This window comes from Triticum urartu, chromosome 2 (assembly GCF_003073215.2).
Source record: "Triticum urartu cultivar G1812 chromosome 2, Tu2.1, whole genome shotgun sequence".
Taxonomy (NCBI): Eukaryota; Viridiplantae; Streptophyta; class Magnoliopsida; order Poales; family Poaceae; genus Triticum; species Triticum urartu.
Window position 1 is genome coordinate 215,214,211 of NC_053023.1, and position 72,089 is coordinate 215,286,299.

The following is a 72,089-nucleotide window of genomic DNA, read 5'->3' on the forward strand; positions in this document are numbered from 1 at the left end:
AGCACCAGTGCTAACACTGCCGGATATACATAAGGAATTCGAAGTGTATTGCGACGCCTCTCGCTTAGGGCTTGGATGTGTACTTACGCAGGATGGAAGAGTTGTTTCGTATGCCTCACGACAACTAAAACCTCATGAGTTGAACTATGCCACGCATGATTTGGAATTAGCAGCCGTAGTGCATGCATTGAAGACCTGGAGACATTACCTTATTGGAAACTGATGTGATGTATACACGGACCATAAGAGTTTGGAGTACATTTTCACCCAGAAGGAACTGAACCTTAGACGGAGGAGATGGTTGGAGCTTATAGAGGATTTTGACATGAAGCTACACTATCATCCAGGAAAGGCCAATGTTGTAGCAGATGCCTTGAGCATGAAGAGTAATGCTAATATCCTTGAAGGTAAGGGATTGCCGAAGGAGTTAGCAGAGAATATCATGGAACTTCGATTGGAGATTGTTCCTAGAGGATCCGTTGAAACAATGGAGGTCCAGTCGACATTGTTGGACAAGATTCGGGAAGCTCAGAAGGAGGACAAGGAGATTGCCAAGATAAAGGAGAAGATGAGCAAAGGAAAGGCCAAAGGTTTTCGTGAAGATGAGCACGATACCCTATGGTTTGAGGACCGAGTCTATGTGCCCAATAACCAGGAAATCAGGAAGTTAATACTTCAAGAGGCTCATGACTCACCATACTCGATACACCCCGGAAACACCAAGATGTATCTAGATTTGAAGGAATGTTTCTGGTGGATCGGTATGAAGAAGGATATTGCCGAGTATGTAGCCGTATGTGATGTATGTCAGAGAGTGAAGGCAGAACATCAAAAGCCAGCAGGACTGTTACAACCTATGCATATACCCGAATGGAAGTGGGATAAACTTGGCATGGACTTTATAACCGGATTGCCCAGGACTAAAGTAGGATATGATTCCATATGGGTAGTAGTTGATCGCTTGACCAAAGTGGCTCACTTCATCCCAGTGAAGACCACTTATACCAGTGCAAAGTTGGCCAAGATTTATATGTCCAGGATCGTATGTCTACATGGAGTTCTGAGGACCATCGTATCAGATAGAAGAACACAGTTTACTTCAAAGTTCTGGCATCAGTTACATCAGACTTTGGGAACAAGGTTAGAGTTCAGTACAACTTTTCACCCACGGACAGATGGACAAACCGAGAGAGTGAACCAAATTTTGGAGGACATGTTGAGAGCTTGTGCGCTAGACTATGGATCTAGTTGGGATGACAATTAGCCTACGCGGAGTTCTCGTACAACAATAGCTACCAAGCCAGTTTGAAGATGGCACCGTTTGAAGCCCTGTATGGACGCAGGTGCAGAACACCTTTGATGTGGGACGAGGTAGGAGACCAACAGTTGTTTGGACCAGACTTGATCAAGGAGTCTGAAGAGAAGGTCAAATTGATTCGTGATAGATTGAAGATTTCTCAGTCCAGACAGAAGAGTTATGCAGACTCCAAACGCAAAGAGGTAACCTACGAAATTGGAGACAGAGTATATCTGCGAGTATCTCCCTTACGAGGAGTGAAATGTTTTGGAGTTAAGGGAAAATTAGCTCCGAGATTTGTAGGACCATATCGTGCTTTGGAACGGATGGCAGAAGTTGCCTACAAGTTTGAATTACCCGAAGGATTGTCCGGAGTTCATGATGTGTTTCATGTTTCATAGCTGAAGAAGTGTCATGCTGAGATGGTTGATATACCGTTAAGAGATACAGTACCCTTGGAGGCAATTCAGTTGGACAGTGATTTAACCTACGAGGAAAAGCCAGTAAAGATTCTTGATTTTGCTAGCAGAGTCACCCGCAGTAAGGTTATCAAGTTTTCCAAGGTTCAGTGGAGCCACCACACCGAGGATGAAGCCACCTGGGAACAAGAGGATGATCTTCGCAAAGACCACCCACACCTATTTTCTAGCCAACCCAAGTCTCGAGGGCGAGATTCATCTTAAGGGCGGTAGGTTTGTAACATCCCAAATTTTCAATTTGGAATGTTATACATAGTCATCCATGCATATCATATTTCATTTCCTTTTCGTCTCGCGATCCTCGAAAATCCTAAGCAACTCAAGGACCCTCGGAGAGAGTTGGGGATTTCCCTGTTTTCATATTTGATTTTTATCAAGTATTGAAATGAGGATTTTTGATTTTAATTATTTTTCTCTCCGGAAAATATTTCACATTAAAATAAATGAGAGGAGATAATATGACTTCTCCAAAATAATTGAAATATTCAAGGAAAAATATTAGAATCATTTATTTGATTTTATTCGGATTTTATTTGCATTAGAAAAATTGCACGTTTTCAACATTGCATTTTAGGGCCAAGAAAATGGTCATCCCGTTCTAAATATTTTATTTAGACGGTGAAAATTTGTTTTGGCATTTTTAGATTTTTATTTATTTTTCTAGGATTTTATTTCGGTCGGCGAATTTTTTTTTGAAAAAAAAAAGTTCCCGCGCCCGACTGGGCCTAAGGCCCAGCCGAGCCAGGCCGGCCCGCCTGCGTCACCGCCTCCCTCGCCCGCGCCGCCGTGCCCGGCACGGACGCCGAGGAGAGTCCGGCTCGGACTCCTCCCCGGGCGCCCCCTTGCCCAAGCAAGCCCCCCCCCCTTAAAGCCCGCCACCGAGCCCCCCCCTTCCACCACCACCACAGCCGCCAGCGCCGTCTGCCGCCGCCGCCGCAGCCGCCCGAGCAGCGCCGCCTGCCGCAGCGAGCCGCCGCCGCCCTCGCCTCGCCGGAGCCCCGCCGGAGGTAGCCGCCGGATCCGCCGCCGGTTTTTCTTTCTAAAACCGTTCGGTTTTTTTAGAAAACCCTAGATTTGTTTTTTTTCGGATCGCCGGTTTTTCTCTGTTCTTCTAGTCAGCGGACGTTCGTCCGTACGTTCGTTTTAACGAACAGTTTTTCGCCCGTTAGTTACAGCTAATGAACGCTCGTTCGTTAGTCTGTTCGTCAGATTTCTTTTATCGGATTTATTCCGTGAGTTTTTCTCGATCGTGATTTCTGATCCGATCTTAGTTTCTGTTTATCTTTTCGCTCGTTAGTCGGAATCAGGCGATTCAAGCACCTAGATCTTCGTCTCAAAACCCTCTTTCCGTTTAACCAACTCAAATAAGTTTTTGCTACTGTAAAATTTGACCTAGGTTAAGATTAGTAAATGAAGATTCTCTTTTTCGCCGTTTGAGTTTCGTTGCTCCGTTTGATTTGATTCTTTTTGCGAACCGGAGTTCTTAAGTTGAACCTTCTGGTCAATCTCTTTTATTTCAGTTTTTCTTGTGCATCTCTTGCTTGTTGCTTATGTATGTTATTGTTTGTTTGCGACAGAACACCCGGAGTGCGAAGCGTGCTACGACGAGTCCCTAGGTTTCGCAGACCATCAGCACGGCAAGTAACACTTTGATCATATCCCTTTTATCACCCAGTTTTTATGCATTAGTTCCAATCCTCACACATTGCATGATTAGGATGTCATTAATATGTGGGTTGGGAAGTAGTTGTTGAGGTAGAACCTATTACCCTGTTACATTCAAACCCTGGGAGTTACTTCTACGCTGCTTATATTACTATGATATGCTATGCTCGTAGACGTGGTTTGGGTTTGAGTGAAATCCATGACAGCTGTGACAACTTAAGGTGGCAACTTAATTTAACATCTGGGTGGATTGAGGCACCTGGGGAACCCAGTGTTGCCTGTATTTTTTTGGAAATCCCGGAGTACCCGTGTGATCTTCCTATGGACCGCCACCCAGGCTCAAAGGGAACTGAGGTGATTCATGCTAGAAACTTCGGTGTGCAGCCACAAGCTATTATGGGCTCTAGCATAGTTGAGTAAGTTACGTGAAGCTCTTGAAGAGGCAGATCAGCAGGTAGTGGGATGCAGGTTTGGTATGGTCTGTCCGGAGTAGAGAGTTAATGTTTCTGAAAGACTGTGTCTTGGTCATCCGTTTCTCAAACACCATGTAGTGCGAGAAATCCAACGGAGGCGATCAAGTCTTATGGGGAAAGTGTGCAAACCTCTGCAGAGTGTATAATCTAATCATGGTTAGCCGTGTCCCCGGTTATGGACAATTCTTGAGTATCTAGTATTCAGATTATCACATGTATCTCACCATTCTTAATTAATACTGTTGGGATGTTAATCACTTTAATTGGCATTGAGTTGGAGGAACCTTCTCAATGATGTTTCAACTACCATGATAGTTAAAATTAAAATCTATTCCTTTGTTGTAGGGAAAAATTGGCTTTTTGCAAAAACTATAACCATGGAGCTTTCCACCAGCCAAATATGCATGTAGTGATAGTATTATTCTGTTCTTGCTCTACTGTGTTACATTGCCAGAAAATTCCATGTGCTGAGCCGTTTTCGGGCTGCAACGTATGATGTTGCAGACTTTTCAAACAAGGAGTAAGGTTCGTTAGGTCGTTGTCATGCAGCTCAGCTATGTCGTTCGAGTTGATGGACTCACTTTATCTTCCAAGCCTTCCGTTGTTATCGTACTAGATGGCCTTAAGCCATGTTATTGTAATAAGTTCTCTCTTGAGACATTTGATGTAATAGGTGTGTGATTGCCACTCTGTCATAAATCCTTCAAGTACTGTGTGTGTCAGCATTACCGATCTAGGGATGACACTGAAGCACAGAGACTTGACCATCTGAGGTTGGGTCGCTACAAGATGGTATCAGAGCACATGCTGAGTGTAGGACACGACCACTAAGATAAACCCTAGGTCACACTTCTCTTCTTATTTTTGACTTCTCTCCATTTTCTACTCTTTAGGATGGCAGAGATGAAGAACAAGTTTGCGCAACCGGATGAAGACACACCTTTTGGACACCACTTCAAGGAAGTCACTAGGTATTTGAACATTAGAATACCAAGCTTCACCGGAACGTACAACGCCACTTTACCTGAAGAGGAGCGCTGGATGGTTCAAGTACAAGTTCCAGGAAGGACGTTCATGCCAACTTCTAAACCCATAGAGTTTTCTTTTGAAGCACCTACCTGGAGTCTAGCCAAGAGCATGGCAGCCCACATTACCATGGGACACATTGGAGAAGTCTACAACAGGGAACTCAAGGACACTATGTTCCAAATATGTGGGCGTCGAGATGAGCAACGGGAAGTAATCAGCACCAAGAAGGATAGATCCATTGCCGCTTTCATCCAGGAGTTAAACCAGCACATTCGACGTCAGGAGAACCAGATGTGCACGAACATGATGGACTTGAAGAAGGCGAAGACTAGAATCATCGAACTGGAGGAAGAACTCAAGTTTACACGTGATGGATATGAGGAGGAAATCAAGACACTACTGGAGAAGAATGACAACTTAGTCAAGAAGATCGGAGTATTCATGGGAGGACCAGCACCAGTGGAAGAAGATGAAGAAGAAGAACCCAAGAGATACGCCCCGAGGATTACATCATCATCAACGACACCGATTCCAACTACGCGCATCTCTTCTATTTGGTTCTCACACGGCTATCGGCTATATATCACTTGTTACTTTATGCCCATTGTATCTTGTTCACTTTGCATGTGATGCATCTTTACATAATTTTTCCATGCAATTGTGACCCTTGCTTGCATCTACCCTGATGCGGAGCATCCCAAGATCATCCCCATGGAGGCACCCACACCTCCAACGGCACCACTTGGACCAATGACACGAGCCCGAGCCAAAGCTATCGAAGATAAGGTGAACTCACTCCTCTCCGAACTTCCACTTTCTATGCATGAGACGTGGCTACTACCTAAGACCGAGATGTTGTGCATGATTAGGTACCAAGAGGGTCCTCCCGAAGATGCGCATGAAGACGGACAAGTCCCCAAGTCCACAGATGTGGAGAACCAACGGAAGGAGCCAGGAGCATCTCCCAGGCCCCGGACATCCGGCCCCTGGAGCGCCTTCCTCTACAGTTGCTCAACCACCAAGTGCCTACAGGCCCCGGACATCCGGCACTTCCCGAGGTCCTGGACATCTGGCGCCCTGCCCGGAAATCCGGACTCCCCCAAACCCGAGAGCAACATGGCCAGCTTCACCAGCCCGGACATCCGGCCTCCATAGCCCGGACATCCGGCCCTCCGCGAATGCCCGGACATCCGGCCCGACGCCCGGATGTCCGGCCTCCCTGTCTGCACACAGTAAAGGGCCGAGGCCCATGTACCCCTTCTACCCCCTAGACTATATATACTCCGTCCCGTACAACTTTCTAGGGTTAGCAAAGGATTAGCTCATATTTTGTGTGAGAGCTTTGCTCATCCACTTGGTTACCTTCTCCTTGGAGATTTGAGCCTCCACCGGAGAAGATCCCCCAAGCGGATTCAAGACCCCTCTTTAGGGAAGAACATCAAGACCTCCTCACGGAGAAGAACCGGTTACCCTTTTGTATCGTCCCTAGTTCTCCGTGGACCGTATATCGTTCTATGTATCCGAGGATCTAGCACATGTGTGATTTATTCTTGTTAGTTTGAGTGTTCATCTTGTGTTTTCCCTCGTTTCCGTCTTTGTGTTCCTCGTGTTCTTCGTGGGATCCGCTCCTTTCATGAAAGATCGGGCGATTAGGGTTCTACCCTACGTCATACCCATGATTCACCATTATGATACTCCTATGTGTATTTGCATGCTCGGTGGAGATCCTTGTTGCTATTGCCATGTTTATCATGTGCCTCATGCTATTGATGCTTGTTGTGTTGGGAGAGTCATTGTGGGTGTCCTGTTTTAGGGGGCTCCGGACAGCCGGACTATATCTTTTCGCCGGACTGTTAGACTATGAAGATACAATATTGAAGACTTCGGCTCGTGTCCGGATGGGACTCTACTTTGCGTGGAAGGCAAGCTAGGAAATACGGATATGTATATCTCCTCCTTTGTAACCGACCTTGTGTAACCCTAGCCCTTTCCGGTGTCTATATAAATCGGAGGGTTTTAGTCCATAGGACAACATACAATCATACCATAAGCTAGCTTTTAGGGTTTAGCCTCTCCGATCTCGTGGTAGATCAACTCTTGTAATACTCATATCATCAATAATAAATCAAGCAGGATGTAGGGTTTTACCTCCATCAAGAGGGCCCGAACCTGGGTAAACCATCGTGTTCCCTGCCTCTTGTTACCATCCACCTTAAACACACAGTTCGGGACCCCCTACCCGAGATCCGCCGGTTTTGACACCGACATTGGTGCTTTCATTGAGAGTTCCTCTTTGTCGTCGCCGTTAGGCTTGATGGCTCCTACGATCATCAATAGCGATGCGGTCCAGGGTGAGACTTTTCTCCCCGGACAGATCTTTGTGTTCGGCGGCTTCGCACTGCGGGCCAACTCGCTTGGCCATCTGGAGCAGATAAAAAGTTACGCCCCTGGCCACCAGGTCAGGTTTGGAAGCTTAAACTACACGGTCGACATCCGCGGAGACTTGATCTTCGACGGATTCGAGCCCCTGCCTTGTGCGCCGCATGGTCACGATGAATACGATTTTGCTCTATCATCGGACCGTATTCAGGAGATCGCACCGGCAACCGCTCCGAGCCTCAATTCGGAGCCAGTTGCGCCATCCATGGACGGGTGGATGGACCCCATCACGGAGGCCGTACCCTCAGCGGCTATCGAGCCGAATATCGACCTTACCCTTCATGAGAGCCGTGTTGCCAAACTGCCGGATCCTTCTCCGGCCATGAACTCCGAACCGCCTGCGCCCGTGCATGTCGAATCCGACTGGGCGATCATGGAGTTCACCTCTGTGGATATCTTTCAGCACTCGCCTTTCGGCGACATACTGAACTCATTAAGGTCTCTCTCCTTGTCAGGAGAGTCATGGCCGAACCATGTTCGGCAGGATTGGGATGCGGATGACGAAGAAATTCGCCGCCCACCCACCACCCACTTAGTAGCCACTATCGATGACTTAACCGACATGCTCGACTTCGACTCCGAAGACATCGATGGTATGGACGACGATGCGGGAGTCGAAGAGGAATCACTGCCCAGAGGGCACTAGACAGCCACCTCATCATATGATATATACATGGTGGACACACTCAAAGAAGGCAATGGCGACGAGACAACGGAGGATGACCCCTCCAGGAAGCAACCCAAGCACCGGCGTCAGCGGCGCCGCTCTAAGTCCCGCCAAGGCAAAAGTGGTGATACCGGCACCAGAGATAATAGCACTCCGGACAGTGCCGAAGACAACAACAATCCCCTCCAGCAAGATTTAGAGCAGGAGGAGGGAGGAGCCAGCTCTCCTAAGAGAGCGGCGGATGGAGAGGCGGAGGATGATAATTACATGCCTCCCTCCGAAGATGAGGCAAGCCTCGGCGATGACGAATTCGCCGTGCCAGAGGATCCCGTCAAACAGGAGCGCTTCAAGCGCAGGCTTGTAGCCACGACAAATAGCCTTAAGAAAAAGCAGCAGCAGCTTCAAGCTGATCAAGATCTGCTAGCTGACAGATGGACCGAAGTCCTGGCGGCCGAGGAGTATAAACTCGAACGCCCCTCCAAGAGTTACCCAAAGTGCAGGTTGCTACCCCGACTGGAGGAGGAAGCACCGAAACATACATCCCCGGCGTATGACGCGGATGATCGGCCACCTCGTGGCCGCGACAGAGAGTCATTCCAGCCAAAAGCTCAGCCCACACCCCGACATCATTCAAATAAAAAGGCAGGGAGAAATACGCCAGACCTGCGAGACGTATTGGAGGACAAAGCAAAACATGCAAGATCGATCTACGGATCAAGAGGGCGCGCCACTATGCGAGACGATAATCATCACACCGGATAGAGCAAAAGTAAGTCCAGCCGGGCCGAACACAGCGGATAACTCATTCGAGCTGAGTCACTATATAGCCCAGTACAGAGGCGCTGCACACCCCTTATGCTTCACAGACAAAGTAATGGACCATCAAATCCCAGAGGGTTTCAAACCCGTAAATATAGAATCATACGACGACACAACAGATCCTGCGGTGTGGATCAAGGATTTCCTCCTGCACATTCACATGGCCCGCGGTGATGACCTACACGCCATCAAATACCTCCCACTCAAACTCAAAGGACCAGCTCGGCATTGGCTCAATAGCTTTCCAACAGTGTCCATTGGCTGTTGGGAAGATCTGGAAGCCGCATTTCTTGACAACTTTCAGGGCACTTATGTGCGACCACCAGATGTCGATGACTTGAGCCACATAATTCAACAGCCAGAGGAATCGGCCAGGCAATTCTGGACACTGTTCGTAACAAAGAAAAATCAAGTCGTCGACAGTCCGGATGCAGAGGCCCTAGCAGCTTTCAAGCACAACATCCGCGACAAGTGGCTAGCCCGGCACCTTGGTCAGGAAAAGCCGAAATCTATGGCAGCCCTCACGACACTCATGACCCGCTTTTGTGCGGGAGAAGACAGCTGGCTGGCTCGCAATAATAACATATCAAAGAACTATGGTACTTCGGATACCAAGGACGGCAATGGCAGGTCACATCGCAACAAATATAAGCGCCGCATTAACAGTGACAATACCAAGGATACGGCAGTCAATGCCGGATTCAAAGGCTCTAAACCCGGTCAGCGGAAAAAGCCATTCAAAAGAAGCACTCCGGGCCCGTCCAGTTTGGAACGTATACTCGATCGCTCGTGTCAAATACATGGCACCCCTAACAAGCCAGCCAACCACACCAATAGGGACTGTTGGGTGTTCAAGTAGGCCGGCAAGTTAAATGCCGAAAACAAAGATAAGGGGTCACATAGCGATGACGAAGAGGAGCCCCAGCAGCCAAACACCGAAGGACAGAAGAGGTTCCCCCCCACAAGTGCGGACGGTGAACATGATATACGCAACCCACATCCCCAAGAGGGAGCGGAAGCGTGCGCTCAGGGACGTATATGCGTTGGAGTCAGTCGCCCCAAAGTTCAACCCATGGTCTTCCTGTCCGATCACCTTCGATCGCAGGGACCACCCCACTAGTATCCGTCATGGCGGATTCGCCGCGTTGGTCCTCGACCCAATCATTGACGGATTTCACCTCACTCGAGTCATAATGGACGGCGGCAGCAGCCTGAACCTGCTTTATTAGGACATAGTGTGCAAAATGGGTATAGACCCCTCAAGGCTCAAACCCACTAAAACAACCTTTAAAGGCGTCATACCAGGTGTAGAGGCCCATTGCACAGGCTCAGTCACACTGGAAGTGGTCTTTGGATCTCCGGATAACTTCCGAAGCGAGGCGTTAATCTTCGACATAGTCCCATTCCGCAGTGGCTACCATGCACTACTCGGGCGAACCGCATTTGCAAGATTCAATGCGGTACCGCATTATGCATATCTCAAGCTCAAGATGCCAGGACCTCGGGGGGTCATCACAGTCAATGGAAACACAGAGCACTCTCTCCGCACAGAGGAGCACACTGCGGCCCTTGCATCAGAAGCGCAAAGCAGCCTCTTAAGGCAATCCACTAGTTCGGCGATTAAGGACTAGGACAACTTCAAGCGCGCCCGGAGTAATCGGCAACTAGACCGCCTGGCATGTCCCGAGCTCGCATAGCAATGCGGTCCCCACCCTGGCCCCAGCCAAATGGTGAAATCCGTGCCACGCGTACATAATTATGCAATAAAAATACCATGGGCACAGGCGGGGAGAGGGGCACGGCGGTGGCACACCCCAAGTCGCGGCTTAAACCACACTAGGGGCTTCCCGCTTTGTTATTTTTCTCTTTCAGGACTTTAATCTCCGAAAACCCTGTCTGGCAGCGTGATTGCCGAACACATGATGCAACAACCAAGGAGGCAGAAAGCTACGTCACACCACGGAACTCCCAGGTGGATTATGATAACGAGTAAAATATTTGTTTTAATACTATTCCTCAGCTTGCCCTTGGAAGGGACTTGTTAAATAGTCCTACTTTTTGCTTATCGCACTACTTGTATCATTCTGCTTTAATGCATCTTTTTGAATAAAAATGCATAGCATTAAGTCTATTATTGCATTCTTCTTTTATATATGTTCATTTATGACAACCAGCACCCGTACACTCTGGTATGGCCAATGCGCTAGGGGCTTAAGCATACCCCATAATACGGCATGAGAAGTCCGAACACTTTCGACAGTGCGGCACCCCGAACTTATAGCATTATATGCATCAGCTCCGAATCATGTCTTTGGTCAATAGTTGGGTTTGCCCGGCTCCCATGTTTTGGTACCTTACGTTCCGCTATATCGGCTAAGGTAGCACTGGGAGAACTACTACGATTGTGCCCCGGTTCTGCTGGGCTAAGCACCTCAGTAGAGAAAGCTAAAACTGACTCTCATGATAAGGCGAGAGACTAGTCGCTGTTCGAGAGGTTTTCGAGTCCCTAAAGACTTATGCCGCTTAGAGCGAGGAGTCGGCCCTGTCCGGCTTAAGGCGTGTATCGCGCCCCAAATTCGGCCTTCCGAATACTAGGGGCTTCGCCGAAATTTAAAATTATAGAATTCTATGGCTAAGTGAGAGTGATAACGCATTATAGTCCGATTGCCTTGTTCGTTGTGCTGAGCACCTCCCTCGAAGGACCCAACAATGGGAACAAGAGTGCTCAGGTTTATCCCGAACACCGCAGCACTCGTGGCGTGGGGGTAGAAGCCGACGACTAGCCATCTCTCAGATTTGATAAACAACCAAACAGAAGGTAATATTTTTAAATTCAAACAAGCGTTGCATAGCGCATATGAACAAGTTTTCATAAATATAGGATTACACGAGCGAGTTTACTTGAATATTATATCTTTCGTACACTCGTCCGCTACGAGGCGAGCACCCTTCAGGACACCCTCATAGTACATCTCGTGGTGGCGATGCTCCTTGCCCTGCGGCGACCCTTCCTTCACTAGCTTCACGGCGTCCATCTTGGCCCATTGCACCTTCACACGGATGAAAGCCCGGCGTGCACCTTCGATGCAGACGGACCGCTTGATGACTTCAAGCCGTGGACAGGCATCCACAAGCAGCCTCACCAGGCCGAAGTAGCTGTTGGGAAGGGCGTCGCCAGGCCACATCCGGACTATAAAGCCCTTCATGGCCTGTTCGGCCGCCTTGTGCAGCTCAACCAGTTGCTTCAGCTGGTCGCTCAGAGGCATCGGGTGTTCGGTCCCAGTATACTGAGACCAGAATAGCTTCTTCGTTGAGCTTCCCTCCTCGGCCTGGTAAAACTGTGCGGCATCCGACACGCTGCGGGGCAAATCTGCGAATGCTCCTGGAGAGCTCCGGATTCAGGTAAGTAACAAGTAATTCACTTTCACATGCTTGCTTTGCATATAGAATGCCTTACCCGCCGCTATCTTCTTCATTGCATCAATCTCCCGGAGGGCCTTTTGGGCTTCGGCCTTGGCACTCTTTGCGCTCTCGAGGGCCGCGGCAAGCTCGGACTCTCGCGTCTTCAAGTCAAGCTCCAACGCCTCATGCTTCATCACGAGAGCGTGGAGCTCTTGCTGCACCTCGCCCACCCGAGCCTCATGCCTCTTCCGCTCGGTGCGCTCCTTGGCCGCTTTGTTTTCGGCCTCGGATAGCGCTTGCTTCAGGGTCGCCACCACGGTCGTGGCCCCTGGCAAATTTACGATGATCCTGTCATTTTGCAATCGCATTCTTTTTATACATATCCATGGACTAGGTACTACTTACCTTTGTTCTCCTCGAGCTGCCTCTTGGCAAGGCCGAGCTCGTCCTTGGACCCTTTAAGGTCCTCCTTCAGTGCGGCGACCTCCGCAGTCAGTGCGACAGAGGCCAATAGCGAAGCCTTCATACGCATATAGACATACTTATATTAGACTCCTGCGATATTGTTTGATCCTCTGTTCGGCTTTTCTTTTTGAACACCGAACAGAGCATCAGGGGCTATTGTCTATGCGGTAATATTTTTCCTATATTTCAAAAACTTAGCTCAAAGCCTGTTAGAAGGCTGGCACAGGCTTCAGTCAGTCCGCTCTTGGCCGACTGAACCTTCTGGACCACCGCACTCATAATAGTGTGGTGCTCTTCGCCGATGGAAGCCCTGCGAAGCGCTCCCAACAGATTGTCCAGTGCCTCTGGATGGAAAGAGGTCACCGGCACAGGCGTTTTGCCCCTTTTGGAAGGAGGCCTACCCGAGTCCGGAACCACTGGGGGTTCCGTCGCGGTGTTCGACTGAGGGCCGAACTCGGAGCCCTCGGGAGCCTTGCTCCCTCTGCTCCCGGAGTCCGGAAGGTCGCCTTGAGGCGCCTCCGGGACTGTCTCCCCTCGGCCCGGTGCCTTTTGAGACAATACCTCGGTGTTGTCCGTAGGGCAAGGGGAGGTGGCGGTCGGAAGTGGATCGCTATCCATATCCGACGAGCCCAGGGAGTCGTCCGACGATACGTCGGTACGGGCTCGCGACGGTCTGCATAATCATAATTCGGCGTTAGGAGAGGCAGTGCGACAAAGGTATGCTATGAGTTATTCTGGCATCTGAATACTTACGACTTCGCCAGGGGCTTGGACCTGAGCAGCCACTCGTCTTCGCCTTCGGCGGCGGTGGTGGAATGGTCCGGAAGGAGAGTCCTTCCCTTCTTGGACCCTTCGGCCCCCCCGGTTGGGGTGGCCTTCCTTTTCTTGTCTCCCCCAACTGAAGGGGGAGCATCTTCTTCTTCCTCCTCGACTTCAGGGAAGGAGTGTGTCGCAGAGTTATCGGACGATGAGTCTGATAACACCTGGCGTCGGGAACTCTTTCGGGTTCCCTTGGCTTTCTTGGTCTTCTCCGGCACCTTATAAGGGGCCGGAGTCAGCATCTCCGTAAGGAGAGCGTCCGCAGTGTCTTCGGGCAGGGGGGCCGGACAGTTAATATGCCCCGACGTCTCCACCCAGTCCCGTCAAAGGCATGGAGATCAGACCCCGCACATGATTTGTCAGGAGTTTGGTGCGACATATGCCAACGGATGGCTTATCATGGTGGGGGCGAGTAGAACGTCGCCGGTGCCTGGAAACGGGATGAGGCGAAGACATGCACACCGGCGAATCTTACCCAGCTTCAGGGCTCTCCGGGGAGATAATACACCTACTGCTGCTCTACGGGGTCTCCGCATGATCACTATGGCCAAGTGTTTACACGGTTGCTCCTTGAGCTGGTTTCTTGGAGGTAGGAGAGGGCAAGGCCAGCTCTCTCCTTCTATCTGGTATGGTCTAGAGCTACTGGGTTCCAACCCTTTGCATGGGTGCCCTGGGGGGTTTATATAGGCCTACCCCCAGGGGTACAATGGTAATTCAACTGGGCGCGGGCCCAGCCGTCAGTGCCTCTGGCCTCCGATTTCTCCGCCGACTGCTGGGGCCCGTCGACCAGTGTGCCCTGCCGACTAGTTTGGTACGGAGCCGACAGGCCGCGTCCGCCGCGGGCGGGTCTTGCCTGCTGCTGATTACTGTAGCAGTGCTTCTGATGACGCGGGCTTGGTCATGGGGTCGTGGCAACAGTCCCGCCGCCTGGCGGGCAATCACTATTGCCACTCCCCATCACATCTTGATTAATGGTGCATGGGGCCCAAGGGAGGGCTCGGCCGACTCCCCGGGCCGACTCCTGACGGATCCGACTGGCGGTCCTCTCGCCGTCTCCTAGGGTCTCACTAACTGGTGGGACCTGCTGCCTCCGGGCCGTACAGACAAGCTGTCGTGGGCGCAGGACTCGGTCCTGTGGTGCTGATGTCAGGGACGGCAGGGCAGTAGTACCACGCCGCACGGAGATCTTCCTGGGTACGGCGTGCTGTGGCCATGCCTGCCCTTGGTAAGGGGCGGGAGTGGGCTTCACTGTAGCCACGCCCCTGCCCCGTCCCCTTCGATGAGGTCATGGGTTTGTTGGAGTTGCCGGCCGACTCCCCAAAGCCGGCTTCTCTGGAAGTCGTCCCTGGGACTCGGCCGTGAGCGGGCAGTCGGCCGCCTTGCCGTCGACTCCTCGGGAGACAGCTCTTCGTCTTGGGGTCTTGAGGGGCGCAGCCTGCCCCGATGTTTTGAAAGGTCATGGGACTCGGGTTGGCCTACCTGTGTCCCATTACTCCGACAGTAGTCCCCGAAGTTGGTGAGGCGCCGCGGACGATCGGCCGAGAAGCCTCAGCAGTTTCTCTTTCTGGATGCTCAGCACATGGTCTTTGATTGACTTCTGCCGGGCTGACTAGAAGGAGTCGGACTTGCTCAACTTGGACTCACTCAATTCCGACTTGCTCAGCATTTCGAACGTTGCGGCGGGATTTAAGTGGCGTGCTAGCTAAGTCTCCAGGACGCCGCCCATTCTTGGCCTGTCATGCGAGGGCACGTGGCCAGGCCGTCCTGCCAGCCTACGCGTGCAACGGGACAGGCCCATAGGCGGGGCCCGCCACTACCGTGCCTCGGTGCCCGAGCGGATCCGCTGCGGCCCCGGTGGACGGTTGGGATTCCCGTGGAGTTACTGCGCGCAGTAACTTTGTCGTGGATCGTGGTGGTCGTGGGGTTGTGGGCGCAGTAAATCCCCACGTCCGCCCCCTCGGCTTCGCAGCCCACGAGGCTATAAGTAGGGGGAAGAGGGGGGCACGCGCGCCCTTCCTTCCCACTACTCCTCGTTCTCTTCCTCCTTGCTGCTCCTCGCTCTCCTCCTTACTCTTCTCTTCTTCGCTCCGCCGCACGCCCAAGCTCTGGCAAACGCTGCGGCGACAGCTTGCGATGAGTTCTTCCTCCGCTGCCGCGCCTCCCCCAGTGCGCTCCGGCACCTGGGACGGTTCCGAAGTTCATGAAGACCACATTGAGTTCCTCCGCCGGACCTGTCGGCTTCCCGACGAGGATCGCGTGCAGGTGCGTCTTGCACCGGAGTGGGAGATTTCCCCCGCACCGTAGGAGGGCGAGCGGGTCATCTTCCCTCGCACTACCTGCACGGGCTGGGGCTGCCGGCGAGCAGGATTTTCCGGTCCTTCCTGGAGTTCTATGGTCTCCAGCCGCACCACCTCACCCCCAACGCAGTGGTGCTGCTGTCCGCCTTCGTGGCCCTGTGCGAAGGCTTCTTCGGAGTCCTCCCCACCCTCGAGCTCTAGGGGGAGTTCTTCTTCTCCAAGCTCGTCACCCAGGCCGTGGGCGTGCCGGCTCAGTGCGGCGCCTTCATCGCCGTGCGAAGGTCGGGGGCCGACAATCCCTTCCCCTTCATCTAGCTAATATAGTCGATGAAGATGTGGCAGATATCCTACTTCTACGTCAGGAACTTCGCCACGAGGGGCGACTGGGTCAACCTGCCGGCTTTCGAAGCCGGCCCGCCGGCTGGGTGACTGCCCAACTGGTCGTACCGGGCCAGGTTGCTGACGCCTGCGGGAGCCGGTGCTATCACGTGACTTTGAGTGCTGACGCAGTCGGAGGGTCTGAATGGTCCGGACCTGCTGGCCGCCTTTGTTTCACGTCGAGTTCTCCCACTTCAAGGCCGCCCTCATATGATATGCCAGATGAGCGGGCACCGCGACCCGAGTCGGATGTGCACCAAGGACATGCCTCACGAAGAGGTGGCCTTCATGGTGAACTACCTCTTGGACAGTAGGCTCCTGAAGGACTGGCAATTCGGCAAGGAGCCGTACTCCCGCGCCAACCCCCCGCCCGTGGTGAGTCGCCTTTCTTTTCTTTCTGTAGATTGTCTTCTTCTTGCCGAGTTTTGTTTTGACCAGTCAGCTTTGGTTAGAATCCCCTTCTTCACCCACCAGTCGGCACGTCGGGGCTGGCACGTGAGTTCCTCGCCGACCGGGCGGAGAGCAACATCGACGACCCTGATCTGGGGGCGGCGGCTCTGGAAGACGACGCCGAGGGAGGAGGACGGACAGCAGGCGACTTCAGGCCTTCGGCTACCTTCGCCGACTGGCCTGAAGACAACACCGAGGGAGAAGTCGCCCCTCGCCATGGGCCAGGAGCCAGCCAGCCTGGCGCGGGCTCTTCTGCCGCGCCGGGTGCTCCAGGCGGCGGGAAGAAGCGCAGGGCCGTGCCGACCTTGTTCTGCAGTCGGCTGAAGAAGCCCAAGGGCTCGGCTGCGGCGACCCGGCGGGATGAGGCAGCCGCGAAGGCCATCCGCTTCCGTAAGGAAGTGAAGAAGCCGCCGTTGGTCTCCGCGTAAGTATTCTGTCTTCAAAGATTTATTCTTTCTTCATGATTTGTCTGAGTCTCTGGTTGCCCCTCTTGCTTCAGGGTTCCCCTCTCTCTTGAGCGGTTCGACGCCGCCTCCGTCATGGGGTCAGCGAAGACGTCTGCCACCACTCGGCGGATTGACCCCGCTGCTGACCTCCGGGAGGCGACGGAGCGGAATGCGCAGGAGAAGCGCAACGAAGAAGAGGTCCTCCGCCTGGAGAAGGTGGAGGCCGACAGGGTGGAGGCCCCCGCTAAGAAAAAACTAGCGGAGGCCGAAGCCGCCACCGCGGCGAAGCAGCAGGCTGAGGAAGCCGCACGCCGCCAGTCGGCAGTGCTCGTCACCCCGTTGAACTCTGTGCCACCGCCTCCGGAGTTCGCGAGGCCGATTGGAGAAGCCGGCGGGGAGAACTCCCTCGAGGAGAGGGAAGGCGGCGACCCCTCTACTCCGGATGTGAACGTTCCGCCGCCGCCTCCGCCGTCGTCTGAAGGCGTGCAAGGCAAGCAGCCAGCGGACCCTCCGGTGCCGCCGACCGAAGACGAGGCCGTGGCGAGGCTACTCCTCCAAGTCAGCTCGCCAACGCACCATCGTCTGGAGAAGGCGACTTCGGCACCCCGCCCCCTGGAAGCCGGCAACGCCAGCTTGGCGACCCCAGACGCCGAAGCGACGAGCGCCGCACCTATTGGGTGGGTGCGAGGAGGCGGCACAGGGCCGCTGAACTGGGTGCTCCTGGACGTCCAGGCGAAGCTCCGTGCTGAGGGCGACGCTCTCCAGAGTTGCACCAAGGCGTTCCTAGCGTCGCGGGCAGCCGTCCGAGTATGTTTTTTCCTTTGGTCTTTGTTTTCTTGTTCCTCTCAGTGGGGGCGCGCCAGCGCACCCACTGGGTGTAGTCCCCGAGTTTCGGGCCGACTGCTGAGCAGGCGGCCCGGAACTCCAATTGATGAACTTCTGGGTACTAACTTTGTCTGAAATGCTTGTTGCAGGATTACCACAACCTCCGTGTCACTGCCTTCAACCGTAACGTTGAAGAGCTGGGCAAGCGGACCGCCAACTTGGCGGAGAGCCGGAGTAAGTCCTTTTTTCTTCTCTGCGGGGGCGCACTAGCGCACCCGCGGGCTGTAGTCCCCAAGATTCGGGCCGACTGCTGAGCAGTCGGGCCGGATCTCCCCGGCGACCTACTTTACTGACGACTGTTATCTTTCTTCCTTTTCTTCAGGAGCCAACGCTGCTCTTCAATAGCAGCTGAGCGAAGCCAACTCCGCCCTGCGCGCCAAAGGGGAGGAGTGCAGCAGGCTCGCCACAGAGCGCGATCTGCTGGCCACTCAGTTGGCAGAGTAGAAGGAGCTTCTTGTGAAGTCGCAGAGGGAGGCGGAGGAGACGGAAACCGCCCTCTTGGCCGAGTTCGCGAGCGAGCGCTCCTCTTGGTCTGACAGGGAGGCGCTGCTGTCCTCCGGCTTGCACGAGATTGAAGACATCATTGATGGTTTGTCTCTTTATTTTCTTTCTTCAAGCTGCCGATTTAAATCGTGCCGACTCCTAGTTTTTGACTAGCTTCTTCGTTTCTTTGCGTCTTTGCAGACTTCTTCCCTGGGCAGTCGCAGGCCGCCATCCAAGCCATCGAGGCTGACTGTGAAAGTCGGAGGGCGGAGGGCGCAGAGATCGCCTCCGATGCCCCCCAAACTCTTGACGAGCACATCCTGAGCATCGAGGCTCGCCTCTGGCTGGCTCACCGGATGCTGCGCCGGCTTCAGCGTGTCGGTGCCCAGGCGATTGCTGCCCTGTGGCCGGATGTGCAGGCTCCGTGCACCCCCAGCCTGACGGCCAACTGGCTGGAGGTCGCGGCTGGTCGTCTTGAGGCCTGGAAGGGCTCCTCGGCCCGAGCTGGAGCGCGCCGGTCCTTGGAGTTCGTCAAGGCGTGGTATCCAGGGCTGGATCTAAACCGGTTGGCCATGCTTCGGTCGGAGGCCCAGCCGGAGCTGGCGGCTGTGGAAGATGCCCTCGTCAAACGTGCTACGGCGACCGTCGAGTACACCGACACCAGCATCTTCGTCCCCGAGCGGTCTGAAGACGGCGAGGAGGTACCACCGGAGTGGTTTGGGATGAACCCAGACTACGGTGAAGACTCGGCAGAGGTGATTGGCTCCAGCGTCGAGGAGGAGGACGAGGCGGAGGATGGCGGCGAGGCGGAGGCACCAGAAGACGAAGCAGACGGCCAGCCTCAGCCTGACCGCGCCTCCAGCAACGAGCCGCGTGCGACTGAGTCGACTGCCGCCGGAGGTGATCAAGCCGAGACTAGCCAGCCGGCTGCCCCGACGCCTGACGCTGGCGCCTCCTCCGACCCTCTGAATCCGTCTGCTGCCTCCTAAGCTGCCGCTGTATCTTTTATTTTATCTGCTTCAGTAGTCTTTGAAGAACTTGTTAATTCGCACAATTCTACCTGTGGGGTGTATTTTGAACCTCTACTCAACAATTCGGCCAAGGGCCTATGTTATGTAAATATATATATATATATATATATATCTTTTCTTGCTCATTGTTCTTTTGGCTTTTTTCCTTTGCCATTTTCTCTTAGTTGCCTGCCTTGCCAATCGGACAGCCGCTCTGCGGATTGTTGCTGGATCAAGTGCTAGGCTACTTTGGGAAAGCAAGTACTTAGCCGATTTCAAGAATTTTTTTTTGAGCAAGTTGGATAGGAAGCGGCAGTTCGACTATCCGAGAGTCGGTTTGCGAGAAAGGCTGGAAGCCGTCTTGAGCTATGTTTTATGCTTTGAGTCCTTAGCCATTTTCATGCGAATGCCCATTCTACCTTACTGCTACCCACCGTACAGTCGCTCTGCGAGCTGCGGCTTCTGACAGGAGACGGTTTGGGCATTTACACACTACTTGTCCGACTGTAGGAAGCATTTCATAGTGCAAGGCGGCAAGTCCGCAGGCCGATTTGTCGAGCCCGGTGCCAAACGGCATAAAAAGGAGTAACATACTTGTAGTCATAATTTTTATCATACAGACAAAAGAGGGCAGTCCCCGAGCGCCTCGGGGGGCCCGAAGTCTTGGTACTTTAATACAAAAGGTAGCGTGGTACATACTGCATCAGCTGTAAAATCTTTGGAGGAGATTTGCATTCCATGGCCGCTCTGTCTCCTTGCCGGAGTCGTCCCTCTTGCGTGCTCGGGGCTTCTGAGCGTCGATTAGGTAGTAGGAATCATTGCCCAGTACTTTGTTGATGATGAAAGGGCCTTCCCAAGGCGCCGACAGCTTGTGCTGGCCGGCTGTTCACTGGATCAGCCGGAGCACAAGGTCACCTTCTTGGAAAGATCTTGGCCTGACCTTCCTGTTGTGGTATTGGCGCAGGCTCTGCTGGTAGATGCTGGACCAGCTGACCGCCAACAGCCGGCCCTCTTCCAGCAGATCGACGCCGTCTTGTCGTGCTTCTTCTGCTTCCTCCTCGGTGTACATGGTGACTCGTGGAGAGTCGAACTCTATGTCCATTGGGATGACGGCTTCGGCACCGTAGACGAGGAAGAAGGGCGTGAAGCCGGTTGACTTGTTTGGAGTCATGCGCAGACTCCAGAGGACGGCTGGCAGCTCATCGAGCCAACAACCAGCCGAGCGCTCCAGAGGCTCGATCAACCGAGGCTTGATGCCACACAGGATGAGGCCGTTTGCTCGCTCCACTTGGTCGTTTGACCGCGGGTGGGCAACGGACGCTAGGTCCAGTCGGATGCCCTATGTTGCGCAAAGACGGGCCAAGGCGCCTTTGGCAAAATTTGTGCCGTTGTCGGTGATGATGTTGTGTGGTATGCCGTACCGAATTGTGATATCGGTGATGAATGTCACGGCAGTCGGACCGTTCAGTTTCTTAATTGGCTTCACTTCTATCCACTTGGTGAACTTGTCCACTGCGACAAGTAGGTGAGTTAAACCACCTCGTGCTGTCTTGAATGGTCCCACCATGTCTAGACCCCAAACTGCGAGAGGCCAGGGAATGGGGATGGTCTTGAGTGCAGAAGCCGGCTGGTGCGGCTTGGAGCTGAACTTTTGGCTTCCTTTGCATTTTTGGACCAACTCCTTGGCCTCTTCCAAGGCAGTCGGCCAGAAGAAACCATGTCGAAAGGCTTTGGCGACGAGTGCTCTTGAAGCCGCATGGTGGCCGCATTCGCCTTGATGGATGTCTTTGAGAATCGCCTGGCCTTGCTCTGGCACTACGCAGCGCTGGTAGACACCAGTGACGCTGCGCCTAACCAGCTCTCTGTTGACTATGGTATAGGCTGCCGCCCGGCGTTGTACTTGCCAAGCTGAGGTCTCATCAGTTGGTAGCTCTTTGTTCACCAGGAATTTGAGGATGGACTGGGCCCATGAGGGTGCTGCTATTTCTTCGACTACCAGAACTGACTTGGACGAGGGCGGCTGGGCTGGGAGGCGGCGGGTTGGAGTCAACAGCCGCTTGCTGGGTTGATGAAGTTCCCAGGCCGACTGGCGCGGTCCTTGGGCCGAGTTCTGGAATCTTTGAGTCTGCCACCGCAGTCCCCGGGCCGGGTTCCGCAGTCCCTAGGCTAGCCTCGACGGTGGCGGCTCCGGAGTCATCTGCCGAGATCCCCGTGCCGCATGCCGGGGCTCTAGAGTCAGCTCCGACGTCTTCGGGAGGAGCCGGTACGAAGATGGAGTCTGATTCTGGTGAAGGCTTGACGGACGGCTTGAGAAGGCGTTGAAGGGCGACACCAAAAGGTATTGCTTGGCGGGTAGAGCCGATTCGTGCCAATGCATGTGCTTGGTCGTTGTCATTCCTTGGCACATGAATGAACTCGCATCCTTCAAAATACCCGCTGAGTTGCTGCACGAGGAAACAGTAGCTCGCCATGTTTGCATCTTTTGCGTCCCAGTCGCCGGATGATTGCTGGACCACTAAGTCTGAGTCACCATAACACAAGATCCGGCGGATGCCAAGCTCTTTGGCAAGCCGGAGCCCGTGAATGAGCGCCTCGTACTCGGCGACGTTATTGGAGGCGGCAAAGTGGATTTGCAGCGCATACTTGAGCTTGTCGCCTTTGGGAGAGGTGAGGACGACGCCGGCTCCCAAGCCAGTGCGCATCTTGGAGTCGTCGAAATGCATCCGCCAATGGGTGGAATCAGGTGCTGGAGGCAGGTACTGGGTCTCGGCCCAGTCGATGAGGAAGTCGGCCAGTGCTTGTGATTTGATAGCGGTGCGGGGCTGGTAGTAGATGGTGTAAGGAGCCAGCTCTATGGCCCACTTGGCCACTCGACCAGAAGCATCTCGGCTATCGATGATCTCGGCAAGTGGGGCCGTGCAGACCACCGTGATTGGATGCTCTTGAAAGTAAGGCTTTAATTTCTTGGCAGCAAAGTGTACGCCATAGCACATCTTCTGGTAGTGGGGGTAGTTCTGCTTGGAGGTCGACAGTACCTCGCTCAGGTAATATACTGGTCTCTGGACAGGCAGCGCCTTGCCTTCCTCCTTGCGCTCCACTACAATGACTGTGCGGACTACCCGCCTGGTGGCGGCGATGTACAGGAGCATAGGTTCCTTGGGAGTCGGAGCCGCCAGGACAGGCGGAGTAGTCAACATCTTCTTCAACTGGTGAAAAGCTTCGTCCGCCTTGTGGTTCCACTCGAAAAAAGTGGTCTTCTTCATGAGTTGGTATAAGGGGAGAGCTTTCTCGCCCAGCCGACTGATGAACCGGCTGATGGACGCTAAGCAGCCGGTGAACTTCTGCACATCCAGCAGTCGGCTGGGTACCTCCATTCTCTAGATGGCCTTGATTTTTACTGGGTTGCATTCTATGACGCGTTCAGAGACCAGGAAACCTAGTAGCTGGCCGGCTGGTACTCCGAAGACACTTCTCGGGGTTGAGCTTGATCTGGAACTGGCGCAGGTTCTCAAAAGTCTCCTTGAGGTCTTCCAGCAGTGTTCCACGCTTTTCTGTTTTCACCACTACGTCGTCCACGTAGACGTGGGTGTTCCTGCCGAGCTGCTTGAGGAGACACTTCTACATGCAACGCTGAAAGGTGGCGCCGGCATTCCTCAAGCCGAATGTCATGGTGAGGTAGCAGAATGCTCCAAACGGCGTGATGAAGGCGGTCTTCAATCTGTCAGCCGGGTTCAGCTTGATCTGGTGATATCCTGAGTATGCATCCAAGAAACACAACAGCTCGCATCCGGCTGTGGAGTCTATCACCTGATCGATTCTTGGTAGAGCAAATGGGTCCTTGGGGCAGGCCTTGTTGAGGCTCGTGTAGTCAATACACATTCGCTACTGCTTGTTCTTCTTTAGTACCAGGACCAGATTTGCCAGCCACTCCAGAAAGAAAACTTCCATAATGAAGCTGGCTGCTAGGAGTTGAGCTATCTCTTCTCCGACAACTCTTCTCTTCTCTTTTGATAAGCGGCGCAGGGGCTGCCTGACCGGCTTTGTATCAGATCGGACATGTAACTTGTGCTCGGCGAAATCCGTCGGTACACCTGGCATGTCTTTGGGGGACCATGCGAAGATGTCCCGATTCTCACGGAGGAAATCGACGAGCTCGCCTTCCTATTTGCTGTCGAGGTTTGCACCTACGATGGCGTACCTCTCTGGGTGCTCCGGATCCAAGGGTATCTTCTTTGTCTCTTTGGCCGGCTTGAACGAACCCTCAGCCTCCGACTCTTTTGGGTTGGGCGATACCTCAGGCTGCTTGCCGGCCATGGCCACAACTCGCTCAAGGAGCCGCTTCTCAGCCGCGATTACCAGGGACTCGGCCAGCCGACTGCTCTCAGCTGCGCAAGCAGACGACTTCCGGTAGTCGCCTGCCACAGTCAGAATTCCCCTGGAACTGGGCATCTTCATCTTGAGGTAAGCGTAGTGGGGGACCGCCATGAACTTGGCCAAGGCGGGTCGGCCAAGTAGCGCATGGTAAGGGCTCTCAAGGTCCACCACCTCAAACTAAACAGACTCTCTTCGAAGTGATCTTTGTCCCCAAAGAGGACGTCCATCAGGATCTTGCCGATCGACGAGCAGGAAAACCCAGGTACAATGCCGTGGAAGACTGTCCGGCTGCTCTGAAGCTGTCTTTGCTTGATTCCTAACTTCTCCATGGTATCCTTGTACAGGATATTGATGCTGCTGCCCCCGTCTATCAGAACTCGCGAGAAACGTGCGGCCTGTTTGTCCGTAGCAAAGGTGGCGTCCAGGACCAAGGCGTAGGAGACCGGACTCGGCATCACTTCTGGGTGGTCAGCCCTGCTCCAGCTGATGGGCTTCTCAGACCAGTGCATGAACTCTGTCGTCTCTGAGGCTACTGCGTTCACCTCTTGTCACTACAGCCGCCTGCTGTGTCGATCATCAGCCATACTGGTGAACACCACATAGGCTCCGTGTTCTTTAGGGTATTCGTCTTGTACTGCGCCGACTGGCCTGGCTGCCGGCTGCTGGGGCGGAGGCGGAGGCGGCTGCCCAGCAGGCGGGGGTGGCAGGAGGCCATCTCCCTTGGCGATCCTGGTGAGCCAGTGGCACTTCCGGGTGGTGTGATTCGACGGCTTTGCGCCGCTGTGGAACTTGCAAGGTCCATCCAAGGTTTGCTCATAGGAGAAGGCCGGCAACCAGTTTGGCTTGCCGCCTTTTTGTCGCTTGGGCGGAGGCTGCTCTTCTGGTTGCTGGGCTTCAACTGTCGCGACCTGCCGGCTGCTGGAAGCCAGCTGCGGGGCCTTGTGCTTGTTGTCGCCCTGCTGCTGTCGCCGGCCGACGTCTGCCGCCGGAGTTCTTGGAGCTTGAGGAGCCACTTTGCCAGTTGTGCTGATTTGAATTTCCGCCTTCATGGAGGAGTCGGCCGTGGCGTACTTGTCCGCTATGATTAGCAGCTCGTCGAGGGTTTCTGGCTCGTCGCAGAGGAGCTTGTGCTTGAGGAGGGTGCCTTCTCGGCACCCGGCTGTGAAGTACTCGATGGCCTGCACCTCGTGCACGCCCTCGCAGGAGTTCCGGAGCTCAGCCCAACGCGTGAGGTAGTCGCGAGTCGACTCGTCAGGACCTTGCACGCACAAGGAGAGCTGACGAGGCTTGGGAGGATGCTTGTACGTGCTGGTGAAGTTGTGGACGAACGCTTCGGTGGAGTCGACCCAGCTATTGATGCTGCGGGGCTTTAGGCTGTTCAGCCATGTCCGGGCCGTGCCATGGAGCATGAGCGGAACGTACTTTACGGCGATACGCTTGTTGCCGTTTGCTATGCTGACAGCCGTGGAGTAGTCGACTAGCTAGTCTTCCGGCTTCACGGAGCCGGTATACTTGGGCGTGTCTCTTGGGAGCGTGAACCCTCTGGGAAAGGGCTCGTCCCGAATGCGGGGCCCGGAATAAGGCGGACCCAGCTCGTCTTCTTCTTCCAGCGCCAGGGACCAGTGAAGTCGGTCGATCCGGTGGCAGGCGTCATTCTCTCCAACTCCCTCTCGGCGGCCAAGGCGGTCACCGAGAGTCGGATGGTCAACAGGCGGCAGGGAGACTCGCCTCTCCTTACGGGGAGGGGGAGGAGGACAGTCGTCCCGTCGTTCCACTGCTCTCGGGCGGCCATCTCGGTCGCGCTCTATGGTAATGCGAGTCCGACTGTGGCTGACAGCCGGCTCCTTGTCCTTTCTTCCTCGGGCACCGCCAGTCGGCGTCCAAGACGTCGCGCCTTGATCTCGGTGCGGGTCGTCGTTCGGCCACTGCGGCACCTCCGTGCAGCAGCCGGCCTCGTTTTGCGCGGCGGCCGCGTCAAGGAGCCGCTGGACTCGCTCCATCATGAGGCGGCGTTCTTCGCCCTCGAAATTGTCCATCTCATCCGCCGCTGCCTGGGCGGCTCGGATGTTCTCCGCTGGTGTAGCGTACACACGGCGGCTAGCCCCAAACAGGCTGGCGATGGCTACGCCGCGCTGCTGGACCGCGCCAAGGCGGCTGGGCCCTGCCGGGGCCGGCAAGCCGCCAACGGCGCGATCCATCTCCTGCTGGTAAGCTTCTGACAAGCGTCTCATGCTGTCCAGCTTCTTCGCGCCTTCAACGAGCTGAAGGCGGCGCGCTTCTAACGTCTCTGCGTCAGCATCTTCTGGAATGGGCGCAGTTAGGTCTTGCAGCGCCGCGCCGAGTGAGTCGGGCGCTCCTCCGCCAGGGAACTCGTCATGACTGATGACTAGCACCTCAGTGACGGTGCTTCCGTCGCTCTCTGCGTGGGGGAGAGGTTCGTCATAGACCACCACGTTGGTGGGGAATGCATCGAGCGACGCGGTGTCGGAGTCGACCAGCATCGGGTCGGTGGAACCTACGGACTCCAAGTCTACGGCAGGCCCGCCGGAAACGTGGAGTTGATCAAGGAGGCCCGCGAGGAGGTTCTCGGGCCGCCCATGCCTGCGTCGGACGCAGGTTCGTCGGAGAGGCGGACCTCGCCGACAAGTTCGGCCAAGGAGCTGGCTACGCAGGCGATCTCAACGTCGTGCAGCATGTCGATGCAAACTTCATCTGGCGTGCCTGGCTGGCTGCGCTCGCCAGGGAGGAAAAGGGTTCCCGTCCAGAACAGATCTCCGGACGGCGATGCACCAGGCCCCACGGTGGGCACCAAATGTCGGGGGTTTGGTGCGACATATGCCAACGGATGGCTTATCATGGTGGGGGCGAGTAGAACGTCGTCGGTGCCTGGAAACGGGATGAGGCGAAGACATGCACGCCGATGAATCTTACACAGCTTCAGGGCTCTCCGGGGAGATAATACCCCTACTGCTGCTCTGCGGGGTCTCCGCATGATCACTATGGCCAAGTGTTTACACGGTTGCTCCTTGAGCTGGTTTCTTGGAGGTAGGAGAGGGCAAGGCCAGCTCTCTCCTTCTATCTGGTATGGTCTAGAGCTACTGGGTTCCAACCCTTTGCATGGGTGCCCTGGGGGTTTATATAGGCCTACCCCCCAGGGGTACAATGGTAATTTGACTGGGCACGGGCCCAGCCATCAGTGCCTCTGGCCTCCGATTTCTTCGCCGACTGCTGGAGCCCGCCGACCGGTGGGCCCCGCCGACTGGTCTGGTACGGAGCCGACAGGCCGCGTCCGCCGCGGGCGGGTCATGCCGGCTGATGATTACTATAGCCGTGCTTCTGATGACGCAGGCTTGGTCATGGGGTCGTGGCAACAGTCCGCCGCCTAGCGGGCGATCACTATTGCCACTCCCCATCACATCTTGATTAATGGTGCATGTGGCCCAGGGGAGGGCTCGGCCGACTCCCCGGGCCGACTCCTGACGGATCCGACTGGCGGTCCTCTCGCCGTCTCCTAGGGTCTCACTGACTGGTGGGACCTGCTGCCTCCGGGCCGTACAGACAAGCTGTCGTGAGCGCAGGACTCGGTCCTGTGGTGCTGATGTCAGGGCCGGCAGGGCAGCAGTGCCACGCCGCACGGAGATCTTCCCGGGTACGGCGTGCTGTGGCCATGCCTGCCCTTGGTAAGGGGCAGGAGTGGGCTTCACTATAGCCACGCCCCTGCCCTGTCCCCTTCGATGAGGTCATGGGTTTGTTGGAGTTGCCGGCCGACTCCCCAAAGCCGGCTTCTCTGGAAGTCGTCCCTGGGACTCAGCCGTGAGTGGGCAGTCGGCCGCCTTGCCATCGACTCCTCAGGAGACGGCTCTTCGTCCTGGGGTCTTGAGGGGCGCAGCCTGCCCCGATGTCTTGAAAGGTCATGGGACTCGGGTTGTCCTACCCGTGGCCCATTACTCTGACATGATTAAGCTAGGGGAAATAAAATATCCTACCGGATGTATAGAACTCACCAAATGCGCTCGGCGCTTCGCGCTTAGCCCGCGGTCCTCGGTGAGGGTGGAGGGACCTCGGCGCCCTTGAACAGCACCTTCCAGACGTCCTTGTGCGTCGTGTTGAAGAGCTCGCTCAGAGTCTGGTGCTGGGCCGGTTCAAACTCCCACAAGTTGAGATCTCGTTGTTGACACGGGAGGATCCGGCGGATGAGCATGACCTGCACTATGTTGACAAGCTTGAGCTTCTTGGTTGCCATATTCTGGATACATTACTGGAGTCCATCCAGCTCCACCAATGAACCCCAGGACAGGCCCTTCTCTTTCCAGGAGGTGAGCCGCGTGGGGATTCCGGATCGAAACTTGGGGGCAGCCTCCCATTTGGCGTCGCGCGGCTCGGTGATGTAGAACCACGCCGATTGCCACCCCTTTATGGTCTCCACGAAGGAGCCTTCAAGCCATATAACGTTGGGCATCTTGCCCACCATGGCTCCGCCGCATTCTGCTTGTTGGCCGCCCACTACCTTCGGCTTGATATTGAAGGTCTTTAACCACAGGCCGAAGTGGGGCCGGATGTGGAGGAAAGCCTCACACACGATGATGAACGCCGAAATGTTCAGGACAAAGTTTTGGGCCAGGTCATGGAAGTCCAGCCCGTAGTAAAACATGAGACCACGGACGAATGGATGGAGGGGAAACCCCAGTCCGCGGAGGAAGTGGTGGAGGAAAACTACTCTCTCGTGAGGTTCAGGAGTAGGAACGATCTGCCCTGCAGCGGGAAGCCAATGCACGATATTCCCAGCTAAGTATCTGGCTCCATGCAGCTTCTTGATGGGTCCCTCCGTAATAGAGGAAGCCATCCATTTGCCTCCCGCTCCGGACATGATTGGAGAAGGTTGAGGGGAAGGATGTGGACTTGGGAGTTGGAGCTCGAGTGCGCAAGAATGGATGGGCAAGGAGGAAGAAGGCGTGGGTAGAAAAAGGTTATACCTTGTCCCTTTATAAGGGCGGCCGAAACTATGCACCCCCACTAGCCTGGTAAATCTCGCTTGTCCCCCAAGCGCCATAATCGATGGCGCGGTTGGGTTACCCACGCCCGTATTGATGAGAATCCCATGATAAGGGGGACACGATCTCTGCTTTGACAAGACGTGTCAAAAAACTGCATCGCGTTATGTGCGGGGCTAGTTAAAGGAAACGGTTTGAATAATCACTGGGCCATGGCATAATGTCATGTTGCCAAAACAAGTCAGCTGATTAGATTTGTGGAAATATTATTCTTGCTATGGTGGTATGTGGAACTTATTTTGCAGGGTCAGACACTATCCTTATATTCAAATTCTTCTGTGGTGTATTCGGGGGAGGAACCCGCCTTGCAATGCCGAAGACAATACTGCGTGCCGGACTCATCGTCATTGAAGCCTGATTCAGGGGCTACTGTGGGATTCCTGGATTAGGGGGTCTCTGGACAGCCGGACTATATCTTTTGGCCGGACTGTTAGACTATGAAGATTCAAGATTGAAGACTTCGTCTCGTGTCCGGATGGGACTCTACTTGGCGTGGAAGGCAAGCTAGGCAATACGGATATGTATATCTCCTCCTTTGTAACCGACCTTGTGTAACCCTAGCCCTTTTCGGTGTCTATATAAACCGGAGGGTTTTAGTCCGTAGGACAACATACAATCATACCATAGGCTAGCTTTTAGGGTTTAGCCTCTCCAATCTCGTGGTGGATCAACTCTTGTAATACTCATATCATCAAGAATAAATCAAGTAGGACGTAGGGTTTTACCTCCATCAAGAGGGCCCAAACCTGGGTAAAACATCGTGTTCCCTGCCTCCTATTACCATCCGCCTTAGACACACAGTTCGGGACCCCCTACCCGAGATCCGCTGGTTTTGACCCCGACAGTCATGATGTCCCATTGCTATTTACATATGGCCTCTCACCAATACATTGATGATATTTTGCTCATATCTTGATTTCATGCTTGTGATATGTCATGTGCATCATCCATGCTCACTGTTTGCACACACGACATGCTTGCCATGATTCCTTCTAGTATGTTGCATCTTCGCACTACTAGGTTTCTTGACTTGATCACTATGATTGCTTTCTTTGTCGCATCACCCATTTCCCACTCTTACTCGATTTCTTGGGTTGATGACATATATGCTCTTGCCTCTCACATGATTTATCTTGATCATTGTCCCTTGTCTCCATTAGTGGCTTCCTTCATATCCACTTGTATTGAGTGCCAACTTGCTATGCTTATTGATCATGGAGACTTGGACATATTACTTGTGATGCATGCTTGTTTCATTGAGCCTATTGTCTTTGGTTGTTCTCGCATCATATGCCTCCATACTATGAAATGCTCCCTTGTCCTTTCTCATGATGAGCATGATGCATACACTTGTTGGGTATCTTACCACACGAATGATAGGTTTTACACTTCCGCTAACCTCATTTGTTTTTTGAAGTGTTTGTCATGTTCCTTCATTTTGGAGGCTTCAGAAGGCGGTGCCGTTATGTGACAACTTGGTCATGCGAAGGCATACACGATGTGCACCACCAACATTTGCGTCAATCTCCTAAAGGTGAACTCCTTCCCTTTGAGCCATCCTCAAATATCTTGGATGGGTCATTCTTTTATTGTTGTCTCCTTCTTGTCTACATGATACATCTATTGGAGGGAGGACCGGCATTAAAGATTGGCCCTATGGACCTTCAAATTGAGGAGCACTCGGACTTATTGGAAGCACCTTCGAACCTCCACTCATGCCACGACATCGAGCATTGGTACACCAACACCTCCATATTTGTTGATTGTGCTCACACATGTCATGCTCATTGGACATATCATACACATGACAAATTTGCATCTTATGCATGGATTGACTCACATTATGATTGCCTTGTTGCATCTTGTATTCCCATGTCATCCATGATATATGACCTTGTGGACTTCCTTGGCAAATTTGTTGTGATCTTTCTTGATGGCATATTCATACATCATGATCATATTGCCTACCATCAATTGCATGATAACTTAGTAATGGCGCACTTTGCATAGGTGCGCCATTACTATGTCAAACTTAGTAATGGCGTACTTTGCATAGGTGCGCCATTACTATGTCAAACTTAGTAATGGCGCACCTACACAAAGTGCGCCATTACTAACTTTGACCAAGGTTTGACCAAGTCATACACATAGTAATGGCGCACTTTGTGAAGGTGCGCAATTACTAACTTTCTTTGCACCCCCACCCCCCGTGGACCGCCTTTTCAGTTTTAGAAAAATAAAAGAAAATGGTGAAATTGTCAAAAAAAGAAAATAAGTTTCCGATGTGATATGTGGTCTAGTTGTTGGGAAAATTTACAAATATGAATTTCGACTTTATTTGCAAAATCTCTTTGGAATTCAGTAAAATGGGCATAACTTTTGAATACGAATTCGGATTAAAAAGTTTTTTATATGAAAAATCATCTACTCGAAAAGTTACATCCGAATTCAACGGGGCAACCAAGTTGAAGATTTTCAGAATCCCCAAAAACCTAACAGAACAAAAGATACGGGGCTTTTAAGATCTAGAGGGGGGGAAATGGAAAAAAATTAAACTTAATAATGGCGCACCATTTGCTAGGTGCGCCACCAGTAACAGAAAAAAATTGGTTTCGAATTTTTTTGGAAAAAATGTTCAAAATATGATACGTAATATGACCGGGAAGTTTGAAATATTTTTTCAAAATTTCATCACACTCATGAACATGAACAAATTCATAGACATCAACAAGGTTTAACAGGATTGATATGATAGATATCTCAGAAAATTGCCTGTTAAGTGAGCTGGTGCTGGGGTTGGATAGAACTGCGAAGTTAAGCCTGCTCGGGCTGGAGTAGTGTGAGGATGGGTGACCTTCCGAGAAGTTTGACCCGCGAAGTGCGATTTGACTTAAGATTAAGCATATTGACCCGAGATTAAGCCATAGTGACTCGAGATTAAGATAAAAATTCTGAAAAAAAATTGAAAAAAAATTGTTAGTAATGGCGCACCAGATATGTGGTGCGCCATTACTAAGTCAGATAGTAATGGCGATCCATTGGACATAGTAATGGCGCACTATGTCACAGCCCTAGATTATTGCTTGTATTAGTTGCATCATAGAGCACTCATGCATCATGTCTAAATTTCTAAAACTTGGAATTGAGGAAAGTCGAAGCCTCAAAAACTTAAATAAAAGAAGGGCAAAGAACCCTGGAAATCTCATTCTTTGTTTCCAAGATGTCCTTTTGCAATGTTTGAGAATTTTGGCAAGAGCTATATATCAAACCAGAATTTAGGAACATTTTTAAGGATTTATTTTTGGGACTCTGAACTTAAATCATTAGCTATTTGAAATTGAGTTATATTCATATAACTAGAATATAATTTCAAATATCTTTGAAACATTTTATGTGCATTTGCAAATGTCCATTCTGCAACATAAAATTATTCAAAGGGTTTGTGTCACTGTTTTGAAATTGTTTTGAATTTTGAACAATGGCGGAATATTAAACAAATGAAAACATAACATAAATTAAAGGAGAGAGAAAGACTTACCTGGCCTCACCTGCGTAGCCACCTGGCCGGCCCAGCCAGCAGCCTAGCCAACTGGCCCAGCACTGTGGCTGAGGCCCAGCCCAACTCCTCACCGTCTTCAACCTCTCCCAGTAGGCAGAGGAGTGTCGACGCGCGCGTGCCCGAGCTCCACCTCCTGCTTCCACCTGGGGCCCCAATCCTTCCCCCGTTGCCACTCTGGACCCCTCTCTCCTCTCCCTCACTCGCTGCTCTCCCTCCCCTCCTCTGTTTCTCTTACGCGCAGTCGTCGCCACCAACGAGCACCGCCGTGGCCATAGCCACTGCCTTGCCTCGCCAATGCTCTCAGAGGCTCCGCCGCAACCTCTTCTCCCTCCTCGCCGAGCTACACGAGCCAGGACGGCCCCAAGACGACGCATGTGGCCTTCTTCCCCGACCACGGCCGCCGGATGCCACCGTTTGATTCACCGTCTCCAACGCCTCCCCGAGCCCGCTGATCTACTCTAAGTGTCCACTGTGAGACCCTGCGTCGAACCCCTCTCTCCACTCGCTCGTTTGCTTCCTGCAGCCGCAACGGCCATCATGGCCGAGAGCTTGGCTCCGCCGGCCATCCGCCGCCGTGACCACGGCCATGCAAGCTTGCAGCCGAGCACCCTAACGTGCTCAGGGCAGCCCTAGAATCCTAACTCGACCAACTGTTGCTCCATTCGTCCACCGTAGCACCGATCTCGTCGTTGTACGAACTCTGGCCGCCGCACTAGTCGTCACCGCCGTCGTTTTGGTCCACGCCGGCTCGAACCGATGGCACCGTTGGACGCGTACGAGCGCCAGCGTCACGTAGGTGGTCTCCGCCGGCCATTTGGTCACCAGAGCAAGAAACCCGAGCCACTCCAGTGCGCCTCCACCGTGTTTTGGTCGCCGCCGGCGTAACTCCGGCGAGGGTGACGTGGCAGATTAGTTAGGGCTAATGACGCACTTAGTCAACACCTAGTGACATTGACAACAGGGCCCCACTAACTAATTAAACATAGATTAGTTTCTGCTTAGTATTAACTAATCACAGTGGCCCCACGCGTCAGCATTGACCATGCTGACGTGGCCATTGACTGGGTCCACATGTCAGTGAACCTAACTAGCACCGTGACACTGACCAGTGGGACCCACTTGTCAGGTTTGACCTGGACGGCTCCTGTTGATGTCAGCATGACCTAATGCTGATGCAGTAATACATTTTCTAGATTTATTAATAATCAGGAAATTCCAGAAAATATCCAAAACTTCAAAAATTCATAGAAATTAATCTATAGCTCCAAATGAAATAAATTATATATGAAAATTGATCAGAAAAATCCAAAGAATCTGTTTATGGCATTTGCATGCATGTTAGAGCAACTTATGTCCTCTTTTTAGGACAATTCAATTAAATGACATTTAAGAAAGCACATATGAAGTTTGAATTTGAAGCTAGTGTTCAAACCAACTCCATTTAACTTGTTGCTAGTTGCATTAGGCCAATCAACATCATATTGCCATGTCACATAATTGCATCATATGGTTGGATGGCATTGATTGTGTTTCTTCATTGTTTGTCGGTGGTTGTTCCCTCTCGATAGACGTGTTCCGACGACGTGTTCGATGACACCGATGAAGAGATATATTATCTTCATAAGTGCCAGGCAAGCAAAACCCTTTGTTCATTTCGATACAATCCCACTCTCTCGCTCCTGCTCTCTTCTACTGCATTAGGACAACAACGTTTCAACTGTTACATGCTGCAGTAGCTGAACTCCTTTCCTCTACATGACATGTCATTGCCACATTAAATAGATGAAACCCACTAGCAAGAGTAGGAGTTGTTTGAGCCCTGATGTGCCTACTCATTCATGCTTGTTTGTCTGCCTGCTACTACTTAGAGTTGAGTCAGGTCCGATTCATCGGGGATGAATTGGAATGTGGTGAACATGTCCTACTGTTGAGAGCTAAGCGTGTGAACACGATTTGGTAAAGGTAGCGGTCAGAGGCCATGTAGGAGTACATGGTAGGTTGTCTCATTGCAGCCGTCCTCAGGAACTGAGTTCTATGTTTGTGATCCATGAACAGTTACTACCACACATTGGGTTCCGGTAAATCGGCCCCTCTTGGCTTATTAATCAACTCGATCTCTCTCCAGGAGTTGCAACTAGTTTCTGGTGTTTGTAGGTAGTGTTAGTAGTCTACCAAGTGGCACCCGGTACAGGTGGGCATGGGACAGGCTAGGCAAAGTGGCACGGTGTACCAAGTGGCACCCGGATGGTGGGCTTGGGAACCCTACACACATCGTTTGGGGCCGTGAGCGACACCCCGGCCGGATCTCCTTCCGGATGGAACCCGAATAGGCGATAAACCTGGACGAGAGACTTGTGTGGTTAGTCAGGTCGTGGCCGACTCCCTCGCCCGGCTTCCGCTTGAAGGTTGCCGAGATACATGACGTGTACAGGGCGATAAGTGGCGAGAGCATGTGTGAAGAAGTACACCCCTGCAGGGTTATCACTATCTATTCGAATAGCCGGATTCCTCGGATATGGGAACTTGAACCCCTTGCATAGTTCATAGACAAGTGAAAGTGGATACTCTAAAATGCGCAAGATAAGCGTGAGAGCTATGGATGGCGTTCTTGTAGGGAGACAGGAGCGGATCCATAGTGGTGTATTGATATGGTGAATATGTGGACTCGTGTGCGCCACCGCAAAAGAGTTACTTGCAGTCGTAGTTCAGGATAGCCACCGAGTCAAAGCTGGCTTGCTGCAGTTAAACCCCACCATCCCTTTCTTGATAATGATGCATATGTAGTTAGTTCTGATGTAAGTCTTGCTGAGTACATTTATACTCACGTTTGCTTAATTTATGTTTTGCAGAGAGACTTCAGTCTCGCTAGTAGTTCCACGTGGACTTCGACATTTAGCTTGTTACCTCAGCTACGATCTTGTACCCTTGGGAGGGTCTTGTAGATAGTCAGGCTTCTCAGCCTTCTTCATTTGCAGTTGTTTGTACTCAGACAAGTTAAGCTTCCGCATGTGCTTGTTGCTTTTATGCTCTGTATGTTGGGTCATGAGACCCATGTTTGTATTATCTGGCTCTTCGGAGCCTAATGAATAAATACTCTGAGTCGTAGAGCCTTGTTGTGATGCCATGTTGTATTGCACATATTGAGCATATTGTGTGTATGATTGAAATGCTTGGTATGTGTGGGATCCGACAACCTAGTTGTTTATCCTTGGTAGCCTCTCTTATGGGGAAATGTAGTCTTGTGCTTCCATGAGCCATAGTAGTCCGCTACAGCCCGGTTCACCGGAGTCCTGCTAGCCCAACACTACTGCTCCGGAACACTTGACTGGCCGGCATGTGATTCACTTCGCTCCTGTGTCTGTCCCTTCGGGGAAATGTCATGCGGTGACATCCGGAGTCCTTCCTAGCCTGCTACAGCCCGGTTCACCGTAGTCCTGTTAGCCCAGTGCTACAGCCCGGATTCACACGCTGCTGACCGACATGCTCGATGTTGATTCATGTATGCCTGTCCCCGTAATTTAGTGCCACTTTAGGTTCACGACAAGTCATGTCGGCCTGGGTTCTCTGTCATATGGATGCTAGCGACACTATCAAATACGTGAGCCAAAAGGCGCAAACGGTCCCGGGCCATGGTAAGGCGACACCCGTGGGGATACCGTGCGTGAGGCCGCAAAGTGATATGAGGTGTAACAGACTAGATCGGTGTGACTTAGAATCGGGGTCCTGACACACTATGTGGTGCGCCACTATTATCTGGTATACTAATGGCGCACCAGGGGTGCGCCATTAGTACTTGTTACTAGTGGCGTGATGATAGTGGCGCACCTATAGTGCGCCATTAATGCCCAAAATAGGTGCGCCACTAACAGGCCTTTTCCTAGTAGTTAACTACAAGTCCGTCCAAGACAATCGTTTCCATGGTGATGAGGATCACGATCCAAGGTCGGATCTTTCCCAAGGGGGGAGATGATGCGGAGCATCCTACGACCATACCCATCTCCACTTCGACCACTCCCCATGACCCAAGGATACAAAAGATGGGACCTCGACTATTCGCCATTGGACGCAAGGTGAACTCGCTCCTCTCTGAACCACCACTTTCTATACATGAGACATGGCTACTACCTCAAACATATGTGTTGTGCATGACTAGGAACCAAGAGGGAGACCATGGACAAGACGGCGAGTACACCAAGTGAGTGGAGCAAGAGAAGGAGCTACTTGGAAGCTTCAGCAACCGGACGACGCCAGACGTCCGACGCCTGGACACTCAGCCGGCTAGAACAACTTGTGCCGAGGCAACCTACAGCGCCCGAACGACCGATCGGGACCGGACGTCCGACGACCATCAGTGACCGGACGATCGACAGTCTCCGGAAATCCAACGATGGCTATCCCGATCCAAAACACCGCACGTCCGACAAGTACCGGACGACTGGACCCTCGCGAGCCACTGTACGTTCGGTACCTGTCGGACGTCCGACGCCTGTCTGCGCACAGTGTAGCGGGCCCGAGGCCCATGTACCCCTTCGCCCCTCACTTACCCCTTCGTGGCTCTAGACTATATATACTCCCCCACCTCCACCATTTGAGGGTTAGATAAGTAGTTTCTCATTTAGAGATAGAGCTTTGCTCATCCACATCAGATCTACTCCTTGAGAGAGACCGCAGTCCCTCTTCGGAGAAGATCCCTTTGGATTCAAGACCTCCTCGCGGAGAAGACCATCAAGACCTCCTTTAGAGAAGAACCGGTTACCGTGTATCATCCTTTGTTGATCGCGAATCTAGTATCTCCTCTCGTGTTTCGAGGATCTAGAATATGTGTGATCAATCTTATTGGTTTTAGTGTTTCTCTCATGTTTCCCCTCGTGTTTACCCTCGTGTTTCCCCTCGTGTTCTTCATGTTCTTCGCGGGATCCGCTCCTTTTGTGAAAGATCGACCATCTAGGGTTCCACCCTACATCAAAAAGGCATGGAACACTTTCCAAGAAGGAAAATTAAATTTCCTTATGAATCTATTATGAGAGCCACTTATGGATTGCATGCCAAAGATGATAATACTTAGATCTATTCGTGTTTTTATGCCTAGCTAGGGGCGTTAAACAATAGCGCTTGTTGGGAGGCAACCCAATTTTATTTGTGTCCTTGATTTTTAGGTCATGTTTTGCTTTGAATAAATCATCTAGCCTCTGGTTAGATGTGGTTTTGTGTTTTAGTTAGTGTTTGTGCCAAGTAAGACCTTTGGGATAGCTTATGGTAATAGTTGATTTGATCTCGCTAAAAAACAGAAACTTTTGCACCCAGGAGATTAGTTTTAATTTTTAACTGAAGCACAATAAAATGCTGATTCTATTTACAGAGTATTAATAAACAAATTATCTAGGACTTCCTAATTTCTCAAAATTTCTGGAGTTACAGAAGTATTCGAAATCTCCAGATTGCTACGGACTGTTCTGTTTTTGACAGATTATGTTTTCCGGGTGTTGTTTGCTTATTTTGATGCATCTATGGCTAGTATCAGGGGGTATGAACCATGGAAAAGTTGGAATGCAATAGATATTACACGAATATAAATAAATAATGAGTTCACAATAGTACCAAAAGTGGTGGTTTATTTTCTTATACTAATGGAGCTTACGAGATTTTCGGTTGGAGTTTTGTGTTGTAAAGTTTTCAAGTTTTGGGTAAGGATTTGATGGATTATGGAATAAGGAGTGGCAAGAGCCTAAGCTTGAGGATGCCCAAGGCACCCCAAGGTAATATTCAAGGACGTCAAAAAGCCTATGCTTGGGGATGCCCCGGTGATGTCTACTACACATCCTTCTTCTTGAAGACGTTGTTGGGCCTCCAGGTGCAGAGGTTTCTAGGACAGTAGCAAATTCCCCTCAAGTGGATGACCTAAGGTTTATCAATCTGTGGGAGGCATTGGATGAAGATGGTCTCTCTCAAACAACCCTGCAACCAAATAACAAAGAGTCTCTTGTGTCCCCAACACACCCAATACAATGGTAAATTGTATAGGTGCACTAGTTCGGCGAAGATATGGTGATACAAGTGCAATATGGATGGTAGATATAGGTTTTATAATATGAAACTACCAAAACAGCAAGGTAACTAATGATAAAAGTGAGCAAAAACGGTATTGCAATGCGTTTAAACAAGGCCTAGGGTTCATACTTTCACTCGTGCAAGTTCTCTCAACAATCATAACATAATTAGATCATATAACTATCCCTCAACATGCAACAAAGAGTCACTCCAAAGTCACTAATAGCGGAGAACAAATGAAGAGATTATTCTTTCCGATCAATTCATTGGGCTATTCCTATATCGTCACAAATAGCCCTAGAGTTCGTAGTAAAATAACACCTGAAGACACAAATCAACCAAAACCCTAATGTCACCTAGATACTCCAATGTCACCTCAAGTATCCGCGGGTATGATTATACGATATGCATCACAAAATCTCATATTCATCTATTCAACCAACACAAAGAACTTCAAAGAGTGCCCCAAAGTTTCTACCGGAGAGTCAAGACAAAAACATGTGCCAACCCCTATACATAGATTCCCAAGGTCACGGAACCCGCAAGTTGATCACCAAAACATACATCAAGCGAATCAATAGAATACCCCATTGTCACCACGGGTATCCCACGCAAGACATACATCAAGTGTTCTCAAATCCTTAAAGACTCAATCCAATAAGATAACTTCAAAGGGAAAACTCAATCCATTACAAGAAGGTAGAGGGGGAGAAACATCATAAGATCCAACTATAGTAGCAAAGCTCGCGGTACATCAAGATCGTGCCAAGTCAAGAACACGAGAGAGAGAGAGAGAGAGAGAGAGAGAGAGAGATCAAACACATAGCTACCGGTACATACCCTCAGCCCCGAGGGTGAACTACTCCCTACTCATCATGGAGAGCACCGAGATGATGAAGATGGCCAACGGTGATGATTCCCCCCCTCCGGCAGGGTGCCGGAATAGGGTCTCGATTGGTTTTTGGTGGCTACAGAGGCTTGCGGTGGCAGAACTCCCGATCTAGGTTTCTTTTCGGGGTTTATGTATTTATCGGATTTTTTGGCGTTGCCTCGGGACTCTTTTGGTCCATAAAAAATCATCAAAAATTGGCACGTCAATTGGACTCCGTTCGGTATACCTTTTCTGTAAAACTCAAAAACAAGGAAAAAACAAAAACTGGCACTGGGCTCTAGGTTAATAGGTTAGTCCCAAAAATCATATAAAATAGCATATAAAAGTATATAAAACATCAAAGATGGATAATATAATAGCATGGAACAATCAAAAACTATAGATACGTTGGAGACGTATCAAGCATCCCCAAGCTTAATTCCTGCTCATCCTCGAGTAGGTAAATGATAAAAATAGAATTTTTGATGTGGAATGCTACCTAACATATTTATCAATGTAATCTTATCTATTGTGGAAAGAATATTCGGATCCATAAGATTCAAAACAAAAGTTTAATATTGACATAAAAACAGTAATACTTCAAGCACACGAACAAAGCAACCATGTCTTCTCAAAATAACATGGCCAAAGAAAGCTATCCCTACAAAATCATATAGTCTGGCTATGCTCTATCTTCATCACACAAAATATTTAAATCATGCACAACCCCGATGACAAGCCAAGCAATTGTTTCATACTTTTGATGTTCTTAAACTTTTTCAATCCTCACGCAATACATGAGCGTGAGCCATGGACATAGCACTATAGGTGGAATAGAATTGTGGTTGTGGAGAAGAAAAAAGGAGATGATAGTCTCACATCAACTAGGCGTATCAACGGGCTATGGAGAAGCCCATCAATAGATTTCAATGTGAGTGAGTAGGGATTGCCATGCAACGGATGCACTAGAGCTGTAAGTGTATGAAAGCTCAAAAAGAAACTAAGTGGGTGTGCATCCAACATTCTTGCTCATGAAGACCTAGGGCATTTGAGGAAGCCCATCGTTGGAATATACAAGCCAAGTTCTATGATGGAAAATTCCCACTAGTATATTAAAGTGACAACACAGGAGACTCTCTATTATGAAGATCATGGTGCTACTTTGAAGCACTAGTGTGGTAAAAGGATAGTAGCATTGCCCCTTCTCTCTTTTTCTCTCATTTTTTGTTTTCTCTTTTTTTGGGGCCCTCTCTTTTTTTGCCTCTTTTTTTATTTTTCGTCCAGAGTATCAACCCGACTTGTGGGGGAATCAGTCTCCATCATCCTTTCCTCACTGGGACAATGCTCTAATAATTATGATCATCACACTTTTATTTACTTACAACTCAAGAACTACAACTAATACTTAGAACAAAATATGACTCTATATGAATGACTCTGGCGGTGTACCGGGATGTGCAATGACTCAAGAGTGACATGTATGAAAGAATTATGAAAGGTGGCTTCGCCACAAATACGATGTCAACTACATGATCATGCAAAGCAATATGACAATGATGAAGCGTGTCATAATAAACGGAACGGTGGAAAGTTGCATGGCAATATATCTCGGAATGGCTATCGAAATGCCATAATAGGTAGGTATGGTGGCTGTTTTGAGGAAGGTAATGGTGGGTGTTATGGTACCGGTGAAAGTTGTGCGGCACAAGAGAGGCTGGCAATGGTGGAAGGGTGAGAGTGCGTATAATCCATGGACTCAACATTAGTCATAAAGAACTCACATACTTATTGCAAAAATCTCGTAGTTATCGAAATGAAATACTACGCGCATGCTCCTAGGGGGATATATTGGTAGGAAAAGACCATCGCTCGTCCCTGACCACCACTCACAAGGAAGACAATCAAAAAATAAATGATGCTCCGACTTCATCACATAACGGTTCACCATACGTGCATGCTATGGGAATCACAAACTTTAAAAGAAGTATCTCTCAAATACACAATTACTCTACTAGCATGACTCTAATATCACCATCTTCATATCTCAAAACAATCATAAAGAATCAAACTTCTCATAGTATTCAATGCACTTTATATGAAAGTTTTTTTATTATATCCCTCTTGAATGCCTATCATATTAGGACTAAATTCATAACCTAAGCAAATTACCATGTTGTTTAAGACTCTCAAAATAATATAAGTGAAGCATTAGAGTTCATTATTTTCTTCAAAATAAAACCACCGTCGTGCTCTAAAAAGATATAAGTGAAGCACTAGAGCAAATGACAAACTACTCCGAAAGATATAAGTGAAGATCAATGAGTAGTCAAATAATTATGCTACTATGTGAAGACTCTCTAACATTTAAGAAATTTCAGATCTTGGTATTTTATTCAAACAGAAAGCATATCAAAAAAAATAAAATGACGCTCCAAGCAAAACACATATCATGTGGTGAATAAAAATATAACTCCAAGTAAGGTTACCGATAAATGAAGACGAAAGAGGGGATGCCTTCCGGAGCATCCCCAAGCTTAGGCTCTTGGTTGTCCTTGAATATTACCTTGTGGTTCCTTGGGTATTCCCAAGCTTCGGCTCTTGCCACTCCTTATTCCATAGTCCATCGAATCTTTACCCAAAACTTGAAAACTTCACAACATATAACTCAGCAGAAAACTCGTAAGCTCCGTTAGTATAAGAAAATAAAATCACCACTTTTGGTACTATTATGAACTCATTCTTTATTTATATTGGTGTAATATCTATTGTATTCCAACTTCTCTATGGTTCATACCCTCCGATACTACTCATAGATTCATCAAAATAAGCAAACAACACATAGAAAACAGAATCTATAAAAAACAGAACAGTCTGTAGTAATCTGTAATTACGGAATACTTCAGTAACTCCAAAAATTCTGAAATAAATTTTTGGACGTGAGGAATTTTTCTATTAATCTTATTCAAAAAGAATCAACTTAAAGGCACTCGTATGTAAAAAATGAAAGCTAATCTCGTGAGCACAAAGTTTCTGTTTTTTACAGCAAGATCACATTAACTTTCACCCAAGTTTTCGCAAAGGTTCTACTTGGAAATTTATTGAAAAAAATCTATAAAAAATGATTACTACATCATATTAATCATGTGGACACACAAAAATAGTAGGGGTAAATATTGGGTTGTCTCCCAACAAGCACTTTTCTTTAATGCCTACCTAGCTAGGCATGATGATTTTAATGATGCTCACATAAAAGATAAGAATTGAAACATAAAGAGAGCATCATGAAGAATATGACTAACACATTTAACCTAACCCACTTCCTATTCATAGGGATTTTGTGAGCAAACTATTTATGGGAACAAGAATCAACTAGCATAAGAAGACAAAACAAGCATAACTTCAAAACTTTTAACACATAGAGAGGAAACTTGATATTATTGCAATTCCTACAAGCATATATTCCTCCCTCATAATAATTTTCAGTAGCATCATGAATAAATTCAACAATATAACCATCACATAAAGCATTCTTTTCATGATCTACAAGCATAGAAAATTTATTACTCTCCACATAAGCAAAATTCATCTCATTCGGAATAGTGGGTATCATAAAAAACTCAAATACTATAAATTGTTTCCACATTAAAAGAGTAACGTTCAGAAAAAGGGTAATCATAATCATGACAAGTTGTATAAATATAATCATCACTACTTTTTATAACATAAGTATCATCACAATAATCATCATAAGTATTAACTTTGTTCTCATCATAATCAATTGAAACCTCTTCCATGATAGTGGAATCATTACTAAATAAAGTCATGACCTCTCCAAATCCACTTTTATAATTATCACAATAAGATTCAACATCCTCCAAAATAGTGGGATCATTACTTCCTAAAGTTGACACTCTTCCAAACCCACTTTCATCAATATAATCATCATAAATAGGAGGCATTCTATCATCATAATAAATTTGCTCATCAAAACTTGGGAGACTGAAAATATCATCTTCATTAAACATAGCATCCCCAAGCTTGGGACAAACATTAATTGCAGCAAATAAATTCTCAAACATGTCATTCTCATGAAACATAGCATCCCCAAGCTTGGGCCTTTTCATATCATAAGCATAATCACTCTCATCAATAATAGTATGGATAGCACCAATAGTATAGCAATTATCATCATCACAATGAGTAATAGGAGCAACATCATTTGGGAAGGATACATTTTTACCTTTGCTTCTCCGTCTTTCCTTTTTCTTCTTCACATTAAGTATGGTTTTAATCCTTTTTTTGGAGCTCCTTATTAATGAGATTGGTTGACTAGAAAGCTCCTCCTTGTTACCTGATTCATCATAAGAAAGAATAGGAGGATATTGGGAAATCTCTTCCCTTTCAATAGTATTCTCTTCATCTTCTATTTGTTTTCTTGTCTTTATGTAATTGGAAATATAAGGATTTTCAATGCAATTCACCGCACAATACATATAAATTTCCTCTAGATCAAAATCAAGAACTTTATCAAGGAAAAATTCTAGAATATCCTTGGTTATACATTTCATTTCTTCATAACCCACAAGCAAACTAAGTTCATTATGATGCGCAAGGGAAATCAAGTCATCACAATTTTTGGACACGATACGGTCATGAAACAATTTGGATTGGAGATTTAAATGATCATGTTCATTGCAAAGTTCACAAGGATGGCAAAGACATTTTAAATTTTCAGCACAAGCATCTAGCCTCTCTTGCAACCATTTAGTTTCTAAATACTTATGCCGCTTGCAAAATCTATCTTCCCTATTTGGTGTGTACTTGGAAACTCTATGCACTCCACAAAAATTGGCATGATTATAAGAGACATTTTCATCATGACTAGTGCAATCATCATTAGTACTATGGATACTCAAAGAGTTCATACTAACAACATTGCAATCATGCTCATCATTCAACGATTGTTGCCAAACATTTTATTGCATTCTTCTTCTAACATTTTGGCACAATTATCGGAATCCATTAAACAAGAAACTAAAGATTCAATTGCAAGATCTAAAGATATACCTTCAAGCACTAACCTCCCCTGCAACAGTGCCAGAAAAGAGCTTGATGTCTACTACACAACCTTCTTCTTGTAGACGTTGTTGGGCCTCCAAGTGTAGAGGTTTGTAGGACAGTAGCAAATTTCCCTCAAGTGGATGACCTAAGGTTTCTCAGTCTGTGGGAGGCGTAGGATGAAGATGGTCTCTCTCAAACAACCCTGCAACCAAGTAACAAAAAGTCTCTTGTGTCCCCAACACACCCAATACAATGGTAAATTGTATAGGTGCATTAGTTCGGCGAAGATATGGTGATAAAAGTGCAATATGGATGGTAGATATAGGTTTTTATAATCTGAAATTATAAAAACAACAAGGTAAATAATGATAAAAGTGAGAGAAAACAGTATTGCAATGCGTTGAAACAAGGCCTAGGGTTCATACTTTCACTAGTGCAAGTTCTCTCAACAATCATAACATAATTAGATCATATAACTATCCCTCAACATGCAACAAAGAGTCACTCCAAAGTCACTAATAGCGGAGAACAAACGAAAAGATAATTGTAGGGTACGAAACCACCTCAAAGTTATTCTTTCCGATCAATCCATTGGGCTATTCCTATAAGTGTCAGAAACATCCCTAGAGTTCGTAGTAAAAAAACACCTTAAGACACAAATCAACCAAAACCCTAATGTCACCTAGGTACTCCAATGTCACCTCAAGTATCCGCGGGTATGATTACACAATATGCATCACACAATCTCAGATTCATCTATTCAACCAACACAAAGAACTTCAAAGAGTGCCCCAAAGTTTATACCGGAGAGTCAAGACGAAAATGTGTGCCAACACCTATGCATGGATTCCCAAGGTCACGGAACCCGCAAGTTGATGACCAAAACATGCATCAAGTGAATCAATAGAATATCCCATTGTCACCACGGGTATCCCACGCAAGATATGCATCAAGTGTTCTCAAATCCTTAAGGACTCAATCCGATAAGATAACTTCAAAGGGAAAACTCAATCCATTACAAGAAGGTAGAGGGGGAGAAACATCATAAGATACAACTATAGTAGCAAAGCTAGCGGTAATCAAGATCGTTCCAAATCAAGAACACGAGAGAGAGAGAGAGAGAGAGATCAAACACATAGCTACTGGTACATACCCTCAGCCCCGAGGGTGGACTACTCCCTCCTCATCATGGAGAGCGCCGAGATGATGAAGATGGCCACCGGTGATGATTCCCCCTCCAACAGGGTGCCGGAACGGAGTCCCGGTTGGTTTTTGGTGGCTATAGAGGCTTGAGGTGGCGGAACTCCTGATATAGGTTTCTTCTCGGGGGTTTCTGTATTTATAGGAATTTTTGGCGTCGGTCTCACCTGAAGGGGGTCTCCGAGTCATCCACGAGGCAGGGGTCGCGCCCAGGGGGGTAGGGCGTGCCCTCCACCCTCATGGATGGCTCGGGGCTCTTCTGGCCCAACTATTTCACTCTGGGGGCTTCTTTTGGTCCATAAAAAATCATCAAAAATTGGCACGCCAATTGGGCTCTGTTTGGTATTCCTTTTCTGTAGAACTCAAAAACAATGAAAAACATAAACTGGCACTGGGCTCTAGGTTAATAGGTTAGTCCCAAAAATCATATAAAATAGCATATACATGCATATAAAACATCCAAGATGGAGACATATCACCCAGGAAGGCATCCCCTCTTTCGTCTTCGTCTATCAGTAATTTTACTTGAGGCTATATTTTTATTCACCACATGATATGTGTTTTTCTTGGAGCGTCTTGTATGATTTGAGTCTTTGCTTTTTAGTTTGCCACAATCATCCTTGTTGTACACACCTTTTGAGAGACACACGCATGAATCATGATTTATTAGAATGCTCTATGTGCTTCACTTATATCTTTTGAGCTAGGAAAAATTAGCTTTAGTGCTTCACTTATATCTTTTTAAAGCACGGTGGTGGTTTTATTTTATAGAAATTGATGCACTCTCGTACTTCACTTATATTATTTTGAGAGTCTCTAAACAACATGGTAATTTGCTTTCGTTATGAAATTAGTCCTGATATGATAGGCATCCAAGAGGGGTATAACAAAAACTTTCATATAAAGTGCATTGAATACTATGAGAAGTTTGATTCCTTATGATTTTTTTAGATATGAAGATGGTGATATTAGAGTCATGCTAGTAAGTAGTTGTGAATTTGAGAAATACTTGTGTTAAAGTTTGTGAGTCCCGTAGCATGCACGTATGGTGAACTATTATGTGATGAAGTCGGAGCATGATTTATTTTTTGATTGTCTTCCTTATGAGTGGTGGTCGGCGACGAGCGATGGTCTTTTCCTACCAATCTATCACCCTAGGAGCATGCGCATAGTACTTTGTTTTGATGACTAATAGATTTTTGCAATAAGTATCTGAGTTCTTTATGAGTAATGTTGAGCCCATGGATTATACGCACTCTCGCCCAAGGCTGTCAGAATCGCAACTCTGTTATACGATTCTATGACTTTACGATCCAAAATAACCCCTATTATTCTACGATTTTAGTTCATAGAATATACGTTTCTACAATCATGATAGTGAAGATTCTATTATTTGTGATCCTACCATCGGAGCTCCGATCCGATTCAAAATCACGATTCTGAAAACATTGATCTCACCTCTCCGCCATTGCTAGCCTCTCTAGTACCACGCAACTTTTGCCGGTACCATAAAACCACCACACATCCTTCCTCGAAACAGGCACCATACCTACCTATTATATCATTTCCATAGCCATTCCGAGGTATATTGCCATGCAACTTTCCACCGTTCTGTTTATGATGATATGCTCCATCATTGTCATATAGCTTTGAATGATCATGTAGTTGACATCGTATTTGTGGCAAAGCCACCGTTCATCATTTATACACGTCGCTCTTGATTCATTGCACATCCCGGTACAGAGCCGGAGGCATTCACATAGTCATATTTTGTTCTAAGTATCAAGTTGTAATTCTTGAGTTGTAAGTAAATAAAAGTGTGATGATCTTCATTATTAGAGCATTGTCACATGTGAGGAAATGATAATGGAGACTATGATTCCCCCACAAGTCGGGATGAGACTCCGAATGAAAAAAAGAGGCAAAAAAATAAGAGAAGGCCCAAATAAAAAATGAGAGAAAAAGAGAGAAGGGACAATGTTACTATCCTTTTTACCACACTTGTTGATGTAGGGTGGAAACCCTAGGGCCCGATCTTTCATGAAAGGAGCGGATCTCGCGATGAACACGAGAGGAAACATGAGGGGGAAACACAAAGGGGCACAAAGAGAAACACTCAAACCAACAAGATTAAGTCACACATGTGCTAGATCCTCGAAACACGAGAAGAGATACAAGATCCAAAGTCAACAAAGGACGATACAAACGGTAACTGGTTCTTCTGCATGAGGAGGTCTTGAATCCACAAGGGGATCTTCCCATGAGGGGTCTTGAATCCAACATGGATCTTCTCTGAAGAGGGGTCGCGGTCTCTCTCAAGGAGTAGATCCATATGGATGAGCGAAGCTCTGTCTCACATATGAAGCGAAGCTCTATCACACAATGCTAACCCTAGCTAGGATGAGGAGTATATATAGTCAAAGTACATGAAGGGGTAAGTTGGGGATACATGGGTTGAAACCCCTGTTGTCGGTGTCAAAACTGGCGGATCTCGGGTAGGGGGTCTCGAACTGTGCGTCTAAGGTTGATGGTAACAGGAGACAGGGAACATGATGTTTACCCAGGTTCGGGCCCTCTCTATGGAGGTAATACCCTACTTCCTGCTTGATTGATATTGATGAATATGAGTATTACAAGAGTTGATCTACCACGAGATTGTAATGGCTAAACCCTAGAAGTCTAGCCTATATGACTAAGGTGTTGACTATATCCTTTCCGGACCTCACCCTCAGGTTTATATAGACACTGGGGGATCTAGGGTTACATAGAGTCGGTTACATAAGATGGAATATTCATTGTTGTTCGCCAAGCTTACCTTCCACGCCAAGGAGAGTCTTATCCAGACAAGGGTACAGTCTTCGGTCTTCATATCTTCATAGCACATCAGTCCGGCCCATAGATAACATGCCGGATGCCCGAGGACCCCTTAGTCCAGGACTCCCTCAGTAGCCCCTGAACCTGGCTTCAATGACAAGGTATCCGGCGCGTAGTGCTATCTTCGGCATTGCAAGGTGGGTTCCTCCTTCTGAACTCCCGAATAGTCTCCAGACGAATTGATCGTGTCCGGACTTGTAACACACACCACACACAACCGTAGAGAGAAAATAATGACACACAAGTCCAAGTTGCTGACAACTTTAGTAATGCGACGTCACGCCTGTCCGGTCATAATTTCGAACCGTTTTTCGCCCATGTTTTGAGACGCGGTTGTCATTGGCACGTCTTGTCAAAGAAGAGATCGTGTCCCCTTATTACAGGATTCTCATCAATACGGGCGTAGGTAACCCAACCGCGCTGTTTACACAGCCCTTGGGAGCAGGTGAATTTTAAGGCGAATGGGGGGGCGTTCGACATTCACCGCCCTTATAAAGAGATAAGATTCCCCTTTCTTCTCCCATGCTTTCTTCCTACCTCTCCGCTCTTCAACTCCAACGCCCAAGTTCTCATTTCCCTGTCTCGAGAAAGCACTCAACCATGTCCGGATCCGGAGGTCAAGGCAAATGGATGGCCTCCTCTGTGAAGGAGGAGGACATCGCCGAGCTTCGGGCGGCCGGGTACCTGGTGAAGGAAATTGCCCACCGTCCTCTAGCCCAGGGACAAATCATCCCCACACCGAAGCCCAATGAGAGGGTAGTGTTCATCCCACATTTCCTCCGCGGGCTAGGTTTCCACTCCACTCCTTCGTCCGCGGGATAATGTTCTACTACGGAATAGACTTCCACGATGATGAGGACATCAATACCATTGTTACACCCACAGCCCCTGCGGCTATACATACTGGACCAATTACTAGAGCTCGCGCACGCCAATTGAATTATCAGGTACTTTCGTTTCTTGGTAACGATTCTAATGTTCATGAGAATATGATGCTGCCTAAATTGGATACATTTCTTTTGCTTACAAATGAAGGGCCTAGCTTGGACAATAAAGATGAACCTTGGAGCAAGTTCAAGCATGGAGATGATGGCATGCGCAAGGGGATCAAGAACGGAGTTACAAGTAATGATTTCAGGACTTTGAAGCCACCATAAGGAGTGCATAAAGCCTTGGACGAAATATACAAGATGCTACTTCATAAATTTTGTCCAGAGGCTATTTTAGGTGCTGCGTCACCTTATTATTGGGCCAGGCCCATGTATTTTCGAAATACTTAAGTATAGGCTGGTTTTAGAGTCCGTATGTGTGGGGAAACAAGAGTTAGGGTTGGTTTCGGACCCCTCCTCCATGGGCCACGAAATCCTCCCCTCTTCCTCCATATATACAGCCCTTAGGGCGTCGTTTATACTTTGGGTTTTGTTTAGATTAATAGTTCGCCATAGCTGCAACTTCGCGTACTTCGTTTGTGTCCAGCGACCAGACCAAGATGTCAAAGAACCCCACCTTGATCAATAAAGCTTTCATCTTATATTCTCAATATCCAGATTGCAAGCTCAGTTTCTTGCTTGTTCTTCATTTGCTCGTAGGAAACAGGCCCTCGTGGTCAGGTTGATTGTGCTCCGGCGTGGTCAATAACCCCTCGGAGTTGGTTTAGCGATTGCTAAGGCATGACGTCCTCGCACGTTCGTAGTCGGATCGTCAAAGTCGACTTCCTCTAAACGATAGCCACCATCTCATCGAAAGACGGGACTCCTTTGCCTCTATCACACGATCTACCCCCGAACTCCTTCCTCAATATCTCAGCGTTCATCGTCGTGTGCGAGGCCTTCCTCTGCATCCACCCCCACTTCGGGATGTGGCTCAAAACCTTCAACGTGAAGCCCAAGCTGGTGGACGGACAGCAAGCAGAGTGCGGGGGCACCATGGTGAGCAAGCTCACCAATGTCTCTTGGCCAAAAGGCACATTCGTGGAATCTGTCAAGGAATGGCAGAAGCTATGGTTCTACATCACCGAACCCCGTGATGCCACTTGGGCGGCGGGGCCGAATTCAACTCCGGCGCCCCCGTGTGGCTCACCTCCTGGGTCGAGAAGAGCCCAAACTAGTGTTCGTCAGACAAGCTGATTGCGCTGCAAAAGCGTATCCAAAGTATGATCGATAGGGACATCAAGCTTGTCGACATAATCCAAGTGATGTTGGTGCGCTGAATCCTTCCCTGCCAGAGCCAAAGCCATCCTCTATGGGATTTCAACCCGAAGAAACACCATACCCTGGTGAGGCTTTTCGAAACGACTCATGAAGATGCCCGGAAGTTGCTTTTCAAGGGCAACGAGATACCGCCGGCCACTGGCTTGGACCGGGGTCACGACATAAATCACCTCCCCAACGAGGTATGTCGTTTTCAACACATCCCTTACTTGCTTGTTTCGAGGATGATATCTAAGCTTCCATTACCATCGCTTTTTTAGTATTGGTTGAAGAAGGCGAAGCAGATCCGGTGTCCGGCTCCCTTGCCCGAGGAGCTAGTCATACCACGCTTAGCAAAGATGCTGGAGCCGGCACCTTATAAGGCACCAGAGCAGAAGGCAACAAGAAAGGCCAAGGGGGCCCGGAGCGGCCCCCGCCGCAAGGGTACCTCCGACATGGCGTCCGAAGACAAGGCCCATTCCCCCGCCGCCGAAGACGACGCTGAGGAGGAGGAGGAGGAGGAGAGCGACTCTCCCCCTGATGGGGGGAGGAAGAAGAGGGCGGCCTCCGCAACTCTGGAGCCGGAGGCGCCCAAAAGGGAGAAGGGCTCCCTCGTGGATAACTCTGCATGGGACGTCGATGATAGTCCGGAGAGACGCCCCGTGCTAAGCCTCGGGCCGCATCATAAGTACTAATACCATATCCGCCCATGGAACCCTCCTCATTGTATTGAGATGATTGGTTATGTTATTGTAGTCTGGCCCACAATAGTCCTCCGTGATCCTCGTCAGGAGGATCGCTGGATTACAATGCAATGGCAAGCGACTCCCCGCCAGCCGCACACTCCCCCAAGACCAAGGATGATGCGGAGGTGCTGTCCCGAAGGACTGTTCCCGGTGGGGGAGAGGCTCAGGAGGTGCCCGAAGGCGAAACCCCCGTCGCTAGACACCAAAGGGAATCAATCCCCCCGAAGACTGGCGGGGAGGGCCATATACAATTCGGCCCTCAACAGGACTCCATTCCGGAGACCGAGGCGGCTCCAAAATCCATCACGCACCCTCCTTCGAAAGAAGGGGGGATGCATGTTCCGCCGGTGGCCCCTGTCCAACCAGGGGCAGCGGATAGTCTGTTGGAAGCGCTGCGAGGCACTTCCATTATGGATGAGCACCGTGTCCTTATGGGCACGGTAATTGAAAGGGTTCAGTCCACCAAGAGCGGACTAACCGAGGCATGCGGCAACCTGCTGACAGGTTTTGAGGTAAGTGATGCCAAAAGGAGAGAATCCCAATGTAGACAGTAGCCCCTGAGACATTGTCCGGTGTTCGAAAAGAAAAAACCGGACAGAGGATCAATCTCCTATGCCAGGAAACTAACTAAATTGTTCTTAAATACAGGCGTCATCGCTGGCCGTGGCCTCGCATACGGCCGAAGTTTCCGGACTAAAGCAGAAACTGGCGGAGACGAGGGAGAGCTGAGGCAAGTGAAGAGGCAGCTTGAGAAGAAGCAAGGTAAGCAATATCCTGCTATATATTCGGAAAGAAGAACATGATATGCGATGACCAAAATGCCATGATTTGTATAGAAGCCACGACCGAGGTCGAGGCCCTGAGAATGGCCCTGGCCGAAGCCGAGGGGAAGGCTGTCCAACAGCAAGCCGCCCGTAAGAAGCTCAAGGCCTGGGCCGGAGAGGTCCAGCAGGAGCTCCAGGACGTGGTGAAGAGGTGTGAAGCCTTGGAGCGCGTGGCGTCGGCTCGAGAGGCCAAACTTACCAAGGCTCGTCAGAGCACGGAGGCGGCACGCAATGAGGCCTGGGACGCTCTATAGGAGATCCAGGAGGCAAAGAAGATCACAGCGAGTAAGGCATTTAACATGCAAAGCAAGTATGCGGAGAGGAAGTACCTTTTACTAACCCGGATTGGGAGTTGCCCAGGGGCTTTTGTGGATCTGCCGCGCAGTGTATCCGATGCTGCGGAGTTCTTCTGAGCCAGGGAAGGGGATTCTCCGGAGAAGCTGTTCTAGTCGCAGTATGCTGTGCCGGAACATCCGGTGGCCTTTGCCGATCAACTAAAATAGTTGGTCGAGCTGCATAGGATGGCCGAACTGGCCATGAAGGATTTAATAATCCGACTATGGCCAGCCGAAGCTATACCTAGTAGTTATTCTGGCCTCGTGAAGCGGGTGGCAGAGGATTGTCCACGGCTAGACATCGTCAAGCAATTAGTCTGCATCGAGGGTGCCCGCATGGCCTTCGCTCGTTGCAAGATGTGGTCGGCGAAGATGGATGCCGTCGAGGTGGCCCGGGGGCCGCTGGAGGGCAAGGAGCACCGCACACCCGAGCGATATTTTGCGGACGTCCTGGAGGGATCTCGACTTGTAACAACGCAGTGCGGGAAGGACATTATTCTCAAATAAGTACATTCATATTTTGCCTTGTATGATGAAAACAAATCTGCTTTGTAATAATTTTTATTATGTTTTAATTGTATCCTCCTGTGCGGCCGTGTTGTATGAAATCTGAGGGTTAGCCAGTCGTCGGCTTCAGCCCTCACGTAGGTAGTACGGAGGTGTTCGGGTTGGTATCTAAACAGTCTTGATCCAATTATATGGTCCTTGAAGGAATTGTTTAGCGCAATGAACCAGGCAACCAGACTATACGGCTTGAACACCCTCACTTAGCCATAGGAGTTTTATAATAAAACATAGGCGCAGCCCCTGGTATACGAACCAGGGTGCTATTAGGGTCTGATCGGGAAGTACCGATCCTTCGCATAATGCGGAAAAATCTCCAATGATTTGAGACCTCCGAACAGCTGACCGACTCTCACCGCATCATGACAGTCAGTTTTCGGCTTTCTCTACTGAGGTGCTCATCCGGTTTAGACTAGGTCACAATCGCAGTAGTTATCCCTTTACTATCCTAGCCGATGTAGCGGAATGAAGGATAGCAAGCACAAGAGCCGGGCAACCCAACTATTGACCAAAGAGATGATTCGGAGCCAATGCATATAATGCTAAATTCGAGGTGCCGAACTATACTTACAACAAGTGTTTGGAATTTTGTTGCCGTAATGTGGGGTGCTATAAAACCCCTGGCAAACATCAAAACGTACCAAAGTGTACGGGTACTACCTGATGGGATTATCCACAGGGAAACTAAAAAAATAAAGAAAAGAGAGAACGAAAACAGAAAAGATGTAAAGGTAAAAAGCTGGGGTCCTACAACTCCAGCTACAAACTGTTTTCATTGTAATGTAATTAGTACGTCAAGGCGCATTGATACATGTAGTGCAATAAGCAGCAGGCTATTAAACATGCCAAAACCAAGGAAGAGTTGCATGTGGGTCCGGGAAGATAGGTAGAGTTATCGTTAACGGAATCACGTAAAAAGTCCCCGTATGTCTGCGCTCCTCGCCATCTTGGTGTGTTTATCCTTCAACAGGACCGATAACCAAACCACCCGATGGGGTCTGTGGAATTAAAACCTGAAATAAAACAAGCAAAAGTGAAAGTATGTGTGTATCCGATGTCGGTTGAGCCATGCCGTGGACCACAAGCTAGCTATTCCTCCGTCGATGCCCATGGAATTTTGAGTGCGTAGTTATGTATGTGCGGCACGCATGCCACCGCTTGATCGGGACTGAGACGGAGGCCGGATTGCTAGTCGAGCTCCTGACGAGCCGAGCTCTCCTGCTGCAGAGTAGTCCGGACCCTCTTAAGGGTGTCCGAGGGCTCGGCAGCCGAATGAAGGTTCTGCTTGAGAAGGCCGCTTTGTACTTCTACTGCTAGGGTAGCTGTGTGCTCTTATGTATGGAGAGAGTGTTTCATATTGCCATTGACTATTATGACGTCACGTGGGCCGGGCATCTTGAGCTTGAGATAAGCATAGTGTGGCACTGTGTTAATCGAGCAAACGTTGTTCGTCCAAGCAGTGCATGATAGCCGCTATGAAATGGGACGATATCAAAGACTAAATCCTCGTTTCGGAAGTTGTCCAGAGATCCGAAGACAACCTCTAATGTTATTGAGCCCGTACAACGAGCCTCTACGCCTGGAATGACTCCTTTAAAGGTGGTCTTTGTAGGCTTGATCCTTGATGGGTTAATGCCCATTTTTCGCACTGTATCCTGATAGAGCAGATTGAGGCTGCTACCGCCGTCCATGAGCACACAAGTCAGGTAGAACCAATCAATTATTGGGTCTAAGACCAGCGCAGCTGAGCCTCCGTGACGGATGTTGTTCGGGTGATCCCGACGATCAAAGGTGATCGGGCATGATGACCATGGATTGAATTTTGGGGCGACTGGCTCAATCGCGTAGACGTCCCTGAGCGCACTCTTGCGCTCCCTCTTCGGGATGTGGGTAGCATATATCATGTTCACCGTTTTGACCTGAGGGGGAAACTTCTTCTGTCCCCCTGTGTTCAGTTGTCGTGGCTCTTCGTCATCGTCCTTGCTTTGCGGTCCCTTTTCCATGTTCTCGACGTTTAATTTGCTGGCCTATTTGAAAACCCAGCACTCTCTATTTGTATGATTAGGAGGCTTGTCGGGGGTGCCATGAATCTGGCATGGACAATCAAGTATGCGGTCCAAGCTGGATGGGCCCGAATTGTTCTTTTGGAACGGCTTCTTCCGCTAACCGGACTTAGAGACACTGAATCCGGCGTTCACCGCCATATCCTCGGTGTTGTCACTGTTGTTTCGGCGCTTGTATCTACTGCGTGGAGACTTGTCTTTGTTGCTTTTAACTTCAGGGGTGCCGGCATCGCTTGCATTGTTTTTGCTACGGGCCAACCAACTGTCCTCGCCCGCACAAAAGCAGGTCATGAGTGCCGTGAGGGCTGCCATGGATTTTGGCTTTTCTTGGCCGAGGTGGCGAGCGAGCCATTTGTCCGGACAGTCGACAATTTGGTTCTTTTTAGTTAAGAACCTTGTCTAGAATTTCCTGGCGGACTCTCCAGGCTGTTGAACTATATAGCTTAAGTCATCAGCGTCCGGAGGTCAAACATATGTACCTTGGAAGTTATCGAGGAAAGCCTCTTCCAAGTCCTCTCAACTACCAATGGTTCATGCAGACTGTTTAGCCAATGCCGAGCTGGCCCTTTGAGTTTTAGAGGGAGGTATTTTATGGCGTGGAGGTCATCTCCGCGGGCCATATGGATGTGGAGAATGAAGTCCTCGATCCACACTACGGGGTCCGTGGTTCCATCATATGATTCTATGTTCACGGGCTTGAATCCTTCAGGGAATTCGTGATCCAGGACCTCATCAGTGAAGCAATGATGGTGTGTGGGGCCTCTATATCGAGCCGTATCGTGACGCATCTCTGATAGAGTCAGTCTGCGGTGATCGCCCCCCGCATGACTGGGTTTTTCACGTACGAATATGTAGCCGTGGTCACGTGTCAAGGCGCGTCCTCGCGATCCATAGATTGATCTTTTATGTCCTTCTTTATTGTTCAGGTTCCGTTGGAGGTCATATGCATGGCCGTGGGCTAATTTACCTCTGCCTGAGTGATGAGGCAAGGCGGGTTGGTGTTCAGCATGAGTTGCCGTTTTGTCCCGACCACGTGGTGGTTGGTCGGCCGTATTGTGCGATGGTGGTATGTACTCTGGTGCCTCCTCGTCGAACTGAGGTAGCAATTTGCGCTTTGGGTAGCTTTTGGTTGGGCGCTTGAGGCCGTATTCTTCGGCTGCTAGGACATCAGTCCATTTATCATTGAGCAGATCTTGGTCAGCTTGAAGCTGCTGCTGCTGCTTCTTTTTCAGGCTCCTTGTCGTGGCTATTAGCTAGCGCTAGAAGCGCTCCTGCTCAAGAGGTTCCTCGGACACAATGAAATCTTCAGTGCGGAGGCTCGCCTCATCTTCGGAGAGCGGCCAGTAATTATCGTCCTCCGAATCTTCATATGTGGCCTGTTTAATAGGGCTAACCTGCTCATCTTCCCGTTCATCTTGTTTGTTTGCTTTATCGACGGGGTCTTCGTTGTCTTTGGCACCTTTCGGAGTGTCATCTTCTCCTGTGCTGGTGTTGCTGTCTTTACTGCCGCGTGACTTAGAGCGGCGCCGCTGACGCCAGCACTTGGACTGTATTTCGGAAGGTTTATCCTCAACTGGGTCTTCCTTATCGTCGCTGCTTTTCTCCTTTGGTGTATCCACCATGTATACATCATACGAGGAAGTGGCCGTCCAGCGTTCGGTGAATGGCGGGTTCTTGGCCTCTTCTTCGCCGGCATCGTCATCCATACCATCGATATCCTCAAAGTCGTAATCAAGTTCGTTGGTCAAATCCTCGATCGTGGCTATAAAGTGGGTGGCGGATGGGAAGTAAAATTCTCCATCATCAGCCCCTAGTTCAAGCCGGATATAGTTCGACTGAGAGTCCTCCGCCAAGGACAGGTTTTTTAATGAGTTTAGCACATCACCCAAAGGCGAGTGCTCGAAGATTTCGGCGGCGCTGAATTTGAAGATCGATGAATGATCAAGCTCGGTGTCCATGGGCTCGCGTGGTTCGGAACCTACGGCCGAAGACGAGTCTGGCGTTCCGGTGGCATAGACATCGTGTGAGACCAGGTCCATGTGCGGCTCCCATGCCGTGGAGTCTGCATCCTCCGAGGTCGGGTTAATCCTCCCCTCTTTGGATGGCGCAGCTTGCTCCGGCTCTAGGGCCAGAGCGGTTACAGGAGCGATCTCCCGGATGCGGCCCGATGACAGATTTAGGTCATGATCATCGGGGTGACCGGGAGCGGCCACCGCGGTATCGAATCCGGCAAAGATCAAGTCTCCACGATGTCCGCGACGTAGTTCAAGCTCCCGAATCTGACCTGATGGCCAGGGGCGTAGCTTTCGATCTTCTCCAGATGGCCAAACAAGTTGGCCCATAGTGCAAAGCCGCCGAACATGAAGATCTACCCGGGGAGGAAAGTTTCTCTGCAGACAGCGTCATTATTGACGATTGAAGGGGCCATCAAACCTTTCAGCGACAGCACAGAGGAACTCTTAATGAAAGCACCAATATCAGTGTCAAAACCGGCGGATCTCGGGTAGGGGGTCCCGAACTGTGCATCTAAGGTTGATGGTAACAAGAGACAGGGAACACGATGTTTACCCAGGTTCGGGCCCTCTCTATGGAGGTAATACCCTACTTCCTGCTTGATTGATATTGATGAATATGAGTATTACAAGAGTTGATCTACCACGAGATCATAATGGCTAAACCCTAGAAGTCTAGCCTGCATGACTAAGGTGTTGAGTATATCCTTTCCGGACCTCACCCTCCGGTTTATATAGAGTCGGTTACATAAGACGGAATCTTCATTGTTGTTCGCCAAGCTTGCCTTCCACGCTAAGGAGAGTCTTAGCCGGACATGGGTACAGTCTTCGGTCTTCATATCTTCACAGCCCATCAGTCCGGCCCATAGATAACAGGCCCGACGCCCGAGGACCCCTTATTCCAGGACTCCCTCACCTATCACTTCACACAGGCAGGGCGGTTGTACTGGTCATGGGGCGGTTGTATCGCTGGGAGCTTAGGTACTAGTTCTTCGAGGCGTTTCCGGATGTGCTCAGCGGTTGTACCGGTCAAGTGGCTGTTGCAGGGATAAACCGGTGTTGTACCGGCCTTGCACCGCTTGATGTCAGAAGCATGACCAGTGGTCGAGCGGTTGTACCGCCCGGGCGGTAATTGGGCGGTGCATGGGCAGTTGTTCTGGGACTTCTGAGCTGGGAAGATGTTCTTCATGCTCTTGGTGTCCATCTTGCATCGTAACTTCTCCTTTGTTGCTTACATGGTACCTAAGCACACAAAACATCTCCGTTTGAGGTAGTATCCATGTCTCATGTGGGTCAAAGGGAAATTCAACAAGGAGAGAGTTAACCTCGTTCTCAATGGCTCTCGCACGGGCTCTTGTCATTGGTCCGAGTGGTGTTGTGGGAGATGTAGGTAGGTCCACGGGGATGACCTTGGGATGCTCCGCATTATCTCCCCTCCCTTGGGAAAGATCGGACCTCGGATCAAAATCTTCATCACCAAGGTAGGGCGAGAGGTCCTCGACATTGAAGATGTCGCTCACGTTGTACTTGTCGCGTGGGAGGTCGATCTTGTAAGTATTGTTGTTGTAGCGTGCGAGCACCTTGAAGGGTCCATCCGCTCAAGGTAGAAGCTTGGACTTGCGTTCGTTGGGGAAGCGGTCTTTGCAAAGGTGTAGCCACACAAGGTCACCAATGTAGAATACCATGGGTTGCTTGTTGATGTTGAGCTTGGTCGCAAGTCGTTGTACTTGGCGCTCAATGTTTTTCCTTGTATCTTCATGCACCTTCTTGAGATGGTTCACACGTGCACTTCCGTCCATATTGATGTGCTCTTGTAGTGGTAGAGGAAGAATTTCGAATGGGGACAATGGGTTGAATCCATAGACGACCTCGAAGGGCTACTTGTCGGCGATAGGTAGACACTCCTCCCACTCCTTGATGTTTTTCTTGATGAGCACGCGAAGTAGAGTGGAGAGTGTGCGGTTGGCCACCTCCGTTTGGCCGTCGGTTTGTGGATGATATGCCGTGGAGAAGAGTAGCTTGATTCCGAGCTTGGTGCATAGGGTCTTCCAAAAGTAGCTTAGGAACTTGACGTCGCGGTCCGAGGCGATTGTCTTGGGTACTCCATGTGGACGTAATATTTCCCTACAAAAGAGATTGGCAACATGTGAAGCATCGTCTATCTTGTTGCAAGGAATGAAGTACACAATGACAAATACCGAGTCCTTCCCATTTCTAGTCCTAGGCACGCCAAGTACAAAATCCATGCTAATATCTTCCCATGGTTGATATGGAATTGGGAGAGGCATGTAAAGGCCATGGGATTGAGCTTTAGACTTAGCTTTGCGACATGTAGAGCATTAGTTGGTGAAGCGGTTGATGTCGCGAAACATCTTGGGCCGAAAATAGTTCTTGGAGAGAGTAGAAAATGTCTTGTCGCATCCAAAATGTCCCATTAGTCCCCCTCCATGAGATTCCTGCAAAAGCAACAAATGGAGAGAAGACTCGGGAATGCAAAGCTTGTTAGCTCTCATAAGATATCCATCTTTGATGTAATAGCGTTCCCAAGATGTATGCGTCAAACATTTGGCATAAGGAGTAGCAAAAGTAGGATCATGCTCGTACAAGTCTTTTATATGCTCAAAGCCAATGACATCCAATTCAAGTTGAGTAACAAGCATGCATATGCGGGAAAGAGCGTCCGTCACAACGTTTTCCTTACCTTTGATGTACTGGATGACATTAGGAAATGAATCAGTAAATTTATTCCATTTAGCATGACGATTGTTCAACTTGGTTTGGCCCTTAAGGTACTTGAGTGTTTCATGATCGGTATGAATGATGAATTCATGAGAGCGAAGATAGTGTGCCCATTCATGCAAAATGCACACTAAAGCATATAGCTCTTTTTCATAGATGGGGTAATTGAGTTGCGCTCCGAAAACTTTCTCACTAAGCAAGAGAACGACGCAAGAATGGACGAGATTCGTGCTTTGTTGCTCAACCGCTCTTCTTCCACTTCCTCCTCATCAAGACGGAGCCGCTCAAGTTGACACTCCGACTTTACCCTCTCCGGCTCAAGTACACCGACATCAAACAATTTTCGACGTGCCGCGCACATCAATCGTCAAGCAAGCCTCAATCCTCTACGCGACACGGACTCTCAAGAGCATCGACAACGTCAAACCCAAGAGGCTTTCGCACTAGCACGAGATTGGCAACAACAATGCCAACATGAAGAGGAAGAGCAAGCGCGTGCACACCAAGTTGCACAAGATGCCGAGGCACAACGTCAAGAACAACAACTCCATGATGCTCAAGCACTTGAGGCACAAAAAGCCCTCCAAGATTCAAGTCGAGCCGTAGCCAACCGAGGCCGACAAGCTCGTGAACATGAAGAAGCACTTCGCGAAGAAGCTCATGAACGAAGATATCAAGCTCGCGTGCATCGTCAAGTTCCTCAAGTTCCTCCTCGAGCTCGACAAGCCCCTCCACAAGCTCCTCAAGGACATCAAGTTCACCAAGAGCACGACGACAATGGGAATCCTCCATGAACAAGAGCAACATGAGGCTGACAACCCTCCTCACTAAGAGAAACACGAGTTTGACGATCATCAACCACATGGGCGTCATCATCCTCAACCCCAACACAATGAAGAGCAATGCTACGGAAAGCTAAAGTTCAAAATGCCCAAGATTAATGGAAGCAACGATCCCGAAGAATACCTTTCATGGGCATTGAAGGTCGACAAAATCTTCCGTTTGCACAACTATGAAGAAGAGAATAAGATCGCAACGGCATCCCTTGAGTTCCAAGACTATGTCCTCATTTGGTGGGAACAAGTAATCGAGCGCCATGAGGCAAGAGGTGAACCACCCATCACTACTTGGGCGCAAATGAAGGATGTCATGATAGCACGCTTCGTGCCTACCTACTACAACCGCGACCTCTTCAAGAAACTTCAACTACTCAAGCAAGGAAGCAAGAGCGTTGAAGAGTACTACAAGGACATGGAGATTGCCATGATAAGAGCCAATGTCACGGAAGACGATGAGAAAACTATGGCACGTTTCTTGAATGGACTCAATCATCCTATCAAGAAGATCGCCGACTTCCAACCATACTCGAACCTCATCGAGCTAGTGCATCAAGCTACCAAAGCGGAACGCCAAGTACAAGATGATTACAAGTATGCCAAGTTCTCATCCAAGACATACGGCTTCTCCAACACCCAAGCTTAAACGACTCCAACACCGTCTACCAAGCCTTCTACAAGCAACATCGACAAGTCGAGTCACAAGAAAACTTCGTCAACCCCAAGTCATCCTCCTACAACGAGCAACTTCAAGCCGAGAGCTTCATCCTCATCCACCCCAACTGATGAGACCGTCAAGACAAGTTCCTTCAAATGCTTCACATGCGGAGGCCGAGGCCACAAGTCCTATGAGTGTACCAACAAGCAGACCATGATCCTCAATGACAACGACACTTATGACTCAATGAGTGAAGGAGAAACGGATGCACTTGAGCAAGTTGCCATGCACCGACAAGTGAACGATGAAGCGGAACAAGTCTTTTGCGATGAAGATTCAAGTCCCGCTCTAGTTGTCTCCAAGGTCTTTACTCTTCATCATCACCAAGAAGAAGACCAAAGATGCCATATCTTTCATACCAAGGATGGCATCAATGGAAGTTTCGTCAAGGTCATCATCAATGGAGGGAGTTGTCATAAACTCGCGAGTGAAGAACTTTGCTACAAGCTCCAATTGCCCAAGATGAAGCATCCACATCCCTACAAAGTTCAATGGCTTAGCGACTCCGGCACTATCCAAGTGGAGCATCGAGTACAAGTCTCCTTCAAAATTGGCGCCTACGAAGACACTTTGGAGTGTGACGTCGTTCCTATGACTGTTTGCCACCTTCTTCTTGGACGCCCATGGCAATTTGATAGATGTGTCATCCACAACGGCCGAACAAACCACTACATCTTCAAGATGAAAGGAAACGAGTTCGTACTTCGCCCCATATCTTCAAGCCAAGTAATCACCGATAAGCAAGCCACCCATCGTGGAGAGAATAATGAGAGAGCGAGCCACCGAAAAGAGAGTGAGCGCCATAAGCCCAAATCGAGTGCCTCCACGATGAGTGACAAGAAGAACTTAGTCCTATTTGCCACCAAAAGTGAGCTAAGAGGAGTGTGTGAGAACCCATATAGTGTCCTACACTATGTCCTTTTGTGCTAGGACAATGCAACACAGGCTAACACCTCTCACGCTCTACTTCTAGTGTTGTCTTCTCTTTTGCAGGAATTTCAAGATGTTTTCCCCGATGAGCTTCCTCCGGGACTACCTCCACTATGAGGCATCAAGCACCGCATCGACCTCATCCCCGGAGCACCTCTTCTGAACAAAGCTCCCTACCACGTCAACCCCGAAGAAACCAAAGAAATACAAAAGGCAAGTAAAGCATCTCATAGACCATGGACATGTGCGTGAAAGTTTGAGCCCTTGTGCCGTCCCAGTAATTCTTGTGCCAAAACGAGATGGTAGCTTTTGCATGTGCTCCGATTGTAGACCTATCAATGCTATCACCATTCTCTATAGGTATCCCATTCCACACCTTGATGATATGCTTGATGAACTTAGTGGTGCCACTATATTCTCCAAAATTGATCTTAAAAGTGGTTACTATCAAATCCGCATACAAGAGGGTGACGAATGGAAAACCTCTTTCAAAACCAAGTTTGGGTTGTATGAGTGGTTAGTCATGCCTATGGGTCTACCGGAGGCACCGGGTACTTTTATGCGTCTTATGAATCATGTATTTCACCCTTACATTGGTGTGTTTGTTGTGGTCTACTTCGATGATATCCTTATTTATAGTAAATCTCTTCAAGATCATGTCACCCATGTTCGAACTGTTTTACAAACTCTTCGAAAAGAGCGTCTCTATGCTAACATGGAAAAGTGCCTTTTCGGCGTTGATAAGCTCGTTTTCTTGGGTTTTGTTGTATCTTCTACGGGTGTTCATGTAGATGAGTCCAAGATTAATGCTATTAAGACATGGCCCCAACCAACCAACTTGCAACAAGTGCATAGCTTTCTTGGCCTTGCGGGTTTCTATCGTTGCTTTGTGAAAGATTTTAGCACCATTGCTTCACCTTTGCATGCTTTGAGTAAGAAAAATGCGCCTTTTGTTTGGGGACCATCCCAAGATACCGCTTTCAATGAGCTTGAGAATTTTCTTACTCATGCTCCCGTACTTGCATTACCTAACTTTGACAAGCCCTTTGAGATTCATTGTGATGCTAGTGGAAATGGCATAGGAGGTGTGTTAACGCGAGAGAAGCGCCACATACATCTACGTCGTGCATTGGACTCTCCCTGGTAATCGCTCTATCCAAGCTTTGAGAGTTTTGACTACGACGGTTGCCGATCACCGCCTGCTGCGGGGTAAGAACTGGTAAGAATTTGAGATTTGCTTGACGGATTTGTGACACCCACCACCACCTCTTGTTAGTAGTCTGTAGGATCATATTCTTGTGTGTTTCTATTGCTGCTAACAATGGCAGGATCACAAGCCGACGATACTGACTGGGAGAACATGATGAATAAGGAGTTGCATGATAAATTTCAGCAAATGATGAGTGGATAGGTGCAAGATGTGCTAAACAGATTTGAAGAGGCCATGGAGAAGATAGATGGCATGGAGAAGACGTTCAAAACAAAGCTCGATAACAATTTTAATGAATTCCTCGCGCGTCTTCCACCACCACCACCGGCTGCACCTAACGCAACTCTACAGTAACACACCTTCCAAATCAAGTGGGACGAGCATAGCGCGTTCCCATTGACCGTGGGCAAAATTCTGGGGCCGCTGTTGATGCTTCTGTAGCTCCTGCTGCTACTGTAGAGGTGGAGGACCATTACGAGGATGAGGTTGATCAAAATCAGAACTACGTGCAACCACCAGCACCACCACCACCAGGTCGTCCTCAGGTATATCATCGCAACAGTAGGCCTGCACCACAACATGAGGTACGAGATCATGACCATCTTCCTAAACTGAAATTGAATATTCCACCATTTGAGGGTAGATATGTTCCTGATATATATCTTACTTGGGAGTTAGAAACTGAACGACGTTTTACATGTTTACAATATCCTGAGGAGAGACGTGTTCCTGCTGTTGTTTGTGCTTTCACTAGCTTCGCGTGTGTTTGGTGGTCTGAACATTGTAGATTATATCCTATTCCAACTACTTGGGCTGCTTTGAAAACTGCTATGCGTACTCGTTGAGTTCCACCATATTATCAATGTGAATTACTTCCAAAATTGCAGCGTTTAAGACAAGGAAAAAATTCTGTAGAAGAATATTATCAGGAATTACAAACTGGCATGATTGATTGTGGTATTGTTGAGGAGAATGAAGCTATGCTTGCATGTTTTATGGGTGTATTAAATAGAGAGAGTCAGACCATTCTAGAGTATAAGGAGTATACTAATATCACTCGTTTATTCCATCTTGCTTGTAAAGCTGAACATGAAGTGCCGGATCGACAGGCATTGGCGCGAACTAACTTTTCTTCAGGTCGATCTTCATCATGGACACCACGTGCATCCTCTACTTCCACTGCACCAGCATCTCCATCAGGTGCCACCTCCAGCCGTGATACAAGAAAGCAAGCACAACCACCACTATCTGCCAAGAGCACACCTGTCGGGCCTGCACAGAGCTCTTCTTCTTCCATGGCATCAACAGGGCACACAAGTGATATTATTTGTCGTCGTTGTAAGGGAAGAGGACATTTTGTGAGAGAATGCAAATCTCAGCGTGTGATGATTGCTACTGAGGATGGTGGGTATGAGTCCACTAGTGACTATGATGAGGAAACTTTGGCTCTTATTACACATGAAGAACATGACGGAGATGATTCTGATCATGAGACGCAATATATGGCTGCTGAAGATACTGACAGGTATGAATGTTTAGTTGCTCAACGTGTTTTGAGTGTGCAGGTTACACAAGCTGAGCAAAATCAGAGGCACAATTTGTTCCATACAAAGGGAGTTGTGAAGGAACGTTCTGTTCACGTCATCATAGATGGAGGGAGCTGCAATAACTTGGCTAGCATGGAGATGGTGGAGAAGCTATCTGTCACCACAAGACCACATCCACATCCTTACTACATCCAATGGTTCAACAACAGCGGCAAGGTTAAGGTAACGCGTACTGTTCGTGTGCATTTTAGTATCTCTGCATATGCTGATTATGTTGATTGTGATGTGGTACCTATGCAAGCATGTTCCTTATTACTTGGTAGACCATGGCAATTTGATAAAAATTCTGTACACCATGGTAGAAACAATCAGTATACTCTTATTCATAAGGATAAAAATATTACTTTGCTTCCTATGATTCCTGATTCCATTTTGAAAGATGATATTAATAGAGCTAATAAAGCAAAACAGGAGAAAAATAAGAGTGAAAATCAGATTGTGGCAAAAGAATTTGAGCAACAAATGAAGCCTAATAATAAACCATCTAGTGTTGTTTCTGAAATTAAATTGAAAAGTGCATGTTTACATGCCACCAAATCTGATATTGATGATCTCGATTTTAGCAAATCTGTTTGCTATGCTTTTGTGTGCAAAGAGGCATTATTTTCATTCGAGGACGTGCCTTCCTCTTTGCCTCCTGCTTTCACTAACATTTTGCAGGAGTTCGTTAACGTCTTTCCACAAGACGTGCCACCGGGATTACCACCTATTCGAGGGATTGAGCATCAAATTGACTTAATTCCTGGTGCATCATTACCCAACCGTGCACCATACGGTACCAATCTAGAGGAGATGAAGGAGATTATGTGTCAAGTACAAGAACTGCTCGACAAAGGTTACATATGCAGATCCCTTAGTCCTTGTGCTCTTCCTAGCATTTTAGTGTCGAAAAAAGATGGTACGTCGCGCATGTTCGTTGATTGTAGAGACATTAATAATATTACTATTCCTTATCGTCATCCTATTCCTAGGCTAGATGATATGCTTAATGAATTGAGTGGCGCTACAATATTCTCCAAAGTTGATTTGCGTAGTGGATACCATCAAATTCGTATGAAATTGGGAGATGAATGGAAAACATCATTTAAAACTAAGTTTGGATTATATGAGTGGTTAGTCATGCCTTTTGGGTTAACTAATGACCTAGTACTTTCATGAGATTAATGAACAAAGTTTTATGTGCTTTCATTGGACGATTTGTGGTAGTTTACTTTGATGACATATCGATTTATAGCAAATCTTTGGAGGAACATTTGGAACTTTTACGTGTTGTTTTTATTGCTCTATGTGATGCATGTTTGTTTGGTAACCTTGGAAAGTGCACCTTTTGCACCGACCGAGTATCTTTTCTTGGCTATGTTGTTACTCCACAGGGAATTGAAATTGATAAAGCCAAGATTGAAGCTATTGAGAGTTGGCCGCGGCCCAAAAGGGTCACACAAGTGAGGAGTTTCCTTGGCCTTGCTTGTTTCTATAGGTGTTTTGTGAGAGATTTCAGCACCATTGTTGCACCTCTCAATGAGCTTACAAAGAAGGATGTGCCTTTTGTTTGGGGTACCGCACAGGAAGAAGCCTTCACGGTATTGAAAGATAAGTTGACACATGCTCCTTTACTCCAACTTACTGATTTTAATAAGACTTTTGAGCTTGAATGTGATGCTAGTGGAATTGGATTAGGAGGTGTGTTATTACAAGATGGCAAACCTGTTACATACTTTTCTAAAAAATTGAGTGGGCCTAGTCTGAACTATTCTACGTATGATAAAGAATTATATGCTCTTGTTCGGACCTTAGAAACATGGCAACATTATTTATGGCCCAAGGAATTTGTTATACATGTTGATCATGAATCTTTGAAACACATTAAAAGTCAAGCAAAACTGAACCGTAGACATGCTAAATGGGTTGAATTCATTGAGACTTTCCCTTATGTCATTAAACACAAGAAGGGTAAAGAAAATGTTATTGCTAATGCATTGTCTCGTCGTTAAACTATGCTTTCACAACTTGACTTTAAGATATTTGGTTTGGAGACCATCAAAGATCAATATGTGCATGATGCTGAATTTAAAGATGTATTGCAGAATTGTAAGGAAGGGAGAACTTGGAACAAGTTCGTTCTTAACGATGGATTTGTGTTTCGTGTTAACAAGCTATGCATTCCAGCTAGCTCTATTCGTCTTTTGTTGTTGCAGGAGGCGCATGGAGGAGGATTAATGGGACACTTTGGTGTCAAGAATACGGAGGATATACTTGCTACACATGTTGAGCGTTTTCTTGCTCGCTGCACTACATGTCAAAAAGCTAAGTCACGACTCAATCCTCGTGGTTTATATATGCCTTTGCCTATACCTAGTGTTCCTTAGGAGGTTATATCTATGGACTTTGTTTTAGGTTTACCTCGAACAAAGAAGGGGAGGGATAGCATATTTGTTGTCGTGGATAGGTTCTCGAAAATGGCACACTTTATACCATGTCATAAAAGCGATGATGCTGTTAATGTTGCTGATTTGTTCTTTCATGAAATTATTTGCTTGCATGGTGTGCCAAATACTATTGTTTCAGATTGTGATACTAAATTTCTTAGCCACTTTTGGAGATGTTTATGGGCTAAGTTGGGGACTAAACTGATTTTTAGTACTACTTATCACCCCCAAACTGATGGACAAACTGAAGTAGTCAATAGAACATTGTCTACTATGATTAGGGCTGTTTTGAAGAATAATAAGAAAATGTGGGAAGAATGCTTGCCTCATATTGAATTTGCTTATAATCATTCATTGCATTCTACTACTAAGATGTGCCCTTTTGAAATTGTGTATGGTTTCCTACCTCGTGCACCTATTGATTTGTTACCTCTTCCATCTTCGGAGAAGGTTAATTTTGATGCTAAAGACGTGCTGAGTTGATTTTGAAAATGCATGAGTTAACTAAGGAAAACATTGAGCATATGAATGCTAAAAATAAACTTGCTGGAGGTAAGGGTAGAAAACATGTTGTATTTGCACCTAGAGATCTTGTTTTGTTACATTTGCGTAAGGATAGATTTCCTAATTTGCGCAAATCAAAGCTAATGCCACGTGCTGCTGGTCCTTTTAAGGTGTTAGAGAACATAAATGATAATGCATATAAACTTGAGCTGCCTGCAAATTTTGGGGTTAGTCCTACTTTTAACATTGCAGATTTGAAGCCTTATTTGGGTGAGGAGGATGAGTTTTCGTCGAGGATGACTTCATTTCAAGAAGGGGAGGATCGTCAAAGTCGACTCCCACAGAAAACGATATCTATCTCATCGAAACATTGGGACACCTTCGCCTCTATCAATGCCTATGTTCAGGATCATTGCCTTAGTTATCATCATAACTTTGCGCTTTTATATCAATTGCTTGGCAGTAATTTTTTCACCCACCATAACAACTTCTATCTTGAGAGAACCCTCTAGTGAAACCTATGGCCCCAGGGTTTATTTTACATCATATTAGTTTCCCGTCAACTTGCCGATTTCTGTCGTCGTTCCCTTACATTGCAATGTTTTACTTTCCTTTCCATAAACCAAAAATACCAAAAATATTACTTCACCATTTATCCATCTCTATCAGATCTCACTTTGCGAATAACCGTGAAGGGATTGACAACCCCTTTATCGCGTTGGTTGCAAGTTGGTGTTTATTTGTGCAGGTATTCGGTGGCTTGTTGCGTAGTCTCCTACTAGATTGATACCTTGGTTCTCAAAACTGAGGGAAATACTTACGCTACTTTCCTGCATCACCCTTTCCTCCTCAAGGGAAAAACCAATGCAAGCTCAAGAGGTAGCCATACCGATGTATGCGGTCCGATGAGTGTTGAGGCATGCAGCGGGTATCATTATTTTCTAACCTTCACAGAGTATTTGAGTAGGTATGGGTATATCTACTTGATGAAACACAAGTCTGAAACATTTGAAAAGTTCAAAGAATTTCAGAGTGAAGTGGAGAATCATCGTAACAGGAAAATAAAGTTTCTATGATCTGATCACGGAGGCGAATATTTGAGTTATGACTTTGTAGCGACCTGACCCGAATGGATCACGTCTACTGTGCTACGGTGTCATCCTTGGATCAGTAATGCTGACACCACACAGTACATCGAGGTTTTATAGCAGAGTTGCAATCACACACTTATTACATCGATGGCTCAAAAAGAACTTATTACAATAAATATGGCTGAAGGCCATCTAATATCGATAACAGCGGAAGACTCGGAAGATAAATGGGTCCATCAACTCCAGCGGCATCACTGAGTATAGGGCCACGACCTAAACACCTCAATCGTCGTCTGAAAAGTCTGCAACATTAACGTTGCAGCCCGAAAACGGGTCAGCACATGGAATATGCTGGCAAAGTAACACATAGAGAGTAATGGAATGAAACAGCTATACTATATGCATATATGGCTGGTGGAAAGCTCTATGGTTACAGTTTTGCGTAAAGCCAGTTTTTCCCTACTGCAAAGGAATAAATTTATTTAACTATCATGGTGGTTGTGAAACATTGAGAATGGTTGACAGCATTCTCAATCCCAATTAAAAGTACAATTAAAACCCAACAACATTAATTAGAGTAACATGTTGAGATTCACAATGACATTCAAGTACTAGATACTCAAGTTGTCCATAACCGGGGACACGGCTAATCATGATTAGTTTGTACACTCTGCAGAGGTTTGCGCACTTTTCCCCACATGAATTGATCGCCTCCGTTTGTTTTCTCGCACTACATGGTGTTTGAGAAACGGATGACTGAGACATAGTCTTTCAGAAGCACTAGCACCTTACATGTGGGGTAGACCGGTACACCTACATCCCCTACATCTTCTAGTCCACCCCGTAAGAGTTCGCACACTTAGTCAACTATGCCAGAGCCCATAGTAGCATGTGCCTGCACACGGAAGTTTCTAGCATGAAAGATCTTATGATCCCTTTGAGCCTGGGTGGCGGTCCACAAAAAAACAGGCAAGTCCTGATAGACATCAGGTGCCTCAATCCACCCAGATCTGTGTTTAAGTTGCCACCTTAGATAAACCATTAAAATTATCAATCTCACATCTATCATGGATATCACTCACCCAATCCACGTCTAATAGCATAGCATGGCATAATAAGCAAACGTAGAGTAACTCCCAAAGGTTTCATAATAATACAGGTAATAGGTACTACCTCATCTACTTCCCATCCCACAATTTAATTAGATCGTAATCATGCAATGTGTGAGGATTGATCTAATGCAATAAAACATGGGTCGTAGAAAAGGTATGATCAAAGTGTTACTTGCCTTGCTGATGATCCGCGAGTCCTAGGGTTTCGAAGTAACAAGCGGCGCAATCCGGGTAATCTATCGCAGACAAACAACAAGCATACAATAAGTACTCATCTAATGCACAGGTAAAACTCGAACAAGAGAACGAAACAAGTAGTTCAACTTAAGAACTCCGGTTGCAAAGAAAGAACGAAAAACAAACGGCGGAAGAAAACAACTCGGTTCTAGCAAGTTGAAACTAGGTCAAATTTTACTGTAGCAAAAACTTGTTCAAGTTGATTAGACGAAACGGCGGTTTTGAGACGAAACTGCAGGCGCTTGAATCACTTGATTCCGATAAACGAGCGAAAAGAAAGACTAGAAAGAAGATCAGATCTGAGATCGCGATCGCGGAATAAATCCGACGAAAAGAAAAAGAAGAACGGTTAAACGAACGGACGTCGTTAACCTAGAAGAATCCGGTGATCACATTCGTTAGGACGAATGGTCCGGCGAACGGTCCAAAGGCAACTAAATCGGAGAAGAAAACGAATCCGATCTAGGTTTCGGAGAAGAAAACCGAACGAAAAACCGATCTAGAAAACCGGAACGGTTTAGAGAAGAAAAGAATTGGAACGATTAGAAGAAAACGATCCGAGAAAAAGAGACGCGGGGCAACCTCGGCGAGGTCTCCGGTGAGGGGCTCCGGCGGCGACGGCGAGGTGCGGCGGCGTGGGCAAGGTGCGGCAGCAGCGCGGGTGTGGGGTGGCGGCTTAGGGCGGCGCGGCGCGGGGTGTGGTGGAGCTCTAGGCTTTGGGTTTGATGATTTAGAGGGGGGTGCTTGGGTATTTATATGGGGAGAGGAGGAGGTTTACTTGGGGTAGGGGACAAGAATTAGACTAGGAATAGGAATAGAAAAAAGGAAAGGAAAAGAGCTAGAAATAGAAAAGGAATATACGGTAGTAGGACAAAAGTCCTACTAGGATTCGGTTTAGAGCAAGAGGCGAGGCGGCGGCCTCCTGCGCCAGCGCTAGGCGCGCGCGTCTCCCTGGGGGCGGTGGCCTTGGCCGTAGCCTTGGCCGGCTGGGCCTTTGGCCCAAGGCGCTGGACTTTGATTTTTTTTAACTGGTTCTCGCGCAGAAAAAAAACAAAAAGAGATCTAAACGAACTCCGAAAAATCTAAAGTAAATTTTCCCCGACTCCTAAAAATGAGCCGAACAAAATGAACTTTTCTCCGGACCTAAAATGCAATTTTCGAAAACGCGCATTTTTCCCTATCCAAATAAACTGCAAATAAACACCGGAAAACAAAAATTGATCTATTTATTATATCTTCATTTTTTTCCTAAATTTGGGAAAGTCATATTATTCCCTCTCTCATATATTTTAACACCGGAAAATAATTGAAGATAAAATAAATAAATCAAATGATCCTCTTTTCAAAATTTGAGAAAACTCAAATATGAAAATAACGAAATCTCCAACTCTCTGCGAGGGTCCTT